At 44.6% G+C, this 72,089-nt stretch overlaps 1 protein-coding gene and 1 long non-coding RNA gene across 2 annotated transcripts; one reads left to right on the forward strand and one right to left on the reverse strand.

Moving 5' to 3' along the window:
• Positions 1–17,304: 17,304 nt before the first annotated feature.
• On the reverse strand, positions 17,305–18,138 carry LOC125645097 (testis-specific serine/threonine-protein kinase 6-like). Its single transcript, XM_048870117.2, has one exon. The coding sequence runs from the start codon at positions 18,136–18,138 to the stop codon at positions 17,305–17,307; it is 834 nt and encodes a 277-aa protein (XP_048726074.1).
• Positions 18,139–31,863: 13,725 nt separating this feature from the next.
• On the forward strand, positions 31,864–43,918 carry LOC125645021 (uncharacterized). The gene is made up of 3 exons (XR_007359170.2): positions 31,864–32,038; positions 35,159–35,353; positions 43,665–43,918. It is a non-coding gene; the product is annotated as an uncharacterized LOC125645021 (long non-coding RNA).
• Positions 43,919–72,089: the final 28,171 nt, after the last annotated feature.

The raw sequence follows: 72,089 nt of genomic DNA on the forward strand, positions 1-72,089 counted from the left end.
GCTAAAATACAGCATCTTAATACAGATGTTTCATGCCACAGAATAAAAATAAACAGTCACAGCAGAATTCCTTGTTTTTTCACCCTTGAGAGAATACATTATACCTATTACTCTTCAGTCCAGCCAGGATTGAATGGGACCATTTTTGGCATTTGTACATTATATGTTACTCCTTAAATAGCCAGAGAGGTAAATATTACATGAGTTGGACAGTGGCTTTCTCCCCACAACAGTGAAGAGTGAGGGCCCACCTCAGGGGTTTGGGGTTTTTTTTGTTTTTTGTTTTTAATAAAAAAGAGGAAGGAATTTTTGCAGTATAGTAGCAGAGAATTTGCTAATAGATATTCACCACAAAAAAACCCCAAACTAAATCAAAACAACAACCTCCCCCGCACTAATCCGGGCTTGATGGAAGACGTGGTATAGGGAATTGGTGGTAATGTACTGTAGAGATGTTCACTGTGGAGTTCAAAATTCAGCTCATGTTAGTAGTGACCAAGAGTTGTTACCATTTGATTGCCATTCAGTGACATGTAAAGTGTGTTGGTGGTTTGACTCCAATCCAACTACTAGTGAAGTGGCCACATTACAAAAACTATCTTCCCCTACTGGCCCTATTTTTTCCCCACCCCCCAATTCTTTGGTCATGGAATTGGCCACAGAATCCACCACCTGGCACAGGAATGTCCTCCAGAATCTAAATTTATGTTTAAACCCTCCCCCCCAACATATCTAGCCTGTGTTTGCACCATTAAAACACGAACTGCGTGTAAGTGAGGCACTGTCTGCCTGAGTCTGCAGACAGCCCAAAACAACAACTCTGCTGTGTGAACTGCCCCATTCATTTCATGTAGGGGTTAACGCTGAAACTTAACAATGGCAGCTTGTATCAACATAGCTAACAATTTCACCGCTAATTATTTTAATAAAAATACCTAGTTCACATGCTTGTCTGACAGTCCCGAATCACCTCTCATGCTTTAAGTGCTAGATCCTTAGCTGGTGTAAAACGGTATATCTCAATTTACTTCAATTGAGCTACAATGATTCATACTAGCTAAGGATCTGTTCCAGCCTCTGCAGTGCACTTGAGTCTTGTCAATATAAAAATCTGAGGCACACAGAAAATTTAGAGGCCGATTGAAATAACTTGATGGTAGTATGATGAGTAATCCAGCCATTGTGTGTCATTCATGTTATTGAATTAAATATGAAAATGCTCCAGTCTCTGAAATGAAGTTGATGCAGAATTTCCCGTTTGCTGAGCAGCAGCCATGGAATTTAGGCCCAGCTTGGCACAGAACACATAGGGCCCTGAGGGCAGTGCTCGTAGGGCTAATGGGGCAGGGCAGCCCATTAGCAATGTAATCTGCTCGCAAAGTGACTCATAGTTCTGAACCCACCAACACAGCGGTCAGTCTCAATGCCTTCCTGCTAAGGACTCAGATGCTGCCTTAAATAGAGCATATTCTGTGGCAGGGAACTGAGGTTTATTGTTGGCTCTCCGTTTGCCCACACTGCCCCAGGCCTGCTCGTTTACAGATGGTTACAGGTGATGATTGCAACCTTTTCTTTCCTTGACCGTGTTCAGAGCTCTTCTTACTCCTGACTCAGTGAAATCCTGGCTCCATTGAAGTCAATGGCAAAACTCCTTTTAATTTCAATGAGACCAGGATGAGGATTATTTTCAGTGAGACCCTCACTCTCCTTTGAATCCAGAGTTCATTCTCGTTAATGTACCTCACTATGCTACATCACTATGCTACGCTAATGTAAATTGCTATGTCCAGTCCTCATCATCGGAGAGCACAGTTTATTTGGCAGAGGGTAGAAATTAAAGGGAAAATCACAAAGATATTCACTTCTAGACAGATTCTGTGACAATATACTGTTAGGTGGACACCAACCCTGTGCAGCAAAGTATGAAAATATAACTTACATCACAGATAGACAAAATGTCTTTCCGACTGGCAACATGTGGCAAGCATGGTCTCTCTCTCTCTCTCTAATATACTGTTAGGTGGACACCAACCCTGTGCAGCGAAGTATGAAAATATAACTTACATCACAGATAGACAAAATGTCTTTCCGACTGGCAACATGTGGCAAGCATGGTCTCTCTCTCTCTCTCTTATAGATGTACCATTTTTATCTCATTTGTTTGATATAGAAATGAAGGATATATTCATTTTAACATAGGATTCCATGGCTACTAATAACATTTGTTCCTTTCCATTGTTTAACCTCAGTTTCTTCTTTTATAACATGGATGTTTGACTAATATTGTTTTGTTTGGGATTATTTTTTTTAATTGGTTTGCTTGTTAGTGTTTACAAGGATGCTAATGTACATTTTACATCTACTGACTAAACCAGGCCTAAAACATCCATGGATTTTTCTTTCAATATTTCTCTCTTTGAATGGTCTGTTACTATGCAAATAAGCAAGGTTCCTGTTTCCAGGCAAGCAAATTGGCTACGTAACATAGAATACACAGTTTAGCGTTCCCCAGGTGTATTCAGTTGTTAGGATTCATATAGGCCTGCCAAAGCACATAGTCACAATTCAAAATCTTTTTGTGATTGAGGGAAAATATTCAGCTAGAATAATGAAAGCATTTCAAAGTATATCACTCTAATAAATAATTGTTTTTGTTTCCAACAAATATGGAACCAGCAATTATCATTTATATTTGAGATAAAATATAATTTCTCTTAGCATGAAATTAATACAAATGCTGTCAGAGGTGTTGTGAATCCACTGAGGAGTTAAGTTCTTTTTACTCACAGGAAATGGCAGATAGTAAGAATGTGTACATCTTGACTATGTACCAGCTCCATTTTTGGTGAGTCTTGTTTCATCTTTTGTTGCTGATCTCAATCACTGTGCATGACTGCTGACTGTAGCTTGATAGTATTGTTTATAAAACGGGCAGTGCAATTACTAATGTATTTCTTCACTGCAATAGTCTTCCATGTTGCGTCAATGCAATAATATGTTAGAGAAGGAATAAAAGCAGTCGTCGTAGCAGTAGTCATCATATTGGTAGGATGTTTGCAAACATATTCAGTGATAAAAAGAGCACAGAATACTCCATACTTGTTACATTGAAGTGTTCTACACTTACCAATCTTCCTGCTAGAATCATTCTAAGGGGAAGTAAATATTTTATTAAGCTAAAGTTAAAGCCAGGTCAGCTTCAGCCAGTATGAGGGTATATTATTGACTGCGTGTTTAAGAGCAATTGCACAGCCAACACCTTGCCGAGAACATGTCCCTTTGATACGACAAGGTCAGCGATGCTGTGCTACATGCTATGACAAGGTCTCATTGCCAGTGACGTTCCAGTCAGATCAATAGGGTAGATGATGATTAAGCAAATGTCACCCTGTGGGTAAATACAGATGTGTTTATAAAGGGCTTGATCTTCTGTTGGAGATGAGGGCACTCAGCGCCTGGCAGGATCTGGCCCTTTATAAATGGGGCTCTTCTATTTTCCAACTAAGTGACTTTGCTTATCTATCATCTACCATGTTGGTCCTAATGTTCACACTGGAATATCCCTGGCAACGCTGGCCTTGTTTCACACTATTATAATAGATTTGCTGACAGGTAGCTCAGTTAATTGGATTTCCCGATTAATCCTGCTCTCATTAGGCGGAGTAGATGGTATTAAAGAAACACACTGAAAGCCTTGGTTCTAAGAAGCATTGCTTCTATTCTATTCTATATGAGGACAGTACTGGCCAGGTAGCTGGGCTCTGCCACTGACCTATTGTGTGAACTTCTTTGCACCTCGGTTTCCCCCACAGCCTTTGTCTGTCTTGTCTATTTAGCTCTTTTGGGGCAGGGACAATCTCTGGTTTTGTACAGTGCCTCACAGAAGGGGGCCCCAATCTCAGCTGGGCCTTCTAGATGTTACTGCCATATAAATAATGTCCAGATGGTCATCCACAACAAGCAGCACAGATAAATGTCTTCCAAGGAATCACTTTTTTTCATTGCAGTTTACAGTAATGCGTGAGGGGAAAGGACTGGTACTTGCTCCCACATTTTCTATAATCCTATGAGAAATGTGGAATAGTGTTACACATGTGTGTGTTCTGTTTAGGCACTTATACAGTGTCCATCACTCTGGGAGGAGAAAATAGACCCACCAGCGATAAAATCCAGTTGCCAGACACAGGTTTTAACTAAGGCTCTTGTTCTTTTAGGTATCTAACTGCCCCATCACCAGTTTGTTTCTGTGGCACTGTCTTCCTCTGGGTGAAGTTCTTTTATTTAGTTTAATTTAGTTTAATTTAATTTAATTATTTTCAGAAGCTGGTCGGTAGCAATTGGTTCACTGAAGAGGATGCTTTCCCACCTGTGAACAACTCTTAGATTGGCAGGGAAGGATGCAGAAGTCTCCACCCATTCATCAGAAAAGACTTTGTTTATGGGCCAAATGCTTTGTACTCTGTCTGTGCACATGGGTTTAGGTTTGGGGAAAATCAGATATTTATGCTCCTTGTAGTCAATTTCCTTAACAGCAAGGTCTGCTTACCTCCAAAGGATATCATTATTGTCCCTTCAGTGCAAAAGTTTGGGTAAGTTTTACTTTGTGGACAGGGCATCTTCTTGAAAGTAAGTTTGAATACACAAAGGAGATGAGAAATGTGGTACCCTTATCTGCAGGAACTCCTGAAACACACTCTCATGTCTGGAGAACCTAATAAGAACTAGTCATCGGCCCTTTAGCTTGTTCTCTTTAATGATTCATGAGCTAAATTGGATTGAGTTGGGGACTGACTATGGGGTGAGAGTACCTTTACTTCCAGGTTCTGTCTCTCTTCTGAGGTATTTGATGTACAGATGCCTCCTACTTTGTTTTATACCAATAATAGGTTGCCTCACAGTCTAATTTTGAGTTTATTGTTTCAAGAAAGAGGGGTGGTCTGACCACAGGACTGGGAGCCAAGACTGTCCTGAGCTGTAATGTACCACTGAATCCTTTCGGCTTGGGGTAAGTCCATTAGTCTCTCTGCCTCAATCTCTCCCTCTGCAAACTGAGGAGAGTAATTGTTACTGCCCGGGGGTATTGTGAGAATTAACGTTTGTAAAGCAGTCTGAAAATGAAAAGCATTATTCCCAGGGAACACTTCCTGCTTGAGATGAAAATCATGCCCACAAATGGCCCTCAGCTTTCCTCCGACTCCTGTGAGAATTTATTGCTTGTGTTTCTGCTTCTGAGCTTGGTTGGATGGCTTAAGGAGAAGGAAATGTTTGCCCTGCCTTTTTATCAGACAGCTAGGTCTATGAGCCTGAAATGGTCAATAAAATGGGAGAAATATCCAAATTCAGATTGAGCCTGTCTATAACCTCTCCACAGGTACAAATTCTTAACCTGATAAAGGGTTACATTATTACTCTTTTAAAAAAAATAAGCCAGGAGCAGCACAATTCAAGACAATAGGTGACTTGAAAGTGGAGTGCTGGATGCTAGGTAACTGGATAAAAGGCTGCCAACATTGAAAGCTGTAATTATGAAAAGGTTAATGCATTCAAGCAGAGTTAAGTATACTGGGTTATTTGTTATATTGCCTGCTAAAAGCTTTGCCTGCCAAGGAAGGGCAGGGTCACCCAGGTACTCCTAATACCAATCTATCCATACAGAATTGGCCAAGGACAATTGAAATATATCATTAGCTGCCGTTTTGGCAGTCCAACCTCATTGTAGGAAAATTGTTCAGTCTGCACCATCCCCTGAGAGTGTCAGCTTTGGATTTGATGTAGAAACCCACAAGATATCTGATTACCCAGCAGTGTTTTCCCACAATTCATTAATATATTTTTCAGTGTGATTTTAAAACCTGGACTTTTTAATATCTGAGTCTCAAGCTTATCCTTCAAATCAGCAATGACCTAAAATCTTGTAAACAAATGTTATTTAGCTGGGAAGGGAGATTTAATGTCAACATTGAGTGCGTTATTTCCATTTCCTTTTGTTTGCAGGACTGGAAAGAAATTAAGACTGTTTCATGCCCGGTGCAGATGAATTCAGAGACAACACAGTAGCAGGAGCTAAATTACACCACAGTCTGGAATGGTCTCTCTGAAATGGTTATGCGAATTCTCTTTACTGACAAAACTGCTTCAGGAAGCCTAGGGAACACTGTTCTTTATTCCCCCCCTCCCCCCCCCAAATGCTGAGATTCAGTGTAACTCATATACAGATGTAGGCTTTTTAAAAACTGACAATGCTGCTAGGGGTGTTTGCATAGCTGGGGTGATAGGTGGCAACTAGTAGTGACTGGTGGGCCATTAACAACAGGTGATATTAAAGGACAATTTAGTAAGCTGCAGGGAGCTGATTGGGGCTTGCTGCACAGATAAATGTTCCGTCCTGTCTTTAAATTTCTTTCTCACTGAGCTGGAAGAGGAGGTAAGTAACATGTTAATTATGGGGTAGATCTTCAGAATTCCCTTCCTTTGCAGAGGAAGCTAAACTAAACTGTTGCAAACACCGTAGAAAGGACAGAACTATAATACAAAGAGACTTCTTCCAACACCTGTGTTAATCCATTGATACTAATATAGCTACTCATGTTTTACATTGGTGTATATTCAGAATTAGATTTGTAGGGAGGTTATGTGTAGAAGATAAGACACCATTTGGCAGGGAGGTAAGTGCCCTCATCAAACACTGGGTGCTCAGCACCTCACAGGATCAGGCCCAAATCAGGTCTTGTCTACATTGGGTTTGTAGCTGTACCAGTGCAAACCCCTACTGTAGATACAGTTTAAACTGGTACAAATCTCACGGCACCTGTGTAAATTGTGTCTATGCTAGGGGTCTGTATGCATGCAATATACCCAGTTGCTAAAACCCCAGGGTAGCCAAAGCTTTAGATTTGACTTGGACAGTGTGAATCCTGTGGGATTTTCCAGCATGGATTTCTCTCCCAATGCAAAACTCCTGTCACTTGCGGGTACATACAGTGATGATTCTCAGGGCACTCAAGACTGGGAGTCACCTTGTTACCCCCTGCCTCTGGTGTGAGTGAGTCTTGCCTGTGCCTGGCTGGGTATCAGCTCCCGGACACCACCAGCCTTTCAGCCAATCAAGTACTCTCTTTTGGGCTATGCCAGTCCTGTCTTCATCTTGCAGGTTAACGATAGGTGCAACACAATCCCTTTGAATCGTTCCCCCATAATATCCAGCCCCTGACACTGGCTACTCACAGAAATTCCATCCTAAGGGTACAGTGCACTCCAGTTTTACTTGTAAGCCACGCTGCACTTGTAGGTTTAAACATAAGTAGATTTATTTAAGAGATGGTAAAGACTTAACTACAAGTGAGAGAAAGTGATGGAAACAACTGGTTACAATATGAAACAAAATCATAAATCACCAACCTGGGTCTACACTTATTCATAGTTACCTTTCCTATCCAGTAAAGTGGGTCTCTCCCCAAAGATCAGTCTGTTCCAGAACTGGCTGGCTTCACAGGAACCAGGATTCAATTTTTCACTAGAACACCTTGCTCCTCAAGATGTTGTCTCAGGGAAAAGATTTAGAGGACATCTCTCTCCTTTGTGTTATACTGAAAAAGCCTTTGTGTCATTTTAGGTCATTGCTGATGTGAAGGATAAGCTTGTGAATCTCTTATCTTGTAACAATCTCTTGTTCCTTTCTTTTTTACCTTCAAGAGGTTTTGATTGTTTCCAGTTGTCTCTGATGGTCTTCCACTGAAAGTCTTGCGACTGAGCAAGGTGAAACAATTGAGCCTTGCATTGCATCCCTGGCTTAATAGGTGGGGTGACAATTCCCTGCTGACTGAATGGGCCATCATGGAGACATATTATCCCCTGGTGATTAACTTTTACTCCAAGTCCATAAGGCATACTTTCCATATAAATACATTATTCTTTAAATATTACCTGTACATGCGCCTCACAATGATTATGAATTTTGACAAGTTATAAGCTTTCTGTCGATACCTAACATGTTATATAGATGAATATCCATACGACGTGTTTGGGGCAGTGAGCTTGTCAGGTCTGAGAGTGGTTTGCAAAGAACAATGGGCCCTTTGCCAAGAAACTTCTGTGACATAATATTACACGATTCCCTTAGAGCAATGGAACCGATCTGCAGAGGCGCTGGTAAGTGGCCATTGGATATATTTATTGCGCAGTTCTGAGAAGTGTTTGAATTATTTTTCTGTTCCTAAAGAGGAAATATGCCCAGTTTGAGAAAAGCTCAAAACATGGCAGACAATAAAAATGAGAACCAACCTGGGAAAAATACAAGAGTATTTTAAAAGGAAGGGTAGGAATGTATGAAAGACCAACAAGTAAGTGATAGATTCTAGCAGTAATTATGCAAGTGATTCTGTTGTTTTTTGAGTGCCTGGCGAAGTCTCTCTTGAATTTTGGCTGATTCTGATGTCATTCACAACCGTTCTCCCACTAGTTTAAGTGAGATCAGAATCTAGTTCAGTGTCTTTAATGGGGATCTTTTATGACGTTTATTTTAAAAATCAGTTATTATCCAATTTGTAACTGACGATTTTTATGGTCTCATGACTCCACCCACTACTCCGAGATCATGAGCAAGTGGCCCTCTGAGATTACCAACTGCATGGAGAAAGAAAAGAGTACTGAGGGGTAGCATTACAAGCCTCGTGCGTCTCATTTGTATCCGTGTCCTTTTAACCCCAGCTGCTTTCCCAAGTTACTCAAGGGGGAACATCCTCTTGAAACATTAGTCATGTGTCCCATCTACCCATATCCTCAACAGATGCAAATGTGTAGGAGAATTTGTTGCTGAGGTCAGATGCATAGCACTGGGTTTTGAACCTTTAATTTTATTAGCTGTGTTCTTTTTTTTTTTAAAGGAGTAGAGGTGACGTAATGCAAATGGGTCTTAACAGAGCCTGAACAGACTCTTTTGAACTTAAACTGCTCATGATCCATTGCAGTAGAGTGGAAATGGGATGGTTTTTTACTCTGCTCTGTGCATGGAAATCTAAACTGAATAAACAGCACCCGTATTAGGGTTTGGGGGTTTTTGGGGGTGGGGGAGTGTTTGTTACAAGAGCAAACTAGACCACTGACTGCCGGAGTAAACTGCATTTTTACCAGGAAGAAAGCAATTGGGCAAAATCCCCTGTCAGAGTTGCTTTGTTACTGAAAAAAGGAACTGGGGTCCACACCCTGGCCCCACGGGAAAAGTTTCCTTCACTGTGAGCTCTCCCTTTGAAGTTTGTCCTGACCCAGCCTATCTAGCGGCATAGGTTTGCTTTTCACATGTACTCATGTGTGCAACTTTTTTTTTTTTGCGCACGGAGAGATTTTCCAGTGCCCTGATATGGCCCCTTTCCCTCTCCTCACCCTTGATTTTTGCATGACTACTCTTCTGAAAGGCCTGTGCAGCATCAATTTTCAATTGTGATAAAAAACAAAACATACAAGCTCTGGAGAAGTGTGCCTCTCACCCAGACAAATTGTTTATAATTTATAACCCTATGGCCAGAAGTTGTAGAATGGAAAGAGCTGTCTACTCTGTCTATTGGTGAAAATTTATGCCATAGAGAGCTTCATTTGCATGGGCTACCTACCCACAATTCTTCTAGTGGCATTGAGGAGTCACCATAACTACCATGGGCTTGGATTTTGGGGGCAGTGAGCTCCCAAAGATGCTCTGAGGTAGGGATAGAATTATTACTTTGTGGCAAAGAGCTTGTTTCCAAGATGGCCGAGACTGCTCAAAGATCCTGACTGCTCTTGGCTCCCCTCCTGTGGGGACTTTACTGTGAGAGGCCATGCAGACTGAAGGTGTCACTGCAAGAGATGGCACCTTACTGCTTCACTGTAAGAGCCATTGCGGAGGACCATAGCTGAGCTGTGTGGACTCAGGTGAGGCCCTGCCTACCCAACACCTTAACAAAAATGAATCACTGTCACTGTTACAGGGCCAGCTGCCGCTCCGACCTCTCCCTGGGTGTGTCCGTGCTGCAATCGGAGGTGTGATTGCAGCAGGGGCTGGCATACTCATACTAGCTTTAATCTAGCTAGTGCAGCTAAAAATAGCAGTGCAGACATGGCAGTACAGGTCCATCCAGGACCCTGGGTTCATACTTGGGTGTAAGCCAGCACTGAAGCCCACAGCCCATGCGACTGCGTCTTCCTGGCTATTTATAGCCGTTCTAGCTAGGTTCAGGCTACCATGAGTATTGCAACTGTGCTGCAGTCACACCTCTGAGTGCAGTGTAGACATGCGGGTCTCACCTATGACATGAGCCCAAAGCCCACCATCAAAATCCCAGCTTCTTTTCCTCTTGGAACTGTTCATGTCAGACCTCATGCTTTTACCTTCCTTGGAATGGAATCACCCTATTTTTCCACACTTAGACCAGGTCCTAAGCTACAGGACCCTGTGTATTGACGGCGCTTCCTCAGCAGGTCGGAGTGGATTCCGCAGCTGCGGTGCATTCCTGCAAGGGTCTGTGACCAGTAGATTATAGTGACCCAAAACAGTTTCCTAAAACAAAAGCATTGTTTAGCAGCAGGAACAAAGCATAACATAAGAGAAGAGGATTTCTAAACAACAAAAGGTCTACACACATCTCTCTTACCTGCATTATCTCTTAAATCTGCCGCTGTACCAGATGATTGGTGGATATCTTTAAAAAGGCTCCAGCAGTGATCCTGGCAATTTCAGGCAGGGCCATCCCCTAGCTATTTTGGTGCCCTCCGCAGCCCCTCCGCAGGAAGTGGAGTGACCCGGCCCCAGCCTGCTCCGCTCCCGTGGCTCCCAGCAAGTGCTGGGGCCGGTCCCCCCCCGGGCTCCTAAGCCTGGGAACCAGGGGAGTGGAGCAGGCTGGGGCCGGATCACTCCACTTCCCGCAGGAAGTGGCCAGCCCCCCACCCCTCCTGCAGAGGCCTGGGGCCAGGCCCCCCCTCACAGAGCCTTGGAGCAGGGCCCCACGCAGCCCCCCCACTCCCACCTGCTCTGCTGCCCTGGCTCCCAGGCTTTCGGGGAGAGGGAATTCACCGGCTCGCGGCTGGGAGCCAGGGGAGCAAAGCAGGCTGGGGCCGGGTTGCTCCACTTACCATGTTGTGAGTGCAGGGTCGGGCCTGGCTGCAATCTTCAGGGGAGTGGGGGCGGGGCTGAGGCAGAGCAGGGGCAGGAGCCTGGGGAAGAGCTGGGACTGGAGCAGCTGCGCAGGGCACCAGAAAATTTGCATGCTTTGCATATGCGTAAGGACGGCCCTGATTACAGGCCAGTAAGCCTAACTTCAGTAGCAGGCAAACTGGTTGAAACTATGGTAAAGAACAGAATTATCAGACACATAAATCAACATGATGTGTTGGGGAAGAGTCAACACGGCATTGTAAAGGGAAATCATGCAGCCTCAATCTATTAGAATTCTTTGAGTGAGTCAACAAACACGTGGACAATCACTAAGCCGGGTTAGGTGGTAGCACCTCCTGGCATGACCATGCAAGCAGCTCCCTTGGGACTGCAGAGAAACCCACAAAGAAGCACTTGAACTACTGCTACTAGCTGATCCAAACTGTGAGAGGGGTTTGGTGGATGGGTGAGGTGGTTTAGCCAAGGGATTATCACATTCTCACCTGAGGGTGGGGAGGGAATTAGACCGACTACTGCCAAATTCCTGAAGGGAGGAATATATTTTACTTCTGATTTGCATATATATTCTGTGCTTGGTTTGGCTGTGTTCCCTTTCCACTAGTAAGGATTTCCTTATTTGTACACAGTCTGAGTGCTTGTGAGTGGGGAAATTCTGCCTGTTAAGGGCAGCTGGGGAGAGTGCTTTTAGTTTCCCTCTGGGTGGGGCACTGAGGCTCAAGCCAGTTTAGTTATTTGTCAAGAAGAACCTTAGATATATTGAACTCAGCCCTCTTTGCTGGCCTTAATCACCTGGCAGAAGGCTTACACAAGGAAAATTGTTGCACGGACTGGAGAACACAGTTATTTTGTAATTCATGACAGCACTGAATTCAGAGATGAATCACAACAAATAGGAAGGCACTGCATGGATTTATAAAGATCTCCCATTCATGTGCTGAAACATGAAGGCTTTTTAAGTGCTAGGATTTTTCCTTGTATACAAATTACTGTAAATGGGGATTGAACTGAAACAAGGCTAGCAGCTTCCAAGATGCTGCCACTGAATTTGGAACCCTCTTGTAAGTTATAAGGGGATGGAATGTGAAAGTACAAACTCTGTAAATGTTTCGCTAAGTGGGAAATCTTCAGCATCTTTCAATAATAAGTCATAAGTAACAGCAATGCTATCACTTAGCACTTCTCATCTTCAGATCACTTTACAAAGTCACTAATGCTCAAAACTCCTCAGTGAGGTAGGTAGGTATTCTCATTTCATAGATGGGAACTCTGAGTCAGAGAGATTGAAGGAGAAAAAAGGGAAATCCAGTTAAGTACAAATGTGAGCACTGAATGCCCCCATACCCGGGCTGAGGATGCCACTCAGAGAAATGACATCCACCCACATCAGTGGGTGAGGGAAATGGATGAGGCTGGCTGTGAAAGGGGGACAGTCCCAGTAGCAAGAGAGGGAGACGCTTGCCAAAGGCCCCTGGGTAGCTCCTCCCCCTGGGAGTCGCTGGCATCCATTGGCCAGCTGAGGGAGAGGTGCTGATTGGCCAGCATTCCCCAGCTCCCAGGATTTAACTCAGTGTGGGGGCCATGTGGAGCCTCTTTTGGCTCCTCTCCAGCAGCCCACACTTCCCACCTGAACTAGGAATGGGAACCCAGCCTGATAGATGCTGTAGGTCTCGTCGATTGCCTGTTCAGGGGGTCTGGAAGGATTTTTTTTTTCTCCCGGGGCTAATTGGCAGAGGACCAGGGATCTTTTTGCCTTCCTCACAGAACCTGCAAGTGATGGTGGATTGAGTAGGGAACACATTTAGTACCTAACTGAGGCATTGGGTTGTTGGTGGTTATTCATTGCAACTTGCGGCCAGTTTCCAGTGCGGTTAGGAGAGTAAAATGAATAGTTCCAACAGGAAAAAGAGCTGGGATTTTGATGGTGGGCTTTGGGCTCATGTCACAGGTGAGACCTTGTGGCCTTTGCGGGCTGAGGTCCCCATCCTGCTGCGCCCTCTGTGCTCCTTGTGGGGGTGCGGGGAAGGGGGAACGAGGACTCAGAGAGAGCTGAGTGCTGGGGGCCAGGCTGAGGAGAGCCTATCCTCCATTATGGCTTATATGGTAAGCAGCCCTGTAACCCTGGCACCAATTACGGGCTGTATGGTAAGGAGCACTGTAATCTCTGCACTAAAACCAATTAAATGCCTGGTACAGGAGAGTATGGGTGCATAATGCCTCTCCCCGTGTTAAAATTTAATAAAATTTTCAGCCTGCCACTTAATTCCATGCATGTGTCTGTCCTCCTTTTGCCACTGTGTCCACATCAAATACCTATGTAAAATGTCATGATTGACAGAACAATGTGACATCACACATGATAATTGTGATATCACAGAACGATGTACGTTACTATTTTATAGCATCTGAAATGAGTGCTAGTTTCTTCCCAGAGGTCAGACAAAATCTCTGCCTAGGATAACTTCAGTTTACATTTTTTCATGTGGCAAAGTGAATGAGGATGATCAAACAGCAGGCAAGGGTTGGGAAGGATGAGGGCTACAGCAATAAAATCACATGAAGCTCAATGTAGAGATGTGCATGTCATGGGACAAGTAATGAATGACATTGACTTGTAGGCCTCAGAGAAGAGGTGAGTTTCCTGGAGGGATGTGGAATGAGGACAGTGTAATGGCTGGGTGGGGTTGGGCATGTATATTTGGTGTTGGGATCAGAGGCCATGGGCTTGCTCAGACCATGGTGTTACATATTGCTCTTAAACATGTCTGTCTCTCTCTCCATCAGCTCACTGATCTTCAGCTTGGTGTGGCCCTTCTGGAAAATTCCCAGCACTGCTTCCTCTAAATGCTTTGAGCATCCAGGATCCTTGGGGTGGTCTGGGTAAAATTACACTCTCTGGCACATTCCTCTGTAGAGGGTTCTGAACCCCCTGTCCAAGGGGCTCTGGCAGTTGGCAGAACTATTTTAAAAAGGGAAATTCTGGGCTGCAGCTAGCAGTGGTCACCATGTGGGGTGCAGGCAGGAGGCCTGAGGGTGCCTATCCCTCTCTGAGCACCTAAGCTGGGGCCTGTGGCAGCCTGGCACAGAGGAGAAGAGGCACAAGGGAAAGTGGCCAGGGAGGCCAACAGCCCCTGCAATCAGGAACCCCTTCCTCACCTAGTGGGCCCTTCTCATACCTCACCCAGCTCTCCTCAACCCAGGGAATCCTTTTGGTCCCAAACACAGCAACTCCTCCTGCTGTCCCAGCTCCTCACCCCAAGATGATGTTCTCCTTTCTTCTTCCTCCCCCAGCAGCCCCTCTCCCTATTCCCAGGGCCTCCCACTGCTCCCCACTTAACTTTGGGATCTTTGGAAGAGAAGGGCAGTGTCTTCCTGCCTCCCGTTCCATCCCATTGTCTTCTGAGGGCAGCTGACTGGCTCCCCACCTGCCACAGGGGGACCCCTTCCTCCCTCCCAATCCTTGAGGATGGCATATCTTCATGGGAAGAACAGCTGTCTTCCTTTCTCCTACCACTACCACATGGTCCAGCCCACAGACCGACCATGCTAAGGAACCTTCCTTGTGCTGAGAAATCCCATCCAATAGGGATGGGACTCCCCAGCAAAGGGTAACCCAGCCCCTCTCTGCCTGCAACCTCCCCAGGTATTGTGCCTCCCATCCTGCCGGATACCCAATCACTCTTCCTGCCTAACAGCTCCCTGAAGACCTACCCAGCCTCCTGCTTTCCTGTCTCTCTACTTCTGTTCCATGCCATTAGCCTTGCTTCCTTCCCTAGCTTCCACCCTACTTACACTACCAGGTTCCCACCTCACGACTGAGTGGGAAAGAATTGGGAACACTGGGGGAATGGGGGAGAGGGCAGCAGAGACTTGTTTGAGGACAATGAGGGGATGCATTAGAAGGCAAATGCCCTTAGGAACTTGAGCTGGGAAACTGAGACCACACTGGGGCTAGGCAGGGAGCACAGAAGGATTCACTGGAGGATAAGGCCATCTATGGAGTGCCATAGAGTGTGTCCTCTGGATGTTTATCCAAACCTCCTACTTTAACTCCCAGTGGACAGTCAAATGGAGAGAAACCTGGAGGTCACCAAGGGGAAGAGAAAGAGGGAAAGGGGATAAACTAGAGTCAACACTGAGAAAACAAAAGGGGAGTTGCTGTCTGAGGGGAGCTGCAGCTTACTTGTGGTGACAGACTTGCTATTTGCCCTCTCAGCACCCTGGAGGGGACCGCCTTTTCTACTTCCCCAATGAAGACAGCCATAGGGGAGATGGTTTTCTTTAGGGACAGATTATAGGAGAGTGTCATGGGGTGGGGAGTGGTTGGCTTCTGGAAGTTCAGATGAGTATCCACGCTCTGGATCTTTATCCAAACCTCAAACCGCCTGAGAATTCCCTAGAATACCCCATGGACAGCATGTCCCTGTAGAATTGATCCCCGCCTTATGTAGGTGGTTGCATCCATGCTGGGGTTTTCTCATCCACTGCAGATGATCAATATGAATAGCCACCTAATGGAGACTGCTCCCTTGCAATTTTACAGATGCACTGCCTTGCGGGGACTTTTCCACCTTTGGAGGCACTTACCTCCTGCAGTGAGATCTCCATAAAAGATCTTCCCTGGCACTCTTTGCTGAGAATAAAAAAAAGCTGAAATGTGCAGAGGCACTAATGACTCCATAAATCCATGCCCTCCGGTGCTGAAACTCAAGAGGTTATATTTTTATTGAGATGAGGGGACAGTCATCTCACAAGGAACGCATTTTCCATCATGCAGCAGAGAGACCATTTTCTGGACAACCCTTTTGGATTGAAATGTACACTGCTAAGTGTGGTTTTATTTAACCCCCTACTTTTATAAAGCTCAGAAGCTTGAAATCAAAATTTGTTTCTTAAACAAACAAACAAAAAAATTGACCTTGCTTCTTGCAAAGCCATGTGCACTGGTTAGTGAAAGATGGATCCTGGATGGTGAAGCTGCTGTCATTGATTTTGGTTGGTTTAAACAACAACAGAAGCGTTTGTCTAACAGGATGTGACTGTGGGCTTGATACGTGTCTCTATGGGAGCCTTTCCATTGACTTCAGTGGAAGTTTGAGTCAGGCTTCATTTGAATAAGGGAAACGTTAAAGATTTTATTAAAAGGTCTTTTAAGCGCTTTCCCCCATAAGTGAAAGAGTCTTTGCAAGTGGGGGTTTGGCTATGGAGATTTATAGCAGAGATTTGGGGCCCGATTTAAGAATAGTTGCTAACTTTTTATGTGCAGTTCTCAAGTTCCTTTTGGAGCTGGAAATGCAAAAGTCCCCATTTTTAGCAAAATAGCTATCATTTTCCAGCTTTATGCAGCTCTGATTGAGCCCAATCCAAAGTTTTGGCCCTGGAATCAGATCTGGATTTTGGACATCACCAAAGTTGGAGACTGTTCAGATCCCAGGTTCCAAAAGGAGGGAATCTCCCTCCAAATGAGTGAGGTAAGGAGCAACCTAGGAAATGGTGTTTGAAAACAGGCTGAAGAGCAGTGGGAAAGAGATTAAAAAGGTCTCCTCCAGCCCCCGCAAAGCCCTGGCCATGGCCCCTTTTATAAATGCTATCAGGTGACTCAGACTCAAGACGCTTTTTGGCAGAAAGGAATCAGGGAGTAGCACAGAAAGTCAGCCACATGGGAACTTCAGAGTTTATTATTGTCCGTTAGGGAGTAGGTGACACAAAGATCTTTGCTGCTATTTGTCCCACCATCTCATCCGCACACTGCCGCCTTCAGGCTTTGTGATGAAGTCCAAACCTGCCTGCTGGGGAGACCATCTCCTTCCTGCTGCCACTGGCAAGTTGATGGTACTCCAATGTTCCCTGTGGTCAATGCTTCTTTAAACAGCCCCATTCATCATTCTTGCCACTAGCTCAGCCTGGTCCTGGTACCTTGAAATCCAACCTGCAGCAGCTTCATAGGGTGGTTGGGCCTTTAACCGTCTTCTAGCAACATGTGGTCACATCATCACTTTAAATCTTACTATCAGCTTCATGTGGCTGTTGCACCTGTAAATGACCCTAGTCCTTTCCAGCTCCTCATTGTCAATATCTGTTTAACATGCAGCTTCACAGGGTTGGTGCCCCAGCTGTCCCTGCACATGTCCTAGGGCTGGAATATATGGGGGAGCCTTGCCCTTTTAGATATCCCCTTTCAGCCAGCTGTTCTTGGTCACCTGTCCCACCCCAGGCCGGGAGGCTGGACTGAACTGGAGCAGCTGGGCAATGAGGGTTTTGCAGGGCTCAGGCAGAGGGGGAAGACCATCAGGGTAGAGGACCCCCTTCTTCTGGCGGCGGGGCATGCTGTGGATGTGGGTATCATCAAAGGGCATGCAGCCGGTCACCATCACATAGAGCACCACGCCCAAGCTCCATATGTCGTACTTCTTGGCATCGTAGGGAATGCCCAGCAGCACCTCAGGGGAGGCATAGGCAGCTGATCCACAGTAGGTGGTGCTCAGATCTGGGTAGCCATGTGCCTCCTTGCCAAAGCCAAAGTCAGTGAGCTTTGCCCGGCGGCCATCAGAGGTGAGCAAGACGTTCTCACACTTGAGGTCCCGGTGCACCAGGTTCCGGTCATGAAGGTAGCGCACGGCACTCACAATCTGTCCAAAGATGTCCCGGGCCTCAGGGACACAAGGTAGTTTCCCCAGCCGCTGCACCAGCTGGAGCAGATCAGTGGACGCTGCTTCCATCACGATGTAGAGTTTCCCATTGCAGACCTCGATGAATTCAAAGACCCGCACAATATTGGGGTGCCGGATCACCCGCAGGATGGAGAGCTCCCGTGGTAGAAACTTGTGTACAAAGTCGGGGGGTGCCCGGCGCCGATCCACCACCTTGATAGCTAGCGAGCCCTTGTACTTGGCTGAGGTGGCCACCCTCACCTTGGAGTAACTGCCCTCACCCAGGGTTTGGCCTAGCTTGTAGCCAAGCTCGTTAAGCAGTTTGTCTCCTCCGGAGGTTCTTGACATGGTGCAGTGCGGCTTGATGGGTTCTGATGGGCTTGATTGGGGCTGGTGTTTGCTCCAGGGATTGAAAGCTTTAACCCATTGTGCGTGGCAGCTGTTGACTTTCACCCCCTCCCATGTTCCCACTGGGTACTTGGTCTAGGGCCATCCCTGCTCACCCGGGTATTGTGATGTGCTAGGAGTGTCATGGGCCACTCCCTTTGTGCGTTGCCAAGGGTGCCAAGTTAGCTCCCTTTCCTTCCTCCCCTCTTTGGGATCCTGGGCATATCATGTACAAAAGCAAGGGGGAAAGCTCCTCATGTTAATTTTCCGGAGGTTATTGTCTCTTCCACTTGAGTTTGGGATAGGCTCCTTGAAATAATAAGAGCTTAGTCATGAGCATCCTGGAAGGAGCAATTTTTGGGTTTTGCCAGACTGATGCATATTCTGCACAGAAAACTAGATATGTTCAAGTCAGGATTTACACAAAGTGGTACAAAAAGAATGGTTTTATACCCTGCCAAACTGCAAGTTGTTTTGGGTGGCTGTGAATATTTATTTTGTAGTTCTGAGGCTGTGTTACCGGAAGATTTGAAACCAATTGTATTTAGCCAGTGATGTTGCCTACAAATGCAGCTCTTAATTTAAAACCTTTATTTTGAATTTATCTGTTCCGGTAATTAAGATTGTGGCCTGCCCTAAAGGAGGTTCCAGGGAAAGCGGCAGCTAGCTAACTTTCCCTTGAAAGGACACGGATACAGCCCTCTGATCAAGAATAGACAGTCCAGGCAGTGAATCTTTGAAAACACAAGTAATATTTATTTAGAAATGAGTGGTTCCAGTAAAAGAATAGAGATAGATAAAATAAGGTTACAGTTAAAAAGGGAATGAAGCGACGCGACAAATAAAAACACAACCCTACAATAATAATTTCAATTTAACTCTATGGCATATAACAAGATGATCATTCACTTAATACTCTATACCTTATAACAATATAATAGTTAAACATGTAACAATATATTAATTAACCGGTCAATATTAAATACTTAAAAATAAGCATCTAGGAAGCGCTGGCTTGGTGGTTACTAAATGGGTAGGAGCAGATCTCACTCAGACACAAAATCTAACTTTATTTACACTTGCAGCCCATACATTCTAGGGGATGGTAAAATAAAAGGAAGATTGGACTTACAAGGGCTTTCTTAACAATCCCTCTGAACCATCTTCGAGGGCCTTCTGCTCGGTCTGTGTTTTGGGAGCGCTGGTAGCAATCTGTGCCGCTGTTCAAGCAGCTTCCTGTTCCACTGAGGAGAAGCTTCTCCTCAGGGAGCAGATACGGGAGGTAGCTGCTGCAGTGGCCTCGGCTGGCTGGGTGGCAGAAACGGCCATTGCCAGGGGCAACCTTGGAACCCTGAGTGGACTGCTGTTACTGCTGCTGCAAGAGCTGCTCGGGAACGATGCCGGCGAGCGTGGGTCGCGGGCTGGTCGTGGCTGCTCGGGAACGATGCCAGCGAGCGTGGGTCGCGGGCTGGTCGTGGCTGCTCGGGAACGATGCCGGCGAGCGTGGGTCGCGGGCTGGTCGTGGCTGCTCGGGAACGATGCCGGCGAGCGTGGGTCGCGGGCTGGTCGTGGCTGCTCGGGAACGATGCCGGCGAGCGTGGGTCGCGGGCTGGTCGTGGCTGCTCGGGAACGATGCCGGCGAGCGTGGGTCGCGGGCTGGTCGTGGCTGCTCGGGAACGATGCCGGCGAGCGTGGGTCGCGGGCTGGTCGTGGCTGCTCGGGAACGATGCCGGCGAGCGTGGGTCGCGGGCTGGTCGTGGCTGCTCGGGAACGATGCCGGCGAGCGTGGGTCGCGGGCTGGTCGTGGCTGCTCGGGAACGATGCCGGCGAGCGTGGGTCGCGGGCTGGTCGTGGCTGCTCGGGAACGATGCCGGCGAGCGTGGGTCGCGGTGCTGTTCTAGTTGCTTTGCTAGGATGGAAAGGCCATTAGCTCCTTACAGAAGCCTTTGCTATGGCTTGTGGTGCTGCTGCAGTAGTAACTGCTTTGTGAGCGATGGCCGCCAGTGAGCACTGTCTGAGGCTAGCGAGTGCTGTTGATGCTGGTGACTGTGGGTCGTTAGTTTTCTTATCCAGCAGAGTTCCACTGGCGTGGGTGCTGCAGCTCTGTGAGCGTCGTCTTTCTTCCACGTGTCCTGCAGCATTCCGCTCTCCTTCAGGTCCTTGTCCCCTACAAGGTTTTAGCCTGCTGGCGGTCGCCTTTATATACGATTTGCAGCGCATTAGCTATAATTTATTATCGTAATTCAGCCAATCTGCTTTCAGGGATTTGCATATGCTAAATTATGTCATGTGTACCAACCTGACGCTCAAGCTCAGCCAATCAGGTTCTAGAGATTAGCATATGTTGATTGTATGCTAATTAGTCATGTGTCCTAGTAGCTCCTCCTCCTCTCATAGACTTCTATGGGCTCAATGTGTTCCTATGGAGTTTTGCAGCTGAACAGCTACTTCCTGTTTGAAAGTCCCATGTATTCCTATCGGCTTCAATGTATCTCTATGGGATTTTGCTGAGTCATTCCTCACAGGAAGTGGAATTATTGCATCATAGGCAATGGACTCCTGTGTGCCCTAGAAATGGGATCTCTCACTATATTACATCAGCCTACAGTCATCATTAGTAGATTTTCTAATTTAAACTATTCTTAATTTTTATTTAATTACAGATTTATTCCTAAAACTAATTACTGTTCTGAGCATTCCAAAGGGTCCTGATACGATCACCACTCCTTTTACATTCAATTAAGCAGCATATAATTTTTCCAAATTTACACCCTGAAATTTTTTACATCCTGAAGTTTTTCTGCAAATTTCCAATTTAAAGTGTTTTAAGGCATTTCAGGCAACTGAGACAAAATCTCTGGTCACAGCTGGAGGAGCATATTTACAGCTATGGTGGTTCCTCCTAAGGGTTTAGAGGAGGACTCTCAATTTATCTTCCAGTGAAGAATCCCCAAAGAACTCCTTCTCGCCTAAGCTCTTGAACTTGGAATCATAGTCCTTTGAATTTTTAAAAAGATGATAATTGGGGCTGCATAAGAAAATTCGGACCAAAGGCCTCTTAGAGATCTACTGAATTTTAGATTTTTAATTTTGTTGCGGGTAATGATCATTGTTCTGAGGTTACATTTGAATAAATGTACCATGTATTTTAGAATACGTACTATTGATAGGGTATATTTATATGAAATATTTTAACTTCCCTCTCCAGTTTTTCTTTTCTTGAGCACTTGTTTGCTGAAGGTAAATGGTCTTTGTGGTTCTTGGTATAAATGTAGCTTGTCTGGATTCTGTGTGTGTATTTTCTAATTTTTTAATTAGACACTCTGAACAGCCCAAGGAGGCGACAAGAGAGCCCTAGGTACTGAAGAGAATAAGGGATTTGGGCAATCACATGGAGTCCTTGCCTGCACACGCATAACATCACTGGTAGCCCTAAGTAAGGGCAACAAAAGGGGCATCTGATGCCTCCAGCTACCCACATGGGCCACTTTTTACTAACTCAATGGGGCAGGGAGGAGGGGAATAAAATACAGCCCCAGCAAGGGAAGTGAAGAACACTATATCTAACTGAAACAGCAGGGGCAGGAGGTATTTGGAGAGGCAGGAAGCAATTGCCTGAGTTGGGACTTGGTGAGAACTGCAGCATTAGCCGCCCTACTTTTGCGAAGAGTGAAGTGGGATCTTTAATGACCTCTGTTTTGGGTCTCTCATGAAAGATATCAGCAAAAATGCCCCTCAAACAGCCTGCCAGATTTCAGATCCAGTAACTGACTCAGAGGAAAGAGGGCTGCCTACCTTCAGTTCTTAAGCACTATTGGTTTTTCAGGATATTCCAAGGTTCTAATCCACGGTAGGGAACAGCTGCCTGAAAATTGTATTTTTTATTTAGTTTGTTTAAAAAAAAGTCTGAAACCACAAAACCCTTCATGACAGGTTTCAGAGGAACAGCCGTGTTAGTCTGTATTCGCAAAAAGAAAAGGAGTACTTGTGGCACCTTAGAGACTAACCAATTTATTTGAGCATGAGCTTTCGTGAGCCACAGCTCACTTCATCAGATGTTTACCGTGGAAACTGCAGCAGACTTTATATACACACAGAAATCATGAAACAATACCTCCTCCCACCCCACTGTCCTGCTGGTAATAGCTTATCTAAAGTGATCAACAGGTGGGCCATTTCCAGCACAAATCCAGGTTTTCTCACCCTCCACCCCCCCACACAAATTCACTCTCCTGCTGGTGCTAGCCCATCCAAAGTGACAACTCTTTACATAATCAAGTCGGGCTATTTCATGGTTCTAATAATACTTTTGCCAATCAGTGCTGAAAGAAAAAAAAATTAGTCCAGGACTGAGCACTATCTTCCCTTATTCAGTCATTTCAGTATTTTTTAAAGTCACTGAGTTATATAACCACTTGAATAAACAGTAGTTATTAAAGCAGCTTTGGTTACAGTGGTGCGTTTGCTGGCACCTACTGCATTATAAGCACAATGTTAATTTTTATCTGCTATAGTACTTGCTGGCTTTACCAAACCCTCTCTCCAAGAGCCATCTTTTCTTTTCTAAATCCTTTTGCAAATACAGGAATTCACTGTGCCTTGAAAGCACAGCTTTTTATTAGGCTTAATGCAGAGAAGCGTCACTCCAGTAACAGCTGGAGGAGTCATCCAGTGTTAGCCAGGCACCACACTGCCTGAAATGCCTTGAGACAGAGGAGCGATATAAATGCTGCACCAGTCAGTTACAAGGTGGAACATTTGCTTCCTCCAGTGTGTGGACAACTGTGCTGGCTGGTGGGGTGGGAAGTGGGTCCCTTACTCCCATTCCGTCCTCAACTTCTTTGAAGAGTGTGGAGTCAGTATAGCTACTAGGGGATCACATCTGTATGGAGGCATAAGGGAGGAGGTTTCTTGTCTCCTATGTCCATGTGGTGCCAGATGCAAACTGCCCACAGACTCTTTCCATGCAGGCAGTCTAACGTGCTTAGAATTCGTGCTTCTGAAGTGGTTAAGTCATAAACTTCTTTCTGCAGAAGAATTTGCCCAGTTTCCTGGTTTCACTGGATGACATTGGCAGCATGGGGGTGGGGAAGGAGAGCATGAAGAAGAAACAATTGGCCAAACTACTGAAGATGACAATTAAAAAAAGAAAATAAATCCAGGAACAAAAACTGACAAAAATTCAAGTTAGGAAAGAACTGCAGCTTGAACCATATGCCACGAATGCTTTTATTTAAACACAGGAAAAACAGCACAGCACTCAGTAGGCCAGAGAGCTGTGGAAAGTCATTTATTTCTGCGGGCTACAGATTAATTCCTGGCACTTGCAGTTAGACTGTGATTCATAACCACAGTGACTTCAGATGAGGTTCAGGCTGCACTTTCAGTAAGAAGTGAGCGCTCCTAGGTGACTAAACACCACTGAGCTGACGTAGTAGATTTGAGGAATTTTTATGAGGGAAGATGATGCCCCATGTTCCCATTGGTTACATAGATTCCCTTCTTGTTATATTAGTGCCAGGGAGAAAAGCAGTCCTCAGATCTCTCAGTGAATAGGTAGGTACCATTCCATATGTGTGTAAGCATAGTGATTCTGATGGTGCACAGTACTTTGGGCTAAAGCAGGGCTTGAACTGTAGTTCAAGCAGTGGAATACATGGTGATCACAGGGGGTCCATGGCAAAATCATCTTTTAGGGGAAGCCCGTTTGTGATGTTCCCAGAAGAGATGTGGCCCAAAGCACTGTGGGAGAAAAAATGGAGTAGCTGCTATGAACGATACCCAAATGGTAAAGGTTGCTGTGGCTTTGTACCTTGTAATACTGGTAAACCTACATCTGCTGAAGTGAGCTCCCAGTTTTCATGTTTCCAGCAAACTTGGTTGAGGCTGCTCTACGCAGGTTCAAATTGGCAACTGAGCTGTTCTCTCAGCCATGCTCTACTCAGAACAATACCTACCAGTTAGAAACCATAGATGCGTTATAAATCTCAAGCTCCCATAAAGCGATGCCATGATGGTTAGGAGAGAAGAGCCCAGCTGAAGAATAGGGTGGGGAAAGGCTTCTTCCCCAGATGGGGAATCTTGGGGTATCCAATGTGATACTAACATATATTTCTGGTCTTTCTGTAAACCCAAGGCTAAACTGATATTAGCTGCTGCTGTTCATGGTGCAGATGTTCTTGTTCAGCTCTATTCTTAGCCTGGTTCCTAACCCACAGTCTGCAGTATGACATGTGACTTTCAGAAGAAGCACTCAACTGAGACAGCAAGAGGAAGGAATGAGATATTTCTTCTTTGGAGAATACCATTAGACAGAGGAGGAGGAAAGAGCTCTGAGTTCTAACTTAAGTTAGAACTTAAACCAAACTTTTGTAAAGAATAAAGAATATTTTCCTCACTAAATAATAATAAGCCTGCAATACTGTTGTTCTGAGACATATGGTTAAAATTTTCAAACACAGCTAATGACTTAGACTCCAAAGTTTCATTTAAAAAAGTTCCTGTAGGTTCCTAAATACCCAAGTCTTTTCTGAATATGGGATTTTGACTCCTTAGTCATAGAGGCGCTTCTGAAAATGTAACCTAACTTATAGCAGGAACAGAAATGGGGGTACGAGAGGGATCTGGGACTCAGATGACCTGGATTTAGTCTCTGGATTTGTCAGTGACTTTTTATGTTGCTACAGGCAAGTCATTTAATCTGTGTCTCATTGTCCCCTTTTTACAAATGGGGAATCTTTTTACGCACTGTTCTGTAAAGTGCTTTGAGATCCTGTGTAAATATGGCAAAGGGATGCAACCCTGTATGGGGACATATGATTTAGGGTAAGTCCAGGGTGAATGCACTGTCATTGTTCTGTGGAGAGGAGGTAGGCCTTCTCCGCCCTCTGAGGTGAGCAGCCACCTCCTCTCACTTTCTCAGAGGGAAGTGACAGTTGGAGGAGAAGAGGGGGATGGTTGAAGGATAGAGGCAGGCAGTGTGGGAGCCTGAGAGAAACAGAGACTCTGTGAGTAAACTGAGTCAAACAGGGAGCAGCCAGAGGGATGGGGGGAAACCCCGACTGAGAGAAACTGAGAGTAAGTGAGAGGCTAAGATTGGGCAGGAAAGATATACATGCAGATGAGGGTTCTTTTAGTTTAAAGGTGGCTGGTCAAGTCAGTCCACATTGGATGGTGTGTTCCTGAGCATCCCTTCCTCTTTGTTCCTAATCATCGGTTCCAGTCATCTCCTATCTTTAATTCATGTGGCCCTGGAGATCTGGAACAGGAGATCCAAAGGTCCTTCTGATCCAGTGGTTTGGTCTAACGTGCAGTCATGCAAGCAAGAATCACTGGAGTCGAGTTCATCTCTTCAGGAAGTCATGAGGCATTTTGAGGCTCAAAGACTACTTGGGTGCTAGACAGCATCCAGTGAGATATTTGGGGAAAGGGGAACCTTAAATTGGAAAAAATAACCTATAAAATAATAGCCTGTGTATACAAAGATAGCTATAGGAATATTTCTTTATTAAGAGGGTTATATTTAGTTAAGTACACTTAGCAGTAAGTTATGGTGTGTGTGTATATTTGAACCATTATAAATTTATTTATTATATGTATTAATCAATTTAATGTTATTGTAGGGAGGTGGAATCGAGTTCTGTTTGTTCTAGTTAATAAAATCCTCGTTTTTTTGACAAGCAGTTGTATTATCTTGGCTACCATTAAATAATCCTTTATTATGATGTAAAACCTGCCCCCCCTCACCAGCCCTCTCCTGCTGTTTAAATTATACTACCACTGTGATGGATCATTACTAAATCTTGTTCAGTAGTCTGGGGACATGGTGACCCTCAGGTGTATTACAAATTATAACACAATAACCCTCCTCTGAGAGTTCTGTTTACATTTGCATGACACTCACTGCATAAGTGCAAGGTATTTTGTAAACCCAAAACAGTTTTATCTTGATGAGAGCTTGACCAACAAACAAATCAGTGCCTCTTAGGCCCCTTGGAGGAGCTTCAGAGCAAAGAGAGAGAAAGAAGTTGGGGGTATAATTGGGAGGCCCCTGTCATGTGGCTGGAGGATGTTTTGACTTTCTGTATTAGGTAATCATTGTAATTTTACCCTAGGGAGGCCGCACAGATGTATATTCCTTTCATTAGGGAATGAGAGGTGCTTCCCTTGTGAGACGATCTCTCCTATGGTGGAGTTAGTTGCTGGGAATTCAAAAGCAGATTAATCTCAACGTTCAGCTAATCAAACATGTCTCTGTGCTGTGTGTTTTGCTGTGGCTGCCCTTTCCCTGAGCTCCTGGATTGCTAGAGCTATGTCAGTTTAATTATTGGACTGTGAAGTACCAGCTGTCATTCACTACAGCAAACAACTGAGCTAACAAAACAGACATGAGAACTTGTTTACTTAGGATCATTTGTCCACTTCTTTGCATTCTTATTTATCGCTGAAGTCCCTATTATGATTGACTGTGGTTTATTTCAAAGGAAACCTCTGTTTTCCATTTAGTTTTAAAATGTTCTAATTTTTTAATCATGAACAACATTTTTATGTACTGTGGGCCAAACTTTACTGTCCTTAGGTGAAGACAATGCATGGTGTAGCTGAACAGGGAGTGCAGCATTTGGCCCTGTATTTGGAATTAATAATTTAGTAAAGTGTTTCCTGGAAGTTTCACACACGGCATCACATACTAAAGAGATGATAATATGTAAAAACTTATTTTAGGATAATCACACCATTAGCAAGGGTTGTATCTAAAGCAGTTTCTCCATATTAATGATAGGCAAACCTCAAAAGGTTTGGTCAATCAGATAAGGACACTACAGCTTGCATATTTACCTAAAGTTTATTTTAAATATCCAAAGCTTTTAGGACTAAGTGCATTATAAACTACTGTGGAAAGTTAGCTTGGGTGTATTCAATATATGAAAAATGTATACAACATGTGTTGCTTGTCTTATGTCCCAGTCCCATGATCAGACCCATGTGGAGTCCCACTGAAATCAACAGGGCTCTGCACGGGCTCAGGGGTTGGCTGGCATGGATCTGATTGCAGGGTTGTTGGGTTGGGGGATTTCCTGTGTGCGTGAACACTACCTAGTACACCAATGGCATAAAAAAACCTAATTCTAACAATTTCTATTAATGAAAGAACTGTAGCACCTAGTTCTATTGCGCTATACCTCGAACTCTGATCCTGCAAGTTACAATGCGTGAACGTACTTGCATAGAGCCCCTTTGACTTCAGTGAGGCTTCAGGTGGGTTGAGGGGGTTCTGCCCATGTTGTAACTTGCAGGATCAGGGCCTTAGGTATTTCTAAGGCACCTGTCACCTCTCTATCTAATCTTTGTGGTATCTCATTGATCAGCATGTATATATGTAGATAAAACACATACATAAGAATTAAAGGCAGCTGACAATTAATATTCTGACTTACAGACCTTGTCTCAGACTGTGCAAATGGGCACCATAAATTATTCCTGTTCATCTGTGTTTGAATAATTGGATCCTATTGCTGTCCATAAATGGGATGATTAGCTTTTTAAAATGAGTTTTCCCACATTTTTCTGGTGTTTCGTATTTCTGAATGTATTTGATTTTTTTTTTTTTTTTTGGTCATTTGGAAAGAGAGCCCTGGGCTGAAAAGAAAACAGCTTGTTGTCTTCATTATTGATGGTCCATATGAAACATTGTGACTAGGTTAGTGCTGGCACTAAGATTTGTATTGGTCTGGCTCTGCAGCCAGAATCACATACTGTACCTTTTTGAGTCCAATAGCACGCTCAGGTTATTAACATATGGAACAAATACAAGTGAGGTTTGGTTTGTAACACAGGGCAGGCATGTTTTGATAGGAGATAACAAGGAAGCAACACAGCCCATAGCAGCAGGTCTTATTTCTTTCAAAAATGTTATTCTCCCTTTTTTAAAACTGCAAAATGCTATTCAGCAACCAATCTCAGACCTGTTAGAATAACTGAGCACGCCCAGTGCTGGTTTGGTGCGGTTGGAAAGCAAGCCGGCCCTTTAAAAGGGATGTACCAGAGGAACAACAAATCCAGACTGCTCAAAGACGCTTCATTGCCTGGGTCCCTTTTCTGTAGTAGAACGGCTACTCCAAATCTACTGTAACTGCAGGTGTGATTATTCCTGCTAGTTTATTTTAGCCCAGTAACGCTGCTGTTTGGCAGAGCTGTACTTGCAGAAGCAGAAACAAACATAACTGAGCACAGAGCCTTGTCTATGAATGTTTTATGAACATGTGTGTGTGGAGGTGGCAGCAGCCTGAGACAGAGTCTGGTGTTGTTGGAGGCTCTCCGTTCCCTGTGAGCAGCGACAGCAGTGGTGATCGTAGAGAAAGGCAGGGTTGGGTTTGGTTTGAAAGTCATACGGGTAGGATAGATATGGTCATTTTGTATAATTTTACATTCTTTTGCCCAAGAACTGGGTGGTGGTCTAAATACTCTGAGCTGGGTTTTTTCCCCTCCCTATGCAGATCAAAAGATTTTGTAACTTTTTTTTTTTTTTACTGTTCAGAAGTAGATGTGATCCTCATCCTACTTCTGTCCCTTTTGGCTGTCTTTTTCTCTTTCAGCCTCTCTCTAAAAAGGAGTAAGAGCGACTGTGACCTCCCAATTGCTGTGACCTCCCCAATGCCAGTTGGCATACTGTTGTCATGATGTATACCCCAAAGGTGGTATGTAATGTGTCATTGGAACACTAGTAACTCAATGATCATGAATGTTCTTGTGTGATACATGTACATCCACACAGGACCTTACAGATATGTGCTGCAAATGTGCTCTTAAAGTGTATGTGGCGAGCAATGCCTAAGCCACTCTTGTTCCAGACAAGGGAATGGGGTTCCACCTGCTTGAACGTGTCGCCAATGTAAATTAGGCAAGGTGTGACCAAAGGCAAAGAAAAGTACATTGACATGCATAGTAAACAAAGCCATCAGAAGAGTAAGCAGGGAAAGCTGAATGCTTAACATATGCAGACTGTACCCTAGGAAGCCTTCCTGCTTCTTGAAGCAGGGTCAATGAACTTTGGGAAGACAGCATGGCATCTACACCTCAACAAGAGAGAGACGCATTGGCTGGGTTTACTTTCCAAAGAATACATTTCTAAGGTTCACTGGGACTATGAAAAGAGAGGATTATCCTTTACTGGGCAGAGACATATGGCCAGGGCCCTTTTACAGCTGAGAAAAGTGCATCTGGGTTGGAGTCTCCGAGAACTGACTATAGGTGAGAAACCTGGTTAGGCAAAGATTGGAACTTGCGGAAGTTAAATTTTAGTCTTAGAAGAGTATTTTTACTTTTGTTTGTAACCATTTCTATCCTTACTCCTTCTACCTGATGTACCTATACATGGATATATCATTTATACTCATGACTTGTTGTTTAATAAACTTGTTTTAGTTTTACTATAAACCAGTCCAGTGCCTGGATTGAAGGGAAGGGTATACTAACCCCAGTTAGGCTAACAGGCTGCAGTATATTGTCTCTTTAAAAGAGCAACAAACATAATGACTTCTGAGGCTCTTCAGTAGGGGGCTGGACATCACAGGACAGATGGTTTTGGGGAAATTTGGGATGGGGGAGTGTGTTGGCATCACTCTGTAAAAAGTAATGACAGTGGAAGCCAGGATGTGACCCATCCGTGTCAGGGCTGTGAGCCACAGCAGCATACTGTTGCAGGGCAGGCTGTGACACAGGACCTTACTGGTCTGGGTTGAACCCCAAAGCGTCACAACTGGTAAACACTCTCCTGCTGCAATGTAAATTCTGCAGCATGGGCTGACCAGGGAAGTGGTGTTGCTTTTCCAATGTTCAAGTTTATTGACAATATTGTTGTAACAGCAAATTAAGAGCCTGGTTATGTGTTCCTTGTGCATCCAGAACTCCTATTCACACAAATGGGAATTTTATGTGTTCCAGGAATATAGAATTGAATCATAGGCCAGTTTAAATGGTATTGGTACTATGCCACACAGCCAGTGCTCTGGTTTGCCTGTGATGGCATGTACAAATCTTACACTGGGCCAGGGCAGTAAGGGGTTAATGATTTGACCTGCAGGCAAATGATGGCTTCACCCCACAACACCTGCCAGAAATGCCCAGACTTGGGGAAATAATCAAGAGAGGAACAGAAGACAAAAGGGAGGATGCAGGCTTCAGCAGGCTGGCTGCCTTGGAAGGGGGAGGATTTCTTTTGTGGTTCTGAAAGGGATCAGGGGCCCTGAGGCCCAAGAGCTACAGGGTTCTTGGGAAAGAGAAGCTACAAGCTGTTCACCCCTGTGGTGAGTGGGAAGTCAGGCCAGATTCCTATGAGCTAAGGGAGACCAGCTGTAAATGTTTTTTTTCCCTTTTGAGTTGAATGTTTGAAGGTCTATTGAATTGAAGAGATTCTTCAGGCCTCGCTGAGGGAAAGGGAAGAGAGGTTTTGTTTGCCTCTCAGGAGCTGACCCCTGTCCTTTCCAGACTTCAGGTATTGACCTTTTGATTTTTATTTCATTTAAAGAGGGGTTTCCCCCTTAGCTTATGCTGAGATGGGTTTTCTTTCTAGCTATTGCTGTGCTGTTTGGCTTTTCCCTGAAGTGACTCCTGCATACATGGTACTTGGAGTGGGATTTTTTACCAAACTTCCCCAAGGGCGAAGGGGAAGAGTTGCCCAGTGTCAACAGAATGGAGATCTAAAAGTGGCTGGTAGAAAAACAGTCCCAACCAGAGCGAGGCAACATTTTTTTGTGCAAATCATTAATTTGCTGACAAATGCGAAGACAATTCACAAATTTGGGTTGATTTTGGTGAATTTTTTCAATTGAACCAAATATTTTTCCCCAAATGAAATGTTTTGACTCTTTGTTTCAGAAACCTATTTTGTTTTGGAATTTCACTCAATTTTATTTAAAAAGTTTTTTTAAAAAAAGATTAAAATGGCCATTAAATGTTTCATTTTGGGTTGAACAACAAAATGTTTGACCTGAAACCATTTTTTTTAAACTTTTTCATTTCACCTGAAAAATAAGATTATTTTTGGTAGACCTGATCCTATTTTTTTTCACTCCAGCCACTAAACTGAAATATCAATTATTTGCACAGCTTTAGTCCCCAACAGCAACAGCACCCAAAGCTCAGTGGCAGCAGTGAGCACTCAGCAACTCTGGAAATCAGGCGGTAAGTGTCTCCGGTTGAGCACTCCAATTGGGGGTACCTAAAATTAGTGAAGACTTGAATTTTTTTCATTAAGGGAGTTGCTGTAGGTCAATGGCTAAGGAGGAGACAAGAACCCAGGAATCCTGATTTCCAGACCCATGCCCTATTCACATGAACCTTCGACTCTAAGGCTGAGAATTTTAGTCCTAGGTTCTACCCCTCTCCACCAACTCACATACCTCTTAGTGGTCTTCTGAGGTGGAGAGGCAATGGCTTTTACCAACCCACCTCCTGAACTCTTTCAGAAGTGTCCACCCATCCCCCATTTATAGCAGCAAGATCAATAATTGCTCCTGTGCTCTTTCTGCAACAGCTCTTATCTCAGTCTGGGGATCTCCACCCCAGAGTAAAATAAGGGCTACTAGATACTTCAGGGGAATTCTGCACCACTGCGCAATGCAGAATTTTTCAGAAATTAACGTATGCACAGAATTTCCTTTTTTCCCCCACAGAAAAGGGCTGCAGAGACGTTGGCCATCAGTAGGGGCTGCTGGACCCAGCAGAGCCCAGCTCACAAACAGAAGACAAGGAAGGGGGAGGGAATTGGAGGGTTCCCAGCAGCTGCCGTTCCCAGCACACCCTGAAGGAAGGAGGCGGCAGCATGCAGGAAACTGCATGCAACCCCAGGACCCATAATCAGGTTATTTCTCCCTCTGGATCCTTGAGCTATGGGAGGTAGAGCGTGTGAATGTCTGGGCGGGGTGGGGGCTACAGCTGGCCTCTGGGGACTAGGGGTGTGACTGTCTGGGCTGGGGACGGGGGCTGTGACTAGGTTCTGGGGAGGAGGGAGTGTGAGTGTCAGGCCCCCTGGCTGGGCTCTGGGGAGGTGGGGGCAGAGAAACAGGAACTGGGTTGTCGTTGGGGTTTCTTTACCGCTCTACTCCTAGTGGAATTTTTTTGTGTCTGTATTGCTACAGACAGACTTGCTGACCTGTATTTTGGAATCAATTACCAAAATAATTGAAACTGGCATGATTATATAGTGCTATTCTGACAAATAAAATTTGCAGCATTTTAAAATCTTGTGTGCAGAATTTCTAATTTTGGGGCACAGAATTCCCTCAGGAGTAACTAGTAGAGCCAGCTTCAGGACTGGAGCAGCATTTTCTGGTCTTGCAAGTGGAGAATGGCAGGGTGAGCTCAAGGCCATTCTTCCAGAAATGCTTCCTGTAGATTGGGAAAGTAGTAGGCGTAGGTGACTATACCATCCTGCAAAATATGTCTAGTGAGGTGGGCTAGCTGGCTAACCTGAAATGCTTCAAGAGGTGGTTATATAAAGACCACCAGCCTCTCCTCTGCACCACTGGTGAGTACAAAAGGTAAGCGAAAAGGTGCTGGGGCCTCCTGAGTGAAGCGGACATATGGAGTGAAGCATCCAAGTGAGTTGAATCTATTTCTAGGGCATTACTGGGGTTTGTAGGATTTGGATCAGTTTCTTTGTGGTTCCCACAAAACCACACTTAACCTTAGTTAACAATGTGGTGCCTCAGGGATCATTACTAAGACCTCTGGTGTTCAATAATTCTCTAGCAAGTGGGGTTAAATAATGAAGTGGTGACATTTCCTGACAGTGCACGATTATTTAGGTTAGCTATTGCAGCCGGTACTATGGACGATTGTGAATAATTCCAGAAAGACTTAATAAAATTAGGCAACTGGACATCATGGCAGCAGACTGACCGAAATGAAATCTAGTCAAGGGCAAAGTTATGCACATCAGGAGCAATAATTTAAAACACTGTACATAATCCTGGATTACAAATTAGTCAAAACTTCTCAGGAAAAATATCTAAACAACAATGTGAGTAGTTTGAGTGGGAAGCCAAAAAAGAAAATTCAGCTATCTTAAACAAGATGCAAGGGATTTTAGTAGCATTATATAAAAGCCAGTGCACTTTCTCCTTGCATTAGTTTTGGTCATCTTGTTGCAAAAACCCATGCAGAAAAATTCAAAAGGTAGGCAGCAAAAATGAATTGAGGCATTTAGAAATTTGTTTTGGGGAATCCAGATTTAGCTGCAAGAATTAGGTATAGAATTTCCACTCCTGGAGTGGAAATATTGGGAAAATATTATCTGGGAGGGGCAACAAAGGCTGTTGTCATGTGGCACATGATTTGGGGGTAGGTGGTGCAGGGGAGAAGACTGAGGAAAAAGTTATTTGTTATTTATTTGGATGTCAGTAGCACCTAGAGGCCCCAATCAAGATCACGGCCCCATTGTCTTAGGTACTATTCAAACACATAGCAAGAGACAGTCTCTGCCTTGAAGAGATCACAGTCAAAATAGACATGACAAACACAGTGGTGGGAAGAGAATAAAAGAAAAAGTCACCGGCCCAAGGTCATCAGCAAAGCTGGAGCTAGAACCCATGTCTCCTGACTTCCAGTCCAGTGCTCTAGCCATGGGAGAATGCTGCTTCTCCCATATAATGCTTACAGGTAGTGTGGGGATGTCTTTAACATGTTGTTCTGTTTCCTGGAATATTTAGGTAATGTTACTTCTCATAAAATGCAGAAAATATAGGGAGAAGGCTGAAAATCTGAGCTTTTCACTGCTATCTTGTGCCTACTAAAAAGGTATAATATGGTGGGAATTCATGCCAGAGCAAGAGCCTGGATTTTAAGCTTCATTATTGATTTTCTGACATTAATGTAGATTCTTTGTGTCATTTGAATAAGCTTGTGATAGGTTCGTTTGTTCTGACTCTCTTTTACAGCTGTAATCAAAGGAAAAAATGAAAAAAGCATGAAAGAGAAATGTTGATCCAGCTGATTGGGACATGACTCCTTAGCTGTTAGTCCATTATGGGTCTAATCCTTAATATGTGCTCACTGTAATATTCATGAAGTGTGTCCTGTTAACTTAAAAGGAGTATTTCCTATGGAGCTGGAATGGGCTAGCGTGAAATTAGAAACATTTTACATGCAATTATGGATTTACCCAGTTGAGCCATTACTGACTGCTTTGCACAACATTACTGACTGCTTTGACTGAAATATCTCTGAAGTGCCTGTTACGATCCATTGAGTGACTGCAGCTGATGTTAGTATGACAGACCCATCCCAGTGAATTGTGGATCAAGGCTTAAAAGGTTCTTACAGACTGAAGGGTTAAACTCAATTTGTCTGTTTTCAAAAATCTTCTGGGGCAAGCTTACATGTGTACACCCCACTAACTTCCATTTAGAGCCTGGTAGAGTTAACTCTGGTAACTCAACAGCAGATTGACTTCAGCTGCTGGCCTCACTTCAGTATATTGACTCAAGTGCAGTTCTATAGATAAAACTGAGGGCAAAATTTGACGTTTTATAGTCTTTGGATGATAGGTGGGGTTGATAGTGCTGCTTGTTATTAAAGATGCCTAACACTTCCCATTATAATTGGTGTATACAGTAGATGGATATCTCTGGAGACTGAAGGGCATCTCTTTAGGCACAGATCAGGTACAGTATGGGCAAAGGGTTCTCCCACACCATACCACCAGTATGCTTTAATTCTGATGAACCAGCTTCTAGAGATGAGTGTAATTTTCTTTTCATATCCACAAAAAGAAAAGGAGTACTTGTGGCACCTTAGAGACTAACAAATTTATTTGAGCATAAGCTTTTGTGAGCTACAGCTCATATCCATTTAGCTTTGACCCTTCTGCAGTGACCTGCAAGAAGAGTTGATATCTTTCCTCCTCTTTTTGTAAGCTCAGCCTTTTGCTGTCATAAGAGTCACAAGTTGTTGACTTTGTTGTTTTTTCATGTTATTGCAGTGACTGTCTATTATGTGTACAAAGTTTCTTGGGTTTAGGAAGAGATATCGAATCTTCATAAGAATCAACATGAAGAAGAAAAGAGAGATGATTTCAAATGATGAGAAGAGTCAAAAAACTATAGTCATCATTGGGTTTTCACAGCTAAAAGAGAAAGCAGCATATTTAAAATCATCAGTAAAAGAATGAATCATGGTAAGAAGGTTTAATACATACTCAAATATAAGTTCATACAGAATGAACTCACTTATTAATTATTCCTAAATCATTCTAGTCTTCATTATCTTTCACATTAATTTGTTGTGTCAGTCTCTTACAAAACTCTGCTTCCAGTAATATGTGTGGTAATAAGTAGTAGGTATTTTAAATTATGTTTTTGAAGTGCATTTCAATTGTTCTGTATTTTTTAATTCATTCAAACACTGTCCTCTGGTGTTCAAATGTCTGCATTGCATATAAGTTAAAGAGGCACATTATGGGTGAAAATCTGGTCCCATTGAAGTCCATGGCAAAACTCCCATAAGGCCAGGATTTCACCCTATGAGATGTCATACATAGGAGAGACACATAATTAATAAAATACATTAACTAAGAAAGTGACCTAGATGGTGAAATGTATTTTTAAGAAATGTACATACCACATGGCAAAAACAATGTTCTTTTCACAAGATGCAGAATATAGTATTGTATACAGTGAACAGATACTAAGCATTCACTGATTTTTAGTACTGAAATACATTGGGTAATACAGATTCTTATCGCAAATTTCACTGCTATCTTATTAAGCCAAATACCTCCTTTCCCTGGGCTGTTCATGTCTCTGGTAAATACATGATAGATTAGATTTTGAAAACATGTAATTAACAGGAAACTATTTAATGTTTATCATGGAGCGTAATGTAGAAAAATGGACCTAAAACACAGTGCCAATCCTGCAAACCCTTATGCCTGTGCTTACTGTTACTACCATGAGTAGTTCCATTGATTTCAATAGAATACTCTCAGTAGTAAAGTTAAGCGCATGAGTATGTGTTGCAGAATCGATGTCCATATTCAAAACTTGTTAAGGTTGTGACACTGGTCCAGCAAGAGCCTCTCCTCACTTCAGACCTTGACAGCACAACTGTGTGATGAAGGATTAGGCTTTACAATGAGATGTCTCTCTCCATAAGGCGTTGTAGGTTACCCGTGTTAGTCCTGTTTTTAATTGTCACATACGGAACCGATGGTGTTTCATTATTTATTAGAGGCAGGGTTGGTCCTGCTGCCTATAGTTAAGCTTGCCTGACAGTCCCCACTGTAAAGCCCTGTTTCAGCTGTTTATAACTTTGCCAAACTTTAACTGTTCAGGCTGAAATTTTTCATGGCAGGTGTCCACCTCAGGCTGATTTGTTCTGGGAAATTACAGCTAAAATGGCCAAGCTGTTTGTCCGAATGAGATTAAGAAACATATATTGTTTTGCCATGTTAAAAAACATTCGTACCACTGTTTCATTAAGAAAATCTAGTGCAGAGGTGGGCAAACTAGGGCCCGCGGGCCACATCCAGCCCGTGGGACTGTCCTGTCCAGCCCCTGAGCTCCTGGCCCACAATGCTCTGGGCGGCGGGGCTGCAGAGCCCTGCCTGACCCAGTGCTCTGTGCTGCATGGCACGGCTGCCTGTCCTGGTGCAGCCACACTGCCAGCCACCAGTGCTCCAGGCAGCATGGTAAGCAGGCGGGAACAGGGGGTTGGATAGAAGGCAGGGGAGTTTGGGGGGTGGTCAGGGGCAAGGATAGGGGTCGGGGTGGTCAGAGGGCAGGGAACAGGGGTTGAATGGGGGCAGGAGTCCCGGGGGGGCAGTCAGGAAGGAGAGGAGGGATTGGATGGGATGGTGGGGGCGAGGGGTCTGGGGCGGTCAGGGAGAAGGGGTGGTTGGATGGGGCAGGGGTCCCCGGGGGGGCCGTCAGGGAACGGGGGGGTTGGATGGGGCAGGAGTCCTGGGGGAGCCATCAGGGGGCGAGAAGCAGGGGGGTCAGATGGGGGGGTCAGCCTCCCCTAACCCGCCCTCCATACAATTTCAGAAACCCGACGCAGCCCTCAGGCCAAAAAGTTTGCCCACCCCTGCTCTAGTGCCTCTGGGTTTAGAACAGGGACATGAAATTTAGCAGGGGGTCAGGGATGAGCCTTTTGCCATCCCTGTAAAAATTTGCCCTAATTTGACCAAGTTTATGAGCCTCTGCAAAATCTCAGATTGCACATGCTCAGTAGAGACTTGTTCGAGTTTGGCATCTAAATTCTTCAAAGATTCAATTGGAACTGAGTGTGCTCCAGTCCAGGGCAGCAGGCAATTTTCCCTCAGTTATTACTTCTGGCTACTGTGTCCTGGGCTGGTGCCGGACACAAGAACTAAGAACAGGAAGACAGTCTCCCCTATGTTGTTACTGCTTATTGTTAGAGGTCAGGCAGTGTGGAGGAGAAAGAGGAATCACCCTGACTTGAATTCTGAGGGGTGGTGATGATTTTTTTTTCGGATGGGGGGAATAGGAGGAGAGGGGTTGCAAGAGCCAGAAATTGTGGGGGAGCAGAGGGAAGGGAAAAGTCAATGGAGTGCGAGGGGGGAGCAGATGTGGTGGGACCAGGAGCCAGCCTACTGGGGGTGGACAGGGCAGGAGAGAGGAGTACAGGGGAAGGGGCCAGGAGATGGAGTGGGGGATTGGAGAGGAGCAAATGTGGGAGGCAGAACTGGTTAGAAGCTCAGGAGGAGGGAGTGCGGGCCAGGGCAGGGGGTTGAATAGAAGCTCAGGAGGAGGGGGCCAGGAGCGGAGGTGGGAAGGGGTGTTGGATAGGAGCAGAAGGAGAGGCATGTAGGAGCTGTGTGTCGGGGGGGGGGGGGAGAAGGCAGGAACAGGGTATTGTGGTGTAGATAGGCACAGAGGAAGAGAGAGGACAGTGTAATGATTAAGGCAGTTCAATGATGGAGAACTGGATTCTATCCCTGCCTCTGCCACACAATTTCTCTGCAAAGTCACTTAAACCAAACTATTCACAGGGAGTCACTCATTGTGTGTTCCTCAGTTTCTGGGTGTCCATCCTGAGACCTGGGGGGCGATTTTGATTTTCAGAAATACAGAGCACTCACGGGTGCAACTGAAATCAATGGGAGCTGTGTTTTGAACATATAAAATGCTATACAAATGCTAAGTATGATGAAAAATTGGGCCCTAGGTGTGATGCCTCCTGGGGGTACCAAGGGTTGTGATGTACTGCACGACCATCTGCCCTTAGCATGAGGCAACCTTGTTATGCCTGTGGGGGGTCAGCTCCCCAGCTCCACTGGTCACAGGAAACAAAAGATGCTCTCCTCTAGGCCTCACAGACCCCATCTCTCTCTATAGATTAGCGTTAGGCAAACCCCACCCCTCAAGCCCTCCGAGCATCTCTTTGGAGTGTTCATCCCCTGATCACTGGACACTCACATTATTAACAGATTCACTGCTTCCAAATAAAATGTACACCCCAGCTTAGCAGTTGCACCTTGGGTCACTGCTCCACTTAACACACAGCTCTGAGATATGTTTATAGGGAAATCAAGTATAAGCTTATTTAACAAAGCACAAGAGATTCAAGTAATAGCAAGTGAAAGTATTAGAAACAAATGGTTACATATAAAATCATAACACGCATTCTGGAACCTTGACTTAATTAACTAGATACTTTCCTGACTTGTAGAGTGACACTTACCCAAAGTCCTTGCAGCATTTTACAGCCAGGCTTGGCGGTGATCCTGCTTTCATAAGGAAGTATGCTGTCAAGCTTGCCTCTCCCAGGTGAAGGACCCTGTGTGTTTCCTTGTATCCCCAGATATACCCCAACAATCCTTTGTCTTTTGTCATAAACAGGCAACCCTCCCTTGTAGATTTCACAGTTGCTTCTTTTGCCTGTGGCTCAGTATGCAGATAGACCTACATTGTGAAGCATATAGTACACATGTGACCAGACAGGGAGATAAGCGTCTGCTACCTCCTGTCTGAAAGGAACACATCCAAGACATGTCACCTCCTGGTGACTTGCCTTAATTCCAAGACCTTAAGAACATGCATTTTAATATAGACACTTAACTCCTTCAATATTATCTGTATGAACATTTTGCAGTGATTCTGACAACCATTGGGCTACTGGTTCTTGGTACATGCCACCTGTAGGTGAACAATTATGCATATATCTGACTGTCACAGGGTACTCTACTCACTGCACGTGGTGCCTCCTCCTGGTCACTCTGGGGATTAGCTCATAAGGTCAATGTCCCATCCCACAGTTGCACGCCATCTCTCTCTCTGGTCTGCAGCCTATCTCTAAGTCTAGGAACCACAGCATCATCATCATGATTTGACCCTCCAGCCATGTCGCTATCTGTGTTTCCCCCTTCTGGGGTATAATCCTTCAAAGTCTCTGTCACTCCCACAGTGATCCAGGCAATCTTCCAGTTCACTGCCCTGCCAGTTCCATTTCCCCAGTGGCAGGTAGGGGAACCTGGGCCCACCCTCTACTCCGTGTTCCAGCCCGGGGACCCTACAACACGCAGCCAAGGTCAACTCAGTCCCCAACCTTGCTGCTTACTCCCTGGGCTGCTTCCTACCTCAGCACTCCCCTCTCTTTGGGGTTTGCCAGCCTCTCTACTCCCTCCTCCAACTGAGGCTACTTGTCTCGAAAGCCCTCAAACACACACCCCTTCTCCCAGGGAGTGACCGCAGATTAGATCCCTGCAGCCTCCTTCCTGCTATCAGCTCCCTGGCTTTATAGAAACCTGTCTGTTCTCGTACACGTGAGCTTCCCTTAATTCGGGCTTTCTCCTCAGCCTTCAGCCGAATAGGTTAATTGGTCCATCTGGCCTCTTTTAATCCTTTCCAGGTGTGTGTGGAGGACACCTCATCACACTGACCCTTTGTATCCCCTGGGACCTTTGCTAGTTGTCACCAAAAGGTTCTTGGGTCACCCTAGGTATCTCAAATTGACCTCCTAAAATTAGTGGACATGTGACAATGTTGACCATAATCTCTCTGTGCCTCCATTTCCCATTTGTTAAATGGGGATAATCTCACCTAATCTCACAGGAATCATAGAATCATAGAATATCAGGGTTGGAAGGGACCCCTGAAGGTCATCTAGTCCAACCCCTTGCTCGAAGCAGGACCAATTCCCAGTTAAATCATCCCAGCCAGGGCTTTGTCAAGCCTGACCTTAAAAACCTCTAAGGAAGGAGATTCTACCACCTCCCTAGGTAACGCATTCCAGTGTTTCACCACCCTCTTAGTGAAAAAGTTTTTCCTAATATCCAATCTAAACCTCCCCCACTGCACCTTGAGACCATTACTCCTCGTTCTGTCATCTGCTACCATTGAGAACAGTCTAGAGCCATCCTCTTTGGAACCCCCTTTCAGGTAGTTGAAAGCAGCTATTAAATCCCCCCTCATTCTTCTCTTCTGCAGGCTAAACAATCCCAGCTCCCTCAGCCTCTCCTCATAAGTCATGTGTTCTAGACCCCTACTCATTTTTGTTGCCCTTCGCTGGACTCTCTCCAATTTATCCACATCCTTCTTGTAGTGTGGGGCCCAAAACTGGACACAGTACTCCAGATGAGGCCTCACCAATGTCGAATAGAGGGGAACGATCACGTCCCTCGATCTGCTCGCTATGCCCCTAGCCAGCTTTCTACCCACCTTATAGTGCATTCATCCAGCCCATACTTCCTTAACTTGCTGACAAGAATACTGTGGGAGACCGTGGGAGTATTGATGTGAGGCATTCAGATACTATAGTGATGAGTGCCACAGAAACACCCGGAAGGAAATAAATAATTTTGTATTCAGAGCAGGATATAGATGGTATATGGTAAGTGAGGCCTGTGGCCACACTGAATGAGAAGGATAAAAAGAAATATTGAATAACTACTCATTTACTGGTGACAGATTTCAGAGTGGTAGCTGTGTTAGTCTGTATCAGCAAAAATGACGAGGCGTACTTGTGGCACCTTAGAGACTAACAAATTTATCTGGGCATAAGCTTTTGTGGGCTAAAACCCACTTCATCAGATGCATGGAGTGGAAAATACAGTAGGAAGATATATATAGCAGTACATGAAAAGATGGGAGTTGCCTTACCCTGTTGCGGGGGGTCGAGACAAATCAATTAATGTGGGCTATTATCAACAGGATAAAAAATCACTTTTGTAGTGGTGATCAGGGCGGCTCATTTCAAACAGTTAACAAGGTGTGAGTAACAGTAGGGGCAAATTAGCATGGGGAAATTAGTAAGGTGCCACAAGTACTCCTCCTTGGTTTTACTCGTTTACGGAGGCAAAACATAGTTTTTTTGGATATACTTAGAATATAGCTATATTTTGTGAAATACTTTTCATAAGTAGTGTGTCTCAAAGTGTTTTGCAGAACTAAATAATGCATGACAGAAGACAGTCATGCAAAGACAGATCTGGTGAATATACTAAAGTACACAATGCAGTTTGGGTTTTATCAAACTGCAGAGCACATGAGAATTGAAGGAGAGCCAGGACCCAACACAACTGGACCTGGGAAAGCACCTTTACAGGTACAGGAAGTAGAATGGGAATAGACATGGAGCAAGAGCTTTATCAGAAGGAGTTAGCAGGAGGAGGAGAATCAGGAAGTAAACGGTTCTTAACAGAATAAATTATGATAGTTAAAGGAGGTGTAAAATCAATGTGGGGTTGATTCAGAGAAATGTGTGAGTGTTTTGAGCTGTGCTTTAACCATCCCTAATGAATACCACTTACATTTCTTCCGCATATTACTTACTTACTTGATTATCCCAAACCAAAATATATTTTTTATGGAGTGGTATGTGTGATATGAAGGAGATTTTGTTGTCTCCCACATTATAACTGGCCACATTTTATAATAATGTAATGGAAGTTTTGCTCAATTAAAGGCTTTCAGATTTTGGTCCCTAACTAGGATATGGCAATCTGTTGTACACAGCATTTGTAGAATTGATGGGAAGATGCACTGTCATGGACTCCCAGAACAGATGTTTCAAACGTTTTAAAATGGTACAATGGGATTTGGAACAGTGGAAGGTAACTGGGTTCCTTTGCTGAGCTGCCCTAAAATTAGGTGCTAGAACCCTGTCTATAGATTCAGAGTAATTACTACTGACTGAGACTGATAAGTGGATTTAATTAGCCTCAACCAAAATAGAAGAGGGTTTAGAGAGAGTGAGGTAAAAAGAGCTATGGACTGGGACAGAGGAGGTCCTACATGGAAAGCCTAGCTTAGGATCTGTCGAGAATGGTGATAAGGTTTAGGTGTAGGCTAGTTTGGATGATCAATAAAGCCAAACTCGTGGAAGGGGGAAATTTTGGACTATGTGCTGTGTGTCTGTGTGTGTGCGCGCATCCTGTTTGGAGGAAGGTGGGAACTCGATGTGCTTACAGGTACCATATTGACAATTCCTGTTTCTAAAGGGTATTCTGAGCTAATACAGAGAAGATTTAAAAAAAAAAAAAAATTCTGAGAAACAAAGAGAGGGTTGTAACTTTGAGAGCAAAAAGGCCACCATGGGATTATATTAATAGTGTGTTAAATTTTATTTGAATTCAAAAGCTGAGTAAAGAATTTTGTGTTCTAGAATTCTCATTTATAAATGTATGCATGTTATAATGTAACTGGAAGAAGGTTCATTACTCATTTTCATAAAAGACTATTGTAAAGAAACTTCTGAGAGAAGTAGACTGGATCAGGAGATCCTGAATGCAGATTCAGCTCACTCAATTATCTGAAGTTTGGGGTGTCCTTCCTAACTGGCTAATCAAGGTTATACTAGTATCTGTGATGTTGCTTCATAGAGAATATAGATGTTGAAATAAGCTGACTTTTCTCATTGCTGTGGAGCACATCTGTTTTCCCAGGAGGGTCCAAAAGTCAACTTCGTTGTAAATATACTGCTTGATTTATCAACAGTCACTGTTCAAGCTGTTCATGCCAGGGTGCGGGGTTCTGCTGGCAGGTCTGCATACCGAATGGAAAAAATGGTTTGTGGTTATCTATTGTTGGTACCCACAAGTTAAAAATATCCCCTCTGGCCTCTTGGGGGCAGGTGTTCATTACAAATAGAGTTTTGGATAAGGATGCTACAAATCTTGTTTGTTACTTTTATTTCTTTTAGGAGCTAATATTCCCAACATTAGTGACGGGCTATTTCCCATCAATAATGACTTTACCTAAGGAAGAGCTTAGAAATGTGGCCATGGAAAATGTTTGTTTAAAAAAGACCCAACACTGCTCTGCTCGCTCATTTTGGGAACTGTAAGTTCTACAATGAAAGAGCAATGGAGTGGGGGAGGGGAAAGGACAGCTCCAGAATGAAGATGGCACTCTGCCCCCACAAATGAAATCTGTCATCTTGCAACGTTTTCAGATGACTCAGTCTCAGCAAGAAACACATTGTTTTAACAATAGACTTAATTAGCTGGTGTTTGTATTCCTTTGCAGCCTGCCCAAGTCCCAGTGCACCTGCTGGTAGACCTCACTTGAAGCCCTGCGGTTTCCTGCAAAAGAGTGTGAGGAATGAGTGAAGCAGTAAATAAGGGCCTCAATAGGTATGGCTGTTCCCTGCAGACTGCTAGAACCATCCCTGGAGGAACGGGGGGTTACATAGCAGGTTACTTTTTTCCTGTAGTTTTGGCAGCACAATCTTTTCTTAAACACACAAAGAAGTTAAACTCAAATAAATAATGTCACTTTCATTGAGTGTTGGAATGATTCTTTTTAATGATATAAAAGAAAATGTGGTTCTTTGTTTTTTGTATACTCTGACATTTTTCTGATAGCTCGTTCTTTATAGAATTCCTTTTAGCTTTAACCCTGTTACATTTAACGCAAAACATAAATATGTGGTACACACTTTTTCATATCTAGTTTGACTTGCTTAAGACATGTAAACAAATGCTTTCCCTTCCTCCATCCTCCCAAATCCTTCTATCCTAGTGTGGACTCATCATTGCCAAAATTTCTTATTTTTGCAGCCTGTTAGGGATGACTATGCAGCCGTGTATCTTTATCTAAGAAAATAACAAGATTGTGAAATTCATTGTTCTTACATTTGCATGTCAAGCTGATGGTATCTTTTATTTGAACAAATTAGGGGGGGAAATCAAATCGTGGTAATGATACAGATGAAGTATACATGCTGAATCGCAAAGGAATTCATAGTCAAGTCCACAGTGCCCTTGAAGTGTGATTCTACCCTAAAATGTGATTGACTGTACAAATAGCATCGAGAGGTTCCATGTCTCTTTCTCCATGGACAAGATCTAGTCTGGTTATTGTAGAAGTAAAAAAAAAAAAAAAATTTCCTAAGTGCCTGGTCTGAAATTTCATTCTGGGCTCTGGCAGTCAAGCTGTTCTTTTTCCTTCTCCTGAATCATTACGAGTAATAAAACCTCTGCAGACCAAATTATGTCCTGTGACAGAGCTCTGTCCTTGCCTCCGTAGGTCCCGCTTTTCCTGGCGGATTTCGCTAGCCTCAGAGGCTCATTGTGGCCCTCCACGTAACCCTTCTCTCTCTAGAGACAAGGGTCACAGTCTGCTGAGCCATTTTCATCATAAGCCAGCGAGGGAGGTGGGGAGAAGTTATCCTTCCTTGCACAGTCTCTGTTGTCCCCCAGTCTCAGTGATTAATCAGGGGGCAAAGGTTGGGGCGGGGAGCCCGGGCCCACCCTCTACTCCAGGCTCCAGCCCAGGGACCATAATAGTATCAGCTATGGTAGCTGACCTTTTAGAAACATGACATGTACAATTCCCTGGGCTACTTCCCCCACAGCAGCCCTCACTTCCTCAAGCTCCACTTCACCCTTACCTCAGGGCCTCCTTCCTTGTGCCTGATATGGTGTGTACTACTCAGTCTCTCCAACAGCACAACTTCCTCCCACAGCTCCTGACATGCACATCCACCTGACTGAGTGGCTTTTAACTAGTTTCAGCCAGCCCCTGATTGGCTTCAGGTGTCCCAATCAACCTAGCATTCTCCCTGCCTTCTGGAAAGTTCTTAATTGGCCCCAGGTGTCTTAATTGACCTGGAGCAGCTGCCATTTCACTTATCCTGGTACCAGGGATTTGTTTAGCCTCAAGCTAATATATCTATCTCCCACTACTTTTCTATAGCCATCTGGTCTTACCCTGTCACAGTTCCCAGCTGTGAATATATAACTTAGTGGAAAATACAGTAGGAAGATACACACACACATGGGTTGCCATACCAACTTTAACGAGACAAATCAAATCAGCAGGAGAAAGCCCACCTTAATTGATTTGTCTCATTAGAATTGGTATGACAACCCCCATCTTTTCATGTTCTCTGTGTGTGTGTGTGTGTGTGTGTGTGTATATATATATATATATATAAGATATATATATATAAGATATATATATATATCTTCCTACTGTATTTTCCACTCCATTCATCTGATGAAGTGGGTTTTAGCCCACAAAAGCTTATGCCCAAATAAATTTGTTAGTCTCTAAGGTGCCACAAGTACTTCTCGTTCTTTTTGCTGATACAGACTAACGCGGCTACCACTCTGAAACTCATCTTAAACCTGGTGCTTTTCCATTTAGAAGGAAGGGTGGGAACCCAGAGAGAGATAAAGGATTCCCGCTTTGTGCCAAAGCTATAAAAGGGGGTGGAACAGAACAAAGGGGGCTGGCAGTCATGAGAAATCCCCTGGTTACCACCTGAGCTGGAACTAATAAGAACTGTACCAGGGAAAGGATTGAGCCCAGACTAAGGAGGAGTCTAGTCTGTGAAAGAAGCTTATTGGAACATCTCTGAGGGTGAGATTTCCCTGTATTCAGTTCCTTAAATGTATTAGGCTTAGACTTGCGTGTTTTGTTTTATTTTGCTTGGTAACTTCCTTTGTTCTGTCTGTTATTACTTGGCACCACTTAAATCCTAGTTTTTATTCTTAATAAAATCACTTTTGTTTATTATTGAACCCAGAGTAAGTAATTAATACCTGGGGGAGCAAACAGCTGTGCATATCTCTCTATCAGTGATATGGAGGGTGGACAATTTATGAGTTTACCCTGTATAAGCTTTATACAGAGTAAAATGGATTTATTTGGGGTTTGGATCCCATTGGGAGCTGGGTGTCTGGGTGCTGGAGACAGGAGCACTTGCTCAGCTGTTTTCAGTTAAGTCTGCAGCTTTGGGGGCGTGGTTCAGACCCTGAGTTTGTGTTGCAGCAGGCTTGTGTGTCTGGCTCAACAAGGCTGGGTCTGGAGGCCAAAACTGGCAGAGAAAACGGGCTCAGAAGTAGTCTCTGCACATCAGGTGACAGTCCCAAGGGGGTCTCTGTGACCGAACCCGTCACACCAAGGCTCACCATTCCTCTGCTGTCAGCAAATATCTGTGAAACTCACCAGCAAACATGAGTGTCAGCCATCTGCAGTGCTGGTCCACATAGAGAATGACAACCTACTATTGCTATCGGTTACTCTTTTGGCTGCAAGTGGCACAAGTCTGTGTGGTGGATCTAAAGGTTCCAACTCTGCTGATGACCCATGGGGGTGTCAATATATGATGCCCCATGATGGAATTTTTGGTTTGTTTTTTTTTTAGTTTGCTTTTTAAACTAAAAAAAACCTAGGAAATTATATTTACAAATTACTTCTGTTTTTTTGGCCAAAATATTTTGATAAATCCCTAAGATTTACACAGAAAACAGCCACTTTCCACAATGTTTTTGGTCAGAAACCCAATTTTCCATCAAAAAAACAGTTTTAGCAAAACATTTGTGATCAGCCTTAGTTTGCAGGGATTCCCAGCCAGAGTGCGAGCGCAGTGGCCCAGCTTTCTGCAACTAGGGCCATGTGGTCAATGCTGTTAGCAGCATTAAATCAGGCCCAATGAGTTTATCAAACAGTAACCAATCTGTTTGCCATTGACATTTGCATTGGAAGTAGTTTGAGACAGAAAAGTAACCACTGAGGTGATAATATACGTCTGTATACTGTCCGTTGTATTCCAGAGTATTGTTCCAGTGCCTGGCTGCACAGAGGGGCTCAGGAGAATAAAGAGGTGAGTTTTTCTCAGTAACTGTCAAATGTAGAAATAAACAACTTCAAGCAATAAAACTTCACTTGATTTGTATCTGCTTGCTCTGGCCACATCCTGTATTTACATGGTGCCATGGGAAGCTATTTTTAAATGCTAAAGTTTAAATTAACACATGATCCTGCGGGCTAAATCTGTTCCAAATGATAACATTTCCACTGCAGTTTGTTTGCAGCACCTCAAGAAATGCAGCTGATTGGAGTGATTTATTTATTTCCCCCCAGGAACTAAAATGCCGTACCGGCTATGTGAAATTGGTACAAACAGGCTAGAGGAAAAGCAGCCAATGCAATGAGCGCACGGTATCTGCAATCGACTGATAAAACCTTTCTCATCTTATCACCTCCAATATAGGCTTTTGGTATATGTTGTAAAAAAGGAAGACTCTCTAGGGTGCTATCCTACATTAAAATGTTAGCAATGAGGCCAAGCAGTAGTCTAAAAAAGTTGATCCTTCAGCCCCAACTCATAGGCCCTTAGCCTGTAATGTCCTGTTAATTGGGGAGAAAAAGGGGCTTGAAAGGTGGAAAAAGGGTACAGAGGGCATGGAACTGGGTGTGAGGAGATGCTGGGATGTGAAATGGGTGGTAGATAGTGTGTGGAGACAGGACTCATCCTCAAAGTTAGGAGGACAAGTCCTTCAGTCCATGCCATTGTGCCTAGCACTGCAAGGGAATTGGGATGTCTATGCATTTCAGTTTGTGTAAATAAGAATGAAGTAAAATATGCCTGTGACTGGTTGGGTCACAGAGACCCCCTTGGGACTGCCACCTGACATGCAGAGACTACCTCTGAGCCCGTTTTCCTGCCAGCTTAGGACTTCAGTATCCTGTCTTGTTGAGCCAGACACGCTAGCCTGCTGGAAACGCAGACCCAGGTCTGAACCATGTCCTGCAAAAGCTGCAGACTTAACTGAAAAGAGCTTAAGAAGTGCTCCTGTCTCTAGCACCCAGACAACCAGTTCCCAATGGGATCCAAACTCCACATAAATCCATTTCACTCTGTATTAAGCTTATACAGGGTAAACTCATAAATTTACTGCCCTCTATAACACTGACAGAGAGAGATGCACAGCCGTTTGCTCCCCCAGGCCTTAATTACTTACTCTGGGTCAATTAAAAAGCAAAAGTGATTTTATGAAATATAAAAAGTAGGATTTAAGTGGTTCCAAGTAATAACAGACAAAACAAAATAAGTTACCAAGCAAAACACGCAAGTCTAAGCCTAACACATTTAAGAAACTGAATACAGGGAAATCTCACCCTCAGGCCATGTCTACACTACGAAAGTACTCTGATTTTACAGAAGTCAATTTTTGGAACAGATTGTATAAAGTTGAGTGCATGCATCCATACTAAGCACATTCATTCGGCGCTGTGCGTCCACAGTACCTTGGCAAGCGTTGATGTTCCAAGCGGTGCACTGTGGGTAGCTATCCCACCGTTCCCGCAGTCCCCACTGTCCACTGGAATTCTGGGCTGAGCTCCCAATGCCTGATGGGGCCAAAAATTTGTTGTGGGTGGTTATGGGTAAATGTCGTCAGTCAACCCTCCCTCCCTTCATGAAAGCAACAGCAGAAAATCATTTTGCGCCCTTTTCCCTGGATTGCCCGAGCAGACGCCATAGCACGGCATGCATGGAGCCTGTTCAGCTCACCGCAGCAGTTGTGACCATTGTAAACACCTCGTGCATTATTGTGCAGTTTATACAGAACCAGCACCTGAAAAACCAGGCGAGGAAGCAACGGCAGTGCGGTAATGAGGACATGAACACAGATTTCTCTAAAACCATGGTCCCCGGCAATTTGAAGATCATGGTGTTACTGGGGCAGGTTCATGCCATGGAATGCCGATTCTGGGCCTGGGAAACAAGCACAGAGTGGTGGGACCGCATATTGTTACAGGTTTGGGATGATTCCCAGTGGCTCCGAAACTTTTGCATGCATAAGGGCACTTCCATGGAATTTTGTGACTTGCTTTCCCCTGCCCTGAAGTGCAGGAATACCAAGATGAGAGCAGCCCTCACAGTTCATAAACGAGTGGCAATAGCCCTGTGGAAGCTTGCAACGCCAGACAGCTACCGGTCAGTCGGGAATCAATTTGGAGTGGGCAAATCTACTGTAGGGGTTGCTGTGATGCAAGTAGCCAACACAATCATTGAGCTGCTGCTATCAAAGGTAGTGACTCTGGGAAATGTGCAGGTCATACTAGATGGCTTTGCTGCAATGGGATTCCCTAACTGTGGTGGGGCTACAGACAGAACACATATCCCTATCTTGGGACCGGACCACCAGGGCAGCCAGTACATAAACCGCAAGGGGTACTTTTCAATGGTGCTGCAAGCACTGGTGGATCACAAGGTACGTTTCATCAACATCAACGTGGGATGGCCGGGAAAGGTTCATGACGTTCACATCTTCAGGAACTCTGGTTTGTTTAAATGGCTGCAGGAAGGGATTTACTTCCGAGACCAGAAAATAACTGTTGGGGATGTTGAAATGCCTATAGTTATCTTTGGGGACTCAGCCTACCCCTTAATGCCCTGGCTCATGAAGCCGTACACAGGCACCCTGAACAGTAGTAAGGAGCTGTTCAACTATAGGCTGAGCAAGTGCAGAATGGTGGTAGTGTGTGCATTTGGATGTTTAAAGGGTCGCTGGTGCAGTTTACTGACTCGCTCAGCCCTCAGTGAAACCAATATTCCCATTGTTATTGCTGCTTGCTGTGTGCTCCGCAATCTCTGTGAGAGTAAGGGGGAGACGTTTATGGTGGGGTGGGAGGTTGAGACAAATCGCCTGGCCACTGAATACACACAGCTAGACACCAGGGCGATTAGAAGAGCACAGCAGGAAGTGCTGCGCATCAGAGAAGCTTTGAAAACCAGTTTCATGACTGGCCAGGGTACTGTCTGACACTTCCGTTTGTTTGACCTTGATGAAACCCCACCCCCTTGGTTGCCACTAAATTCCGTGTAAGCCACCCGCACTCCCCCCTTCGATCACAGCTTGCTTGCAAAGGAAATAAAGTCACTATCATTTAAAAAACATGTATTCTTTATTAATTGATTATAAAAATAGGGAGATAACTCACAAGGTAGCCCGGGTGGGGTGTGGGAGGAGGGTAGAAGGGAAGGAAAAGGCCACTTCAAAACTTGTTGAATAATAGCCTTCTGTTGCTTGGGCTGTCCACTGAGGTGGAGTGGTTGCGTGCCCGGAGCCTCCCCCACACTCCTGCGTTCTTGGGTGTCTGGGTGAGGAGGCTATGGAACTTGGGGAGGAGGGAGGGCAGTTAAACAGGGGCTGCAGCAGCAGTCTGTGATCCTGCTGCTGTTCATGAACCTCCACCAGACACCGGAGCATGTCCATTTGATCCTACAGTAGCCCCAGCATTGCATCATGCCTCCTCTGATCTTCCTGCTGCCACCTCTCCTCACGTTCATCGCCACTTTCCTGTACTCTGCTATTGTGTCCCTCCACACATTCTGCTGAGCTCTGTCAGTGCTGGACGACTGCATGAGCTCAGAGAACATTTCATTGCGCTTGTGTTTTTTCGCCGTCTTATCTGAAATAGCCTTTGGGATGGAGGAGGGAGGCTTGAAACATTTGCAGCTGCTGAAGGAAAAAAGGGAGTGAAGTATTTTAAAAGATACATTTTACAGAACAATGGCTATACTCTTTCATGGTGAACAACACTATTCACATTACATAGCACATGTGATTTTGGTACAAGGTCGCGTTTCACGTCTTATATTGAGTGCCTGCGGCTTTGGTGTTAGAGATCACACACACAGGGCCAGGCAACAGAATTCGGCTTGCAGGTGGTCATGGTAAGCCATAGTCTTTTGGCTTCTGCAACCTTCATAACGCAGCGTCCTCCTCTACCATACCAAGAAAAGCATGTTGAGTTGGCCATTTAGAGCTGCAGTTTTCCTGTTAATGTGCAGCAGCAGAAACCAAACTAACCACCTCCCATCCAATTCTCTGGGATGATCGCTTTACCCCTCACCCCACCTCGTGGCTGGTATCAGGGAAGAACCCTGCTAGCCAAACGCGAACAGCTCAGTGCCAATGCCCCGCCCCACCCACCGCCTGGTTAACTGAGGGGAGGATTTCTTTTCAGCCACAGGCAAACAGCCCAGTAGGAACGGCCACCTCTGAATGTCCCCTTAATTAAATTCCCCTATTTCAAACAGGTTACCATGAATGATATCACTCTCCTGAGGATAACACAGAGAGATAAAGAACGGATGTTGCATGAATGCCAGCAAACACCGGGACCATACGCTGCCAGGCTTTGTCATGCAATGATACCAGATTACTTGCTACTAGCATGGCGTGGTAAAGTGTCCTACCATGGAGGACGGAATAAGGCTGCTCTCCCCAGAAACCTTCTGCAAAAGCTTTTAGAGTACCTCCAGGAGAGCTTCATGGAGATCTCCCTGGAGGATTTCTGCTCCATCCCCAGACACATTAACAGACTTTTCCAGTAGCAGTACTGGCCACGAATGCATCCCAAGTCCTCAGGGCTACTTAATCATTAAAAAACGCTTGCTTTTATAACATGTATTATATTTAAAAAGGTACGCTCACCAGAGGTCCCTTCTCTGGCTTGGTTGGGTTGGGACGGTATTTCAGTCAGGATGATAAAAAGATCCTGGCTGTCGGGGAGAATGGTGTGCTCTCCTCAAGCTCCTCCTCCTCCTCCTCATCTTCCCTGTTTGCAAAATCCTCAGGCATGGTGGAGAGTACCCCACCATCGTAGTCCATGGACAGAGGTGGGGTAGTGATGGTAGCCCCCCCTAGAATTGCATGCAGCTCAGAGTAGAAGCGGCATGTCTGGGGCTCTGTCCTGGAGAGTCCATTTGATTCTTTGGTTTTCTGGTTTGCTTGTCTGAGCTCCTTAAGTTTCATGCGGCACTGTGTTGCATCCCTGCTGTAGCCTCTGTCCCTCATGACCTTGGAGATTTTTGAAATGTTTTGGCATTTCGTCTTTTGGAAAGTAGTTCGGATAGCACGGATTCCTCTCCCCATATAGCGATCAGATCCAGTACCTCCCAGTTGGTCCATGCTGGAGCTCTTTTTTGATTCTGGGACTGCACGGTCACCTGTCTTGATGAGCTCTGCATGGTCACCTGTGCTGATGAGCTCGCCTGGCCTAACAGGAAATGAGATTCAAAAGTTCCCAGGGCTTTTCCTGTACACCTGGCCAGTGCATCCGAGTTCAGAGCGCTGTCCATAGCGATCACAATAGTGCACTGTGGGATAGCTCCCGGAGGCCAATACCTTCAAATTGCATCCGCACTAACCCTAATTCGAAATGGCGATGTTGATTTCAGCGCTAATCCCCTCATTGGGGAGGAGTACAGAAATCTGTTTTAAGAGCCCTTTATGTCAAAAAAATGGCTTCGTTGTGTGGACGGGTGCAGGGTTAATTCAATTTAACTCTGCTAAATCCGACATAAACTCGTAGTGTAGACCAGGCCTCAGAGATGTTCCACTAAGCTTCTTTCACAGACTAGACTCCTTTCTAGTCTGGGCCCAATCCTTTCCCCGGTAGAGTCCTTGTTCCAGCTTAGGTGGTAGCTAGGGGATTTCTCATGACTACAGCCCCCTTTGTTCTGTTCCACCCCCTTATATAGCTTTGGCACAAGGTGGGAATCTTTTGTCCCTCTGGTCCCCACCCCTCCTTCTAAATGGAAAAACCCCAGGTTTCAGATGGATTCCAGTACCAGGTGACATGGTCACATGTCCTGTGAGACCCCAACCCTCCATTCTTCCGGGCCTGACACATAGGAAGGCTTGCAAGTAAACAGAGCCACCTACAGTCAATTGTCCTGATTAATGGGAGCCATCAAGATTCCAAACCACCATTAATGGCCCACACTTTGCATAGTTACAATAGGACCTCAGAGTTATATTTCATATTTATAGTTTCAGATACAAGAATGATACATTTATACAAATAAGATGAACACACTCAGTAGCTTATAAGGTTTGTAATGATACCTTACAAGAGACCTTTTGCATGAGGCATATTCCGGTTACATTATATTCACATTCATTAGCATATTTTCATAAAATCATATGGAGTGCAATGTCACAGTGCCCACAAGAACATGGCATGGGGCAACCAATAAGTAGATCAATGTTTGGAACAGTGATTAGCCATCAGTATCAGGGCTGGATGATGTATTGTATACTCTGTGTGGCCTGTGGCGATTTTCTTCAGGTATTCACGTGACATGGAAAAGCTCATCCAAGATGTCTGCTAACAAATTTTTTTTCTTCAGTGCCCCATGTCTAGAGGTCTTTGGAGTCAAACAAAAATGAAGGTAAAACATTTTTAAATGAAGGCAATAAGGCATAATAAGCACCTGCCAAAATAGCCTTTACATTCCTCTAAAATGTCTGAGTCAATCTGCAGTCTTGGGCAGGGGGTGTGTCAGTGACAATCTCCCTCCTCGAGGCAGAGAAGGATAGAAATCTGGAGGCACGTCAGATCATGCTCTCTTATCAGTTCTCTGAACGGCTTCACATAGACCTTGCACAGCAGCAGTGTCAGAATCAGACAATTGTGCAGTATGGTTGGATCACTTTCAAACACAAAATATATATGAAGTCAGCTTGACATGGACATGGAAATACCCTCAGAGCTAATGAATAACTAGAGATCACTAGTCACTAAAACCTACTCAAAATAAATGATCAAAGTCACTTGGAGCAATGCCAGGAACCTCTGCAACTCAGAGCAGCTGATGCAGGAGCACTTTGTGATCAGTGGTATGAAAGGCAGGTGATAGATCTGACATCGGCATAGAAAGCGGTCTTATGTCCATCACTTGGCTATCATCCAGCACACAAACGAACGCTGTCTGTTAGTACAGCATATGTACTGTGCTGGAAGTGAGTTTTTATTATTATTTGTTTTAAAAGCTGGGTTGTTGGTTTTTTTGCAGTCTGATCAATTTTTCCACTAGGTACATTTCTAATTCAAAAGCAAATATACGACCTGCCTCTGTAGTGACTAGCCGAGCAAATCAGCTTGGCCAATGCTAAATTTACTGACAGTGCTTCGAACAATCTCTGCTGAGGCGTAGTTTCCAATGTTGATTCCCCCCCGCCCCGCGTTTCAAAATGAAATATAAGTGTGTCTCGAATTCCCCAGCGCCAAAGAGTAAAGCTGTCTGAGAGAGCAGAGGCAATCTGCCCGGGGTCGTGTATAGTGCCTGGTATATTGCTGGTGGTGCTGGCAGTTATTTTCTGAGAAACGATAGAAACGAAAAGTTCTGTGGGAGGCAACGGAGCTGGAAACTCTACAGGGCACAGACGATTCATTACGGATGTTGTGAATGCTGATCCCATCAGCAGGTGTTTCTGCTGTAATAGCTCCAGGGCTCAATCCCTCTGAAAGTCTCCATTCCCTTCAGAAGGCTCTGGCTAATTTGGGATCTGCCAACCCATGTCCTGTGGAAATAAAAAGCTCCACAAACAGGGCGCTGCCTAGTGATCACATGAATGAACTACTGGTCTCTGTTGTTCCAGTACTCCCTATCCTGTCAATCTATCTGGGATGTCTCTTCCATCCTGCTTGGGCTGCCTACCCTATGGGAACCGCTGAAGCCTTTGCTGTTGTGCCTTTGCAAGGTGAGTGATTTGGGGGTGGTTTATGGGCCAGAATCATTTAAAAATGATACTTAGGAGCTGGAAATGAGAGCTCTTTTTCTCTCCTTTCCCTGCCATTGTCAGTGCTCTCTGCTGCGATGGGTAAGGGCTCCCCAGTACAACTGCCTTTGCTTTGAAGGTGGGCTGCATGGCCCTTTCAACATCTTACTATTGATGAGCACGGCTTCCAGGCAGGGAGAGCATATTTGGGGTTACGACAGCTCTTGTGCAATTCCTTCTCAGCCAGATCTGTGATGTCAGGCCTGATTGCAACATCGTGATGAGGCATTCCACCCTCAGAGAGAGAGCAACCCAGTTACTGGTGAGTTGTCAAAGGAAGCAGCAGCTGACGGAGTATCTCTTCTTGGAACAGGGAGCAGCTATGGAGTCAGTTTTTCACAGGAAAAGGCCCTAGCCTATACAAAACATTAAATTATTCTGCTGCCAAAGCTGGTGCATCCATATAGAGTTACAATGCCCCCAAAATGGGTTCTTCCTGTCAGCGGCTCAGGAAAATACAACAATGCAAACATATCTGTTGTTAATGATTTGTAGACAGTATATTTGCTATTTGGTACCCTTGCTGCCACCTTTTTGCTAGCTGTTTTTGTGGAATGTGATTTTTAAGTGCTCACACTTCATTTTCATAACTGGAGCCAAACTAAAATAGGCAGCTATGTCTAATTATGCTAACTCTTCTTGTATGCATAATTACCAATTTCCTAGCAGGAGGTAAAGGAAGCAATTTTTTGCTTTCTCATCTCCTTATTTAGTACTCAATTAATGAAAGCTGATTGTCCCACTATAATTTTACTTGTTTGCATAATTTACATTCTTTTTCAGCATAAATTAATATATTTTTTCCTGCTCCATTAGAGCCTTTCAGCATTGAACATAAAGAGACCCTGACAATCAGATAACGGCTTCCTGAGTCGCTTGTAGACCCATTGTCTTTTGTGTGAGGCTGATCTAAGCTCTTTCTGTCCATCAGGTGTTTAAACCTCTAGTCAGATTTCACTTTCTACTCATAGGGTAATGGTAGGTCTGGGCACTGCATGGGTACACCAGGTTTGGGGTGAGGTCAGAAGGAGCCTTCTGCACCAACCCTGGGTCTAGACACAATGCTCCCCTGATGTCACAGCCGGGATGTGGGAGATCTGACTTAGTGGCTGGAGTGGGAGTCAAGAGCCAGGTCAGATCCCAGGAGATCAAAGTCTGAGATATGCCAGACGGCAGACCAAGAGTCAGCTGTTGGGGAGGCAGGCAGGGTCAGCTTACCAAGAGATCAGAGCCCAGCAGTAGGAGTGGGGGCAGGTAGTGCAAGTGAGGCTCTCCTAAGCAGCTCTTGGAAGCATTGCTCTAGCATCAGGCACTGTCACCTGGTCAGCCCATTGGGGAGATGTATCTTGTATTGCCCACAAAGCAGGGCTTTGTCATAAATGAGCCTACTGTCTGTTTCCTTTTCTGGTTCTCCAGTGCTGGTCTCATGCAGATGTATTGGGGTTTCCAATCCTAAGAACGGCAATGGAGAATTGGTAAAAGAAAAGAGGAAAGACCTGTGACTGGTGTGTTCTCAGGGTGCTATGCCCAGATATCCATTCAGTTTAGTCTTATGTATGTAGTAATTCTCTTTTTCTAATCTGGCTCCTGTCATTCCTGTGATTCTCAATTAATTCACAAGATCCCAAATTTTCTCAACTTGAAATGCTTTAAAAGTAACACTTCTTGCAGATGTATCCCACAGCAGGGATGTTGCTGTCTAGGAAACTACAGCTTGCAGACAGCACTCACTTTATCTGCCCATTTTCTGTTTTTCCCAGAAACAATCATTAGAGGTCAGAGTCCTTTAGTAAAATGGGTGAGATTTTCTGTCATAAAGACATTACCTGCTCCACTCCTTCAACCAAAATAGATGTGTAATGTCACTTTCAATAAATTCCATTGGGGTCTGCTCTTCTCTCAAGACAGAGAAGCACTGCATCAAGCAAAAACAGAGCAAAAAGTGATTGTGCTTTGATCAAGTGTATATCTCCTTGTTTTGCACAAGCAAAATTCTGCTCCTACAAAACCCTAAATGTGGTGAGATTATTGCTGTTACAGAAAATGGCAGTTAAGGGCATCAATCTCTGTGTAGCGTGAAAGCTTGTCCCTTATCTAACCCCCGCCCCTGAAAGACAAAAGTTGTGCCACGAGAAGTGCCAGTGTGAACAGCCCATTGTCGGGAGGAGTGCTCTCCTGCTGACAACACCAAAGCCACTCGCTGGGGGTGGAAGTTTTCTATCAGCAGGAAAGCTGACAAACAGCAGCTACACTGCACGACTTTTAGTAGCGACGCAGCTATATCACTAAAAGCTGGGTAGTGTAAACATAGCCTTAGAAATCACCTGTGAGAGAGAAATCGGTTTGGAGGGCTGATCCGTCAATTGTTAGGGAGGCTGTGAAATTCACCTCAGTGCTCATAATTTATCATATCTTCCTGACGGCCCACCCTTGAAAGATGTTGAGCGCACCTACTCTAGGTCTAGGGTTCTCAACTCCTATTGACTTCATTGACACCTTGTGGGATTGGGCCTTTAGCGTGTGGTAGCAATGCTCACTCCTGCACCGAAGTACTGTAGGAAGGGACGGGGAGGGTAAGATTGGAAATCTGGGACAGGGGGTGAGTTTAAACAAGCGTCAGCCTCTGGTCTCCCCCCATCCCCATATTAAATCTCTGTAACTTCTCCAGTGATCTCTCCGACAGATCCCCAGGGAGCACAATAAACGTTGGTTGGGTTTGTTTTGTTTTGCAAAACTACCTGCAAGATCAATGTGCTTTTTTTTTTGTTTGTTTGTTTTTTGCTGAAGTTAGAAGTAGGTCAAGCAGGAAGTAGGCACTGAGTGACTAGTACATGTAGATGCTGGCCTATCTCCAGGTTAATGCTCCGTTCTTGACTAAGCCCCATGCAGCTTCCTTTGATTAAGAAAAAGAAAGTGCATTGTCTGCAGCAGAGAAAAGAAAACCACTAAGATTTCCTTTAACAAAAGTGGTGCAGTTTTAATACAATTTCTGTCTAGTGACACACACCCTACCATAACCACACCCTTTACTTGTTCATTGCTTTGCACTCTTGTATTTAGCAAGATCATCAACTCTTAAGTGAGATTATGTTCTGTCAGTGCTATGTATTTCTTGCTATTACTCAATAAGTCTGCGTAAAACAGAGTGGTTGCTTTGCTAAGGGAGATAAATTACATTCAAGTGTACACTTTGGGCAGAGATTGTTTTGTGGTTTATTCCAACTCTGGAGTTCTGGATCCAGGACTATTTTAGGTCACAGGGGGAATTAAGTGGGTCACAGTTAATCAGGGCTCCAAGGTGCCTAATGGAATTAGGACCTCAACTTCCTATTCAATGAGAGCGGAACACTGCATTTCTGTTGATTCTTTTGAAAATCCCACTCCCGGGGTTATTTGTTTGCATTAGAAAATTGCTCTGCTATTGGAACGCAACACACTTTCAGATCTCTACACCTGGCAGCAAAATGAAATGGGCAGTACAGCAAAATCCACAGTCGCCCTTTTGAAGAAGCTTGTGGAACTAGAATAAAAGGGATGGATTAGTATTTGCTACGTGGGAGAAAGCTTATGCAACTCTTTCCCTCTCCTGGCCTATAACAGAGCACTGTAATCAGATGACTGACTTTCACAAGCATTCACAAAATCACTGCCCAATGAAAAACAAATAACTTTTTTTTGTTTTCTATGTGTGTATACCAGATCAAGTGTGAAATCAACCTTTTCAGGCTTAGATAATGCATAAAATCAAGGAGCAAGAGAGAGAGAGAGAATCTAGCATAATTTAGCTCTTGTTAGGGCAGCAAGAAAGGAACAACAAAGTACACACAATTCTCTACTCCCAATCCATATGATAGCTTGACACACCAAGTTGCCTCGCCTGCAAGGCTTATTTCTGTGAGCTAAATAAATAGTTAGATCTGGTCTGCTGCCAAAAATGCACAGGCTGAGAATTGCTGAAACATTCCTCTCCCTGTTTTCTATGCATGGTCAAGTAAAATAGCACAAGTAATTCGTGGTGCCCCCAGCCAAGGTCATAGGAAAGAATTTAAAAAAGAAAAACAGCAACTTATTTTGGAAAATGCAAATGGAAAACCTGTTTCATCTCAGCATCTAAGCAGAGAACCGTTCACGCAGGAAACAGCAAAGGAAGCCAAATATGGAAACTGAAATTCCAGGGCCTTCACCCTTTAGATATGTAGCCCCCTCCATGAGAGGAAGCATTTTTAGACACTGGCTGCCACAGCAAGCTCAGTGGAGTCATGCTTTTGTGTGCCACCCCACTGGTTCCTGCTCTGAACATCCCCTGGGGAGGGGCCAGGATGATCCTACTCAGATTCCATAAGGGTTTCCAGGTGGCTGATACCCCTTCATCCATTTTTGTCTAAATTGTGTTGTTTCTTCCTCCAGAATGTTTCCAAAATCTGCACTTTTCTGCCATCCACACCATTAAAACTCTCCTTCAGGCCCACATCATCTCCTATTTTGATTAGTGCACACTTGGCTCTGGTCTCCCAAAGACCACTTCCAATTGATTCAAAATGCACCTGCTTTTAAAAAAAAACAATCTTCCTTACCCATCAGTCTGACCATGTGTCATAAATATAAAGGGAAGGGTAAACCCCTTTGAAATCCTTCCTGGCCAGGGGAAAGCTCCTCTCACCTGTAAAGGGTTAAGAAGCTAAAGGTAACCTCGCTGGCACCTGACCAAAATGACCAATGAGGAGACAAGATACTTTCAAAAGCTGGGAGGAGGGAGAGAAACAAAGGGCCTGTGTGTCTGTCTGTATGCTGCTTTTGCCAGGGACAGAACAGGAATGGAGTCTTAGAACTTTTAGTAAGTAATCTAGCTAGGTATGTGTTAGATTATGATTTCTTTAAATGGCTGAGAAAAGAATTGTGCTGAATAGAATAACTATTTCTGTTTGTGTATCTTTTTTTGTAACTTAAGGTTTTGCCTAGAGGGGTTCTCTATGTTTTTTTAATCTAATTACCCTGTAAGATATCTACCATCCTGATTTTACAGGGGGGATTTCTTTATTTCTATTTACTTCTATTTTTATTAAAAGTCTTCTTGTAAGAAACTGAATGCTTTTTCATTGTTCTCAGATCCAAGGGTTTGGGTCTGTGGTCACCTATGCAAATTGGTGAGGCTTTTTATCCAACATTTCCCAGGAAAGGGGGGGTGCAAGTGTTGGGAGGATTGTTCATTGTTCTTAAGATCCAAGGGTCTGGGTCTGTAGTCACCTAGGCAAATTGGTGAGGCTTTTTACCAAACCTTGTCCAGGAAGTGGGGTGCAAGGTTTTGGGAAGTATTTTGGGGGGAAGGACGCGTCCAAACAGCTCTTCCCCAGTAACCAGTATTAGTTTGGTGGTGGTAGCGGCCAGTCCAAGGACAACGGGTGGAATATTTTGTACCTTGGGGAAGTTTTGACCTAAGCTGGTAAAGATAAGCTTAGGAGGTTTTTCATGCAGGTCCCCACATCTGTACCCTAGAGTTCAGAGTGGGGGAGGAACCTTGACACCATGTCACTCCTCCTTTGAATTCCCATCCTACAAAGGTCCAGGCTTCTTGTGCTGACCTACATGGCCTTGCATGAACAGACGCTTCCCTACTTATCTGCTCTTGCCTGTTGTTGTGTCACCCTTACCAATGATGCTAGTCTTGAGTTCCTACTTTTCTCCTCCTCCCACAAACACCTCTGCTTTCTTCTGTGCTGCCTGGTATGCAAGGAAAGCCCTTTCCCAGCTAATCTGCAAGGACACTGCCCTCTCCTCTTTCAGCCGCTTTTGCTGTGATCCTTACACAAAAACAGCCAGCCGGGGATGGCTGAGTTCTATGTCATTGTGGAGAGGTCCTTTTCTTTTTTTAAATTAATCTCAAAATAACCCAAACTGCAGATGATTTAGAGGCATCACGTTATTAACGTAGAGGGTGGATAAAATAAAAAAGAACTTACAATCAAAACTTGAACTGAACTATGGTCCAACTGAGGTGTGAAGACGTTTGTGGGTTTTTTTAACCCTTCCCCCTGCTGGTTTTGGTTGAAATGTTGCACTATTCCCACAGAGCTTGTTCTCTTATTTCAGACCCAGTCCAAAAATCACAAAGCCTTGCAAAATGGGACATTTTCCATGGTATCCTGACCTATTTTTAGATCAGAGGTTCAAATAAACCATTAGCTGCTTATCGGGATTGAATAGAATCTTTGACACTTTTGAACTTCTCCCATCGCTAGTGTGACACCGATTTGAAAAAAAGAAGATCTATCTCTAGATCTGCTCAATATGGGCTTGACCCTGCAATATGTGGAGCACTTCTTGTGAGATGCTGACTGCCATCAACTCGCATTGACTTCAGTGTTAGTTGAGGGTGTTCAGAAACTCTCAGGAGCACTCAGTACATTTCTTTGAGGTGCTGAATGGCTCGACTACCATTGACTTGAGTAGGAGTTGTGGTACCCAGAACTAATGATGGCAGGTTTGGGCCCTAAAGCATTGAACATGCAAGTGGAAATGAGCATTCTCACTAGGGATCCAGAATTGCATATCTGAAACCAGTCTGTGTTTGCCAAATGATCTGCATTTTTGTATAGTCGGTGTAATGAACTCTTGTTTTTACTTAGTACTGTATTGGGCAGACTTTGTGCAACTTATGTAAAGGAATGTGCTTTAAACTATCTTGCTGATAGTCACTGAGCTATTTTGGCCCAAGAAGTGTTGGTATAGCCTACGGTGGGAGGGGTAGAGTCGGTAGGGAAAAAAAATTCTTGCTCACAAAGCAAAATACGTTTGTGGGGAAAAAAAAAAAAAAAGGTGTTCCTAAGAAGCCAGTGTGTACATTAAACTTGCCTGGGGTCAGGGTTAATGTAGCTTACCACCAATGTGGATTTTCAACATCCTGTATAATTTATCTATTCCGCAGAAGGGAGTCATTGCCAGAGTGACCTGTACATGATTTTAAAAAAGGACCCGTGCAATATTGAACTTTGCCACACTCCTACTTGGAGGGTAGTGGAGCCTATAACATTTTTATGGGCAAAAAGTTGTCTTTTTTTATGAGATAATATTTTTTCCTCCATGTAGTTTTAAAATATATATATATATATATATATATATATATATACCAACTTGTTCCATTTTGAAATTTCCCCCCTGCATACAGTGTGTATATTTTGGAAGCATGCTGCGCCTCTCCTGCACCCCTGCTGACACTGTGCAATATTAAACAGCTTTAAAAGCCATATGTTAGGATTATTAAAAACAGAGCAAAACTCCTGGAACTAACCAGTGTGTCTGCCATGTGCAATCTCAAGAGATTTTGTGTTGTAGCCCTCCTTACCGTTTGATTGTGCGAGGAGCTGTGGGTCCCCTAATCTCCTATTGCACTCCAGTTCATGAGGACTAAATGAACACAAAATGCAAATGACTGGGGGTAGGGAAGTAGATTGCAACATTTTATTGATAGGCTTCACTTGCCGCTTTTTAAACTAGAAGTTACTAGATCAGGGTTTTCTTCACTTTGCTCCTGTTTGCCACCTGTGTTCACTGTCCGGGTGGTGTGATGCCATTCGGAATGTCATGGAATTTTGTAGGGAAAGATGATGCACAAGATGATAAGGTTTTAAGGAAAGAATCTGACTTTAAGCCTTTCATGCAGATGTAGAGGCTGGAAGTGGAGAGATGTAAACAGGCAAATCCTCGCCAGGACAGCAGAGATTTGGAAGGGAAATTGTGAAGTATTTAGAGGACTGTGATTTTCAACAAGTATTGTTTCTATTAGGATTTTTAAAAGTACCAGTATGTTGTGACAGTGACTCATGTACTTGCTCAGTTACTGTTGCTGTGGTGATACCTGCTCTTTGAAATGGCATAAGCAAGAATGCTCTGGCAAAAACAAAACCAGCTCAACAAAGCAGTTTTTCGGTATTGCTACACGGGCCAAAAAAAAAAAAAAGAAGTGAAACCCACAGAGAATCTGTCTGTGCTAGGACAACCTCCGTGTCAGGGAACTTGTTTGCAATGTGATTTTCTCCAGTACAGCAATGAAATGTTTATCTCCCAGCACAGAAAGAACTTAGATGTGTTTGGATTGTGCGACTCAACCCTGCTCTGTCCAAAATAAAACCAGTTAAAGCTCTTTTACACTCAAGAATGAACTGTTAGGAGACACTTACGTGGCAGCTCAATCTCTCAAGATGTTTTATGTGGTGTAAATGGGAAGACTCAGTTTTCCTTAGCGACCTTTTTCCAAAGCGTACTGAAGTCAATGGAAGACATCAGAACAAACACTAGGTCTCTAAGTCCTGGTCTACACTAGGACTTTAGGTCGAATTTAGCAGCATTAAATTGATGTAAACCTGCACCCGTCCACACGATGAAGCTCTTTATTTCGACTTAAAGGGCTCTTAAAATCGATTTCCGTACTCCACCCCTGACAAGTGGATTAGCGCTTAAATCGGCCTTGCCGGGTCGAATTTGGGGTACTGTGGACAAAATTTGACGGTATTGGCCTCCGGGAGCTATCCCAGAGTGCTCCATTGTGACCGCTCTGGACAGCACTCTCAACTCAGATGCACTGGCTAGGTAGACAGGAAAAGAACTGCGAACTTTTGAATCTCATTTCCTGTTTGGCCAGCGTGGCAAGCTGCAGGTGACCATGCAAATAGAGATCATCAGCAGAGGTGACCATGATGGAGTCCCAGAATCGCAAAAGAGCTCCAGCATGGACTGAACGGGAGGTACGGGATCTGATCGCTGTATGGGGAGAGGAATCTGTGCTATCAGAACTCCGTTCCAGTTTTCGAAATGCCAAAACCTTTGTCAAAATCTCCCAGGGCATGAAGGACAGAGGCCATAACAGGGATCCAAAGCAGTGCTGCGTGAAACTTAAGGAGCTGAGGCAAGCCTCCCAGAAAACCAGAAGGGCGAGCAGCCGCTCCAGGTCAGAGCCCCAAACATGCTGCTTCTATGATGAGCTTCTATGATGCCATTTTGGGGGGGTTCAGCCACCACTACCCCAGATGTGTTGTTTGACTCCTTCAATGGAGATGGAGGCAACACGGAAGCAGGTTTTGGGGACGAAGAAGATGATGATGATGATGAGGTTGTAGATAGCTCACAGCAAGCAAGCGGAGAAACCGGTTTTCCCGACAGCCAGGAACTGTTTCTCACCCTGGACCTGGAGCCAGTAACCCCCGAATCCACCCAAGACTGCCTCCTGGACCCGGCAGGCGGAGAAGGGACCTCCGGTGAGTGTACCTTTTAAAATACTATACATGGTTTAAAAGCAAGCATGTGAAAGGATTAATTTGCCCTGGCATTCGCGGCTCTCCTGGATGTACTCCCAAAGCCTTTGCAAAAGGTTTCTGGGGAGGGCAGCCTTATTGCGTCCTTCATGGTAGGACACTTTACCACTCCAGGCCAGTAACACGTACTCAGGAATCATTGTACAACAAAGCATTGCAGTGTATGTTTGCTGGCATTCAAACAACATCTGTTCTTTATCTCTCTGTGTTATCCTGAGGAGAGTGAGATATCATTCATGGTCTCCTGGTTGAAATAGGGTGCTTTTCTTCAGGGGACATTCAGAGGAGCCCGTTCCTGCTGAGCTGTTTGCCTGTGGCTGAACAGAAATGTTCTCCGCTGTTAGCCATGGGGAGGGGGAAGGGTTGAGGGGGTAGCCACGCGGTGGGGGGAGGCAAAATGTGACCTTGTAACGAAAGCACATGTGCTATGTATGTAATGTTAACAGCAAGGTTTACCCTGAAAGAGTGTAGCCACTGTTTTATAAAATGTGTCTTTTTAAATACCGCTGTCCCTTTATTTTTCTCCACCAGCTGCATGTGTTTCAATGATCACAGGATCTTCTCCTTCCCAGAGGCTAGTGAAGATTAGAAAGAAAAAAAAACGCACTCGTGATGAAATGTTCTCTGAGCTCATGCTGTCCTCCCACACTGACAGAGCACTCGTCAGACGAATGCGTGGAGGCAAATAATGTCAGAGTGCAGGAAAGCACAAAATGACCGGGAGGAGAGGTGGCGGGCTGAAGAGAGTAAGTGGCGGGCTGAAGACAGGGCTGAAACTCAAATGTGGCGACAGCATGATGAGAGGAGGCAGGATTCAATGCTGAGGCTGCTGGAGGACCAAACCAGTATGCTCCAGTGTATGGTTGAGCTGCAGCAAAGGCAGCTGGAGCACAGACTGCCACTACAGCCCCTGTGTAACCAACCGTCCTCCTCCCCAAGTTCCATAGCCTCCACACCCAGACGCCCAAGAACGTGGTGGGGGGGCCACCGGCCAACCAGCCACTCCGCCACAGAGGATTGCCCCAAAAAAAGAAGGCTGGCATACAATACATGTTAAAGTTGTAAACTTTTAAAGTGCTGTGTGGCATTTTCCTTCCCTCCTCCACCACCCCTCCTGGGCTACCTTGGTAATCGTCCCCCTATTTGTGTGATGAATGAATAAAGAATGCATGAATGTGAAGCAACAATGACTTTCTTGCCTCTGCTATCAATGATTAAAGGGAGGAGGGGAGGGTGGTTAGCTTGCAGGGAAGTAGAGTGAACCAAGGGGTGGGGGGTTTCATCAAGGAGAAACAAAGAGAACTTTCACACCGTAGCCTGGCCAGTCATGAAACTGGTTTTCAAAGCTTCTCTGATGCGTATCGCGCCCTCCTGTGCTCTTCTAACCGCCCTGATGTCTGACTGCGCATAACCAGCAGCCAGGCGATTTGCCTCAACCTCCCACCCCGCCATAAATGTCTCCCCCTTACTCTCACAGATATTGTGGGAGCACACAGCAAGCAGTAGTAACAGTGGGAATATTGGTTTCGCTGAGGTCTAAGCGAGTCAGTAAACTGCGCCAGCGCGCCTTTAAACATTCAAATGCACATTCTACCACCATTCTGCACTTGCTCAGCCTGTAGTTGAACAGCTCCTGACTACTGTCCAGGCTGCCTGTGTATGGCTTCATGAGCCATGGCATTAAGGGGTAGGCTGGGTCCCCAAGGATACATACAGGCATTTCAACATCTCCAACAGTTATTTTCTGGTCTGGGAATAAAGTCTCTTCCTGCAGCTTTTGAAACAGACCAGAGTTCCTGAAGATGCGAGTGTCATGTACCTTTCCCGGCCATCCCACATTGATGTTGGTGAAACGTCCCTTGTGATCCTCCAGAGCTTGCAGCACTATTGAAAAGTACCCCTTGCGGTTTATGTACTCGCGGGCTTGGTGCTCCGGTGCCAAGATAGGGATATGGGTTCCGTCTATGGCCCCACCACAGTTAGGGAATCCCATTGCAGCAAAGCCATCCACTATGACCTGCACATTTCCCAGGGTCACTACCCTTGATATCAGCAGATCTTTGATTGCGTGGACTACTTGCATCACAGCAGCCCCAACAGTAGATTTGCCCACTCCAAATTGATTCCCAACTGACCGGTAGTTGTCTGGCGTTGCAAGCTTCCACAGGGCTATCGCCACTCGCTTCTCAACTGTGAGGGCTGCTCTCATCTTGGTATTCATGCGCTTCAGGGCAGGGGAAAGCAAGTCACAAAGTTCCATGAAAGTGCCCTTACGCATGCGAAAGTTTTGCAGCCACTGGGAATCGTCCCAGACCTGCAATACTATGCGGTCCCGCCAGTCTGTGCTTGTTTCCCGAGCCCAGAATCGGCGTTCCACAGCATGAACCTGCCCCATTAGCACCATGATGAATGCATTGGCAGGGCCCATGCTTTCAGAGAAATCTGTGTCCATGTCCTGATCACTCACATGACCGCGCTGATGTTGCCTCCTCGCCCGGTATCGCTCTGCCAGGTTCTGGTGCTGCATATACTGCTGGATAATGCGTGTGGTGTTTAATGTGCTCCTAATTGCCAAAGTGAGCTGAACGGCCTCCATGCTTGCCTTGGTATGGCGTCCGCACAGAAAAAAGGCGCAGAACGATTGTCTGCCATTGCTCTGACGGAGGGAGGGGCAACTGACGACATGGCTTACAGGGTTGGCTTCAGGGAGCTAAAATCAACAAAGGGGGTGGCTTTACATCAAGGAGTATTTCAGGCAGGACTTCACGGAGGGTTCCAATAAGAAATGGTGCACCTAAGTTATTGTTCTTATTGGAACAAGGAGGTTAGTCTGGCCTCTGATTGGTACATGACTAGATTTACCTTGCTGCACCTTCTCTGTGAGTGACTGCAGGGTGATCTACAGGAATGAGTCCCCTAGACGGGGGCGGGGGGGAAGCAAATGAGTACAAAACAAATCTGGTCTATTTCTTGTTTTGATCCACTCCATCTATCTTTTACATCTTTGGCTGGCAGCAGACGGTGCAGAAGGACTGCATGCCATCGACATCTCATGGCTGCTCGGCAGAAGATGGTGCAATACAACTGCTAGCCATCCTCATCTCTTGCTTGCCCGGCAGAAGATGGTGCAATATGACTGCTATCCATCCTCATCTCTTGCCTGCCCGGCAGAAGATGGTACAGTATGACTGCTAGCAATCCATATCGCCTGCCTGCTCGGCAGAAGATGGTACAGTACGACTGCTAGCAATCCGTATCGCCTGCCTGCTCACCATAAGACGGTTGAATAGGACTGACTGCAGGACTAAAGAGAATGACCTGGTCAAGTCACTCCAAATTTAGTCCCTGCGCCCATGTCTGCCCAGGTGCTCCTGGCTGATGTGGCCAGGAGCACCTCGGACATGACGATGACGGCTACCAGTCCTATTGCACCGTCTGCTGCCAGAAGGCAATGGGTTGCTGCTACTGTGTAGCAATGCAGTACCGCATCTGCCAGCACCCAGGAGACATACGGTGATGGTTACCTGAGCGGGCTCCATGCTTGCCGTGGTATGGCGTCTGCACAGGTAACTCAGGAAAAAAGGCGCAAAACGATTGTCTGCCCTTGCTTTCACAGAGGGAGAGAGGGAGGGAACGGGGGCCTGACGATATGTACCCAGAACCACCCGTGACAATGTTTTAGCCCCATCAGGCATTGGGATCTCAACCCAGAATTCCAATGGGCAGCGGAGACTGCGGGAACTGTGGGATAGCTACCGACAGTGCAACGCTCCGAAAGTCGACGCTTGCCTCGGTACTGTGGAAGCACTCTGCCGAGTTAATGCACTTAGAGCATTTTCTGTGGGGATACACACACTCGAATATATAAAACAGATTTCTGAAAAACCGACTTCTATAAATTCGACCTAATTCCGTAGGGTAGACATATCCTAAGAGACAAGGCATTGCGCAGTTAAATACTGAGTTTCCAAGCATAGGGTGTAGGGCTTCAGCATCCCCTTACCGAGCGATATACAATAGTTTAAAAGGGAGTCTCATACACATTCTGTATTGAAATGGATACTGATAAGGAGAAAAAGAAAAAATTCCAAACATGCATGAACAGGGGTATGGGGAGAGAGACCTTTTTCTGTGCCCTTGTAACCTTGGCAGCATGACAGGAAAGACGTGCTTCAAATATCAAGCAAAGATCACAGACTAACATGGCTGCTACTCTGAAACCTAAAATGGGGCAGCGGTTTTTCAAAAACCTGCTCTGGCTGCAAGTGAACGTATGCCTCTTGGCTTACTGTTGCCTAATAACATTTTAAACATTTCCAACTTGTCTTTGAATGTATATCTCACCTGAAGTGAAAAGAGGAAGCTGAAGTACAATTTTAAAGATCAGTTGCTGTTTTTTGTGTGGAAACCATTTTATGTGCACATGGATTGACAGAGCAACAGTAAAAGAAAGAAAACAATTCATGGGAAAAGAGTAAGATTGTGCAGAAAACAGAAAATTGGTGAAATACTCAAACCAAAGAATCCACAATTGTCTCACACCAGCAGTTTTTCAGTGTCTTCTACATGTAAGTCAGAAACGCACACAGTTGTCTGAAACTAACACACACAGGAAACTCAAACTTGTTGAAAATCTCACTTGAATTTTAGCATATGTTAAGTATCATTGGATCCTTTTTTTTTTGGACTACTGGAAGATGGTCTTCAGAAATATGGGCAGATATTTAAAAATTTTCTATTTTCATGCAACCATATTATTCAGTGTGTATGATGTGCCAGCTAAATCTGACTCACCTTTTCTTCCATTAAACCCCCCCCCCCCAAAAAAAAACCAAAAAACGCACCACCTCATTGTGGATTGACTTTAAAATGAATTTCAACAGTTGCTAGGAAGGTAAAGAGCAAAAATCACACTATTCTGCTTTCATATATTATAACTTTGAAGAATATTCTTTCTGAGGAAAAGCTTAGAGGTTAAAAAGAGCTAAAATTGGATTCCTCTGTGACACTGCGGGAGGTCGAAGGGGTGAGGTGTCTTAATAGTTAAGAAGCCTGCTTTGAAAATGAGTTTACGGAAGGGCATTTAAGCATTTTTAATAACTGCTTAAAAGTAATAGATGAACATTAGAAGGTGCTGACAAGTTTGAACCAAGTGCCCCAAAAGTTCAGACTATGGTATTTCTGACTGTGATATAGGGGTGTATCTAATTTCCTCCAAACTATACTGAACATTCCCCCCCGCCCCCAACTCTATGTACAGACTTAAGTTACTGCTAAAATCTTTTTAATTTCCATTGGCAAGTAATTAACATTACCTTGGTATTCGCAGTATTCCCTATACTCAGTATGGAAAATACAATGGTACTGTTAATTAGGCAACAGGCTAAATTGTAAAAATCTTAGCAGTAACCATCATATACCTGCCAACTTTTGAAAATCTCAACAACCTGAGATTGACATTGGTGAAATCCTGGCAAGACCTTGGCTTCAAACCAGCCACCTCTGCTTAGTGTGACAAAGCAGCAGCTCTAACTGGCCAGTAGATGGAACTGATACATAGAGGCAAAGCAGAGCCAAATATATTCATAAGAGCCAGTTGAACACATGCATGTACTCCCATAAGGTAAGCTTGTTAAGGAGTTGTGTAGTTGTATTCTGAATAGCCTCACAGCGGGAGTACTGAAAATAGGGCACTATTTGCATCTGTTAATTCAGGACATTGGCCAGGAAGATAAGTAAGTGGGTCTTTCAGGAGGTAATTTGATATGAAAGTGCATGGTGGCGAAAGGGGTGGAATAACTCAACAAAATGGTACAAATGAATTGGGCTCTAGATGAGCATATTTCCATTTCTATCTTGTTAATCTTATTTGAGTTCTACCACAGCCAGACACACACACAGCCAGGACAGTTAAAGTCCGCTGATAATCACAATCTGCAACATATGTGTCAGTACCTATGAGTACGATTTATGCTGTTGAGTGCCTGCAGGGATTCAAGACTTAAAGGACACAGTTCTGCCTGTTTTACAGTGGTGCAATTCAATGCCAATATGGGGAATGGAAGGCACAACTGTGTAACCACATTTAGTCTGAAAACATCCTGTTTTATAAATTGTTTGGACTTCCTTAATGCTGTGTGTGTTCACTTCTGTATCAATGATCTATCCCAGTCTCTCTGATAGATACAAAAAAGGCTTGGGGGACCTGGTGATTGAGAATCCTGGCCCCACTGAAGTCTATGGAAGTTTTATCGTCAACTTCAGTGGAACCAGGATTTCATCCCGTCTAAGCTTCTACTTCTCCCAAGATGCATTAAAGTGCATTGGCAGGAGACTACTCCTAAAGGTGATTAGTCCAAGTTTTCTTTAGAGTCTAGCCTATGGCTGCAGTACATTTCAAACTTTTGATTTGATTACTTTAACACAGAACCTCAGGAGATTCTCTTCAACGATAACGTGCCCACGTAAATGGCTGCTGTGTTATCTGCTGTATGGCAGATAAAAGAACATGTCTGCAAACATGAGGGGAGCAAATGATTATTGCTTACTGAATTCAAAGGCATCCCTCTCCCTTTGTTTTAAACACCTCATCCATAGGGTTTATAAATACAGGAAAAATTTAAATTTGAAAATGTGCTAGTTCAACATAGATCTGGGAAGATTAATTCACCATAGGCAAAATCTTGATCTTTAATGTAAATGTGCAGTTCCCCCTGAAGTCAATGAGTACCACATGTACAGCCAGTTTGGCTCATTGTCTCTCTATCAAGACAGAAATCATCTGCTTGTAACTTTTCTACATGGTTCTCTAAGTCTATCATGTTATGCCAGTCTGTCCAGAAAAGGGTGCACACTGAAAACAGGCCTTAGATGGACCATTATGAGCAAATGAAAAGAGGCCTGTCTTGTTTTTTTCCATTCAAGGAAATCTAAAGACACAAATATAGAAAGCATATAGGCATGACTGCAATTAGATTTCAGATTTAAGTATTTTATAATTTACTAGCTCTGCAGTGCGTGTGCGTGCGTATGTTGAATTTCCAGAACTAGAATGTTTTAATGCAAATTTGGTTTAATTATTTCTAGAGATGGACAAACCCAAACTCTAGATCCAAATACCTCCAGACTTTGAGGGGTTCAAAATGAGAATAAAATTTTGTGGTTTGAGCGCATCTCTAATTGTTTCTAAGTGATATTTCTCTTTTTTGTTTGTTTGTTTGTTTAGGACTAGGAAAACGTTACAGTTGACTTTGCCTACTGCTGACTTCTTATTCCCTAAAATTGTCAATTAAGCTTATAGGATAATAGCGGGTGTATGCATGTGCCTATCCATAGATCCAAGAAAAGGTTTAACATGCAAGGGGTCAGATCAGGGGTGGGCAAACTGCGGCCTGCTGGCCGGATCTGGATTTGGATCCGGCCTGCGGGATTGTCCCCCATGGTCCCGCAGGCCTCGCGCCACTCTCAGAAGTGACCGGCACCGCGTCCCCGGGGGGAGGGGCACAGAGGGCTCCGTGCATTGCCCTTGCCTCCAGACACCGCCCCCCACAGCTCCCATTGGCCGGGAACAGGGAACCGTGGCCATTGGGAGCTTCAGGGGAGGTACCTGGAGGCGTGGCAAGGGCAGTGCCGGAGCCCTGTGCCCCAATCCCTTGCCCTGAGCACGTACCTGAACCCCGCACTCCCTCCCATACCTCAACCCCCTGCCCTGGCCCTGCATACAATTTCCCCACCCAGATGTGGCCCTTGGCCCAAAAAGTTTGCCCACCCCAGGTCAG

This window comes from Caretta caretta, chromosome 11 (genome assembly GCF_965140235.1).
Source record: "Caretta caretta isolate rCarCar2 chromosome 11, rCarCar1.hap1, whole genome shotgun sequence".
NCBI classification, from domain to species: domain Eukaryota; kingdom Metazoa; phylum Chordata; order Testudines; family Cheloniidae; genus Caretta; species Caretta caretta.

Bases quoted from the DNA above. Each gene is read 5' to 3' on its own strand.
- LOC125645097 (XM_048870117.2), bottom strand. From the start codon at position 18,138: ATGTCAAGAACCTCCGGAGGAGACAAACTGCTTAACGAGCTTGGCTAC.